Source organism: Epinephelus lanceolatus, chromosome 5 (assembly GCF_041903045.1).
Source record: "Epinephelus lanceolatus isolate andai-2023 chromosome 5, ASM4190304v1, whole genome shotgun sequence".
NCBI lineage: Eukaryota > Metazoa > Chordata > Actinopteri > Perciformes > Serranidae > Epinephelus > Epinephelus lanceolatus.
The window spans coordinates 34,996,154-35,066,365 of record NC_135738.1 but is presented as its reverse complement, the minus strand read 5'-3'; the positions used below and the strand labels follow the sequence as shown (position 1 = coordinate 35,066,365).

At 41.2% G+C, this 70,212-nt stretch overlaps 11 protein-coding genes and 3 pseudogenes across 11 annotated transcripts; 7 read left to right on the top strand and 7 right to left on the bottom strand.

Moving 5' to 3' along the window:
• Positions 1 to 17: 17 nt before the first annotated feature.
• Positions 18 to 438, bottom strand: LOC117258259 (histone H4). The gene has a single exon (XM_078168125.1). The coding sequence runs from the start codon at positions 420 to 422 to the stop codon at positions 111 to 113; it is 312 nt and encodes a 103-aa protein (XP_078024251.1). The 5' UTR covers positions 423 to 438; the 3' UTR covers positions 18 to 110.
• A 1,470-nt stretch (positions 439 to 1,908) lies between these two features.
• LOC117258038 (histone H2B 1/2-like) lies at positions 1,909 to 2,623 on the bottom strand. Its single transcript, XM_033628540.2, has one exon. The coding sequence runs from the start codon at positions 2,604 to 2,606 to the stop codon at positions 2,232 to 2,234; it is 375 nt and encodes a 124-aa protein (XP_033484431.1). The 5' UTR covers positions 2,607 to 2,623; the 3' UTR covers positions 1,909 to 2,231.
• A 9,083-nt stretch (positions 2,624 to 11,706) lies between these two features.
• Positions 11,707 to 16,471, bottom strand: LOC117254988 (THAP domain-containing protein 6-like; annotated as a pseudogene).
• Positions 16,472 to 24,435: 7,964 nt separating this feature from the next.
• On the top strand, positions 24,436 to 24,901 carry LOC117258152 (histone H2B 1/2-like). Its single transcript, XM_033628751.2, has one exon. It carries the CDS (start codon positions 24,436 to 24,438, stop codon positions 24,808 to 24,810), a length of 375 nt encoding a protein of 124 aa, XP_033484642.2. The 3' UTR covers positions 24,811 to 24,901.
• Positions 24,902 to 26,273: 1,372 nt separating this feature from the next.
• Positions 26,274 to 27,630, top strand: LOC117258382 (histone H4). The gene has a single exon (XM_078168126.1). The coding sequence runs from the start codon at positions 27,092 to 27,094 to the stop codon at positions 27,401 to 27,403; it is 312 nt and encodes a 103-aa protein (XP_078024252.1). The 5' UTR covers positions 26,274 to 27,091; the 3' UTR covers positions 27,404 to 27,630.
• A 185-nt stretch (positions 27,631 to 27,815) lies between these two features.
• On the bottom strand, positions 27,816 to 28,903 carry LOC144463489 (histone H1-like). The gene has a single exon (XM_078168127.1). The coding sequence runs from the start codon at positions 28,687 to 28,689 to the stop codon at positions 28,078 to 28,080; it is 612 nt and encodes a 203-aa protein (XP_078024253.1). The 5' UTR covers positions 28,690 to 28,903; the 3' UTR covers positions 27,816 to 28,077.
• Positions 28,904 to 40,609: 11,706 nt separating this feature from the next.
• Positions 40,610 to 42,152, top strand: LOC144463481 (histone H1 pseudogene; annotated as a pseudogene).
• A 1,941-nt stretch (positions 42,153 to 44,093) lies between these two features.
• LOC117250580 (histone H2B 1/2-like) lies at positions 44,094 to 45,851 on the top strand. The gene has a single exon (XM_033616587.2). The coding sequence runs from the start codon at positions 44,109 to 44,111 to the stop codon at positions 44,481 to 44,483; it is 375 nt and encodes a 124-aa protein (XP_033472478.2). The 5' UTR covers positions 44,094 to 44,108; the 3' UTR covers positions 44,484 to 45,851.
• Positions 45,852 to 46,484: 633 nt separating this feature from the next.
• Positions 46,485 to 46,993, top strand: LOC144463488 (histone H4). Its single transcript, XM_078168124.1, has one exon. It carries the CDS (start codon positions 46,630 to 46,632, stop codon positions 46,939 to 46,941), a length of 312 nt encoding a protein of 103 aa, XP_078024250.1. The 5' UTR covers positions 46,485 to 46,629; the 3' UTR covers positions 46,942 to 46,993.
• A 459-nt stretch (positions 46,994 to 47,452) lies between these two features.
• LOC144463480 (histone H1 pseudogene) lies at positions 47,453 to 48,139 on the bottom strand (annotated as a pseudogene).
• Positions 48,140 to 51,299: 3,160 nt separating this feature from the next.
• LOC144463486 (histone H2A-like) lies at positions 51,300 to 51,853 on the bottom strand. Its single transcript, XM_078168122.1, has one exon. It carries the CDS (start codon positions 51,782 to 51,784, stop codon positions 51,398 to 51,400), a length of 387 nt encoding a protein of 128 aa, XP_078024248.1. The 5' UTR covers positions 51,785 to 51,853; the 3' UTR covers positions 51,300 to 51,397.
• Positions 51,854 to 52,144: 291 nt separating this feature from the next.
• LOC144463484 (histone H3) lies at positions 52,145 to 52,587 on the top strand. The gene has a single exon (XM_078168120.1). The coding sequence runs from the start codon at positions 52,156 to 52,158 to the stop codon at positions 52,564 to 52,566; it is 411 nt and encodes a 136-aa protein (XP_078024246.1). The 5' UTR covers positions 52,145 to 52,155; the 3' UTR covers positions 52,567 to 52,587.
• Positions 52,588 to 59,957: 7,370 nt separating this feature from the next.
• Positions 59,958 to 60,597, top strand: LOC144463487 (histone H2B 1/2-like). Its single transcript, XM_078168123.1, has one exon. The coding sequence runs from the start codon at positions 59,974 to 59,976 to the stop codon at positions 60,346 to 60,348; it is 375 nt and encodes a 124-aa protein (XP_078024249.1). The 5' UTR covers positions 59,958 to 59,973; the 3' UTR covers positions 60,349 to 60,597.
• Positions 60,598 to 63,130: 2,533 nt separating this feature from the next.
• LOC117259238 (histone H2B 1/2-like) lies at positions 63,131 to 63,661 on the bottom strand. The gene has a single exon (XM_033630488.2). It carries the CDS (start codon positions 63,579 to 63,581, stop codon positions 63,207 to 63,209), a length of 375 nt encoding a protein of 124 aa, XP_033486379.2. The 5' UTR covers positions 63,582 to 63,661; the 3' UTR covers positions 63,131 to 63,206.
• Between the last annotated feature and the right edge of the window lie 6,551 nt (positions 63,662 to 70,212).

Sequence of the window (70,212 nt, the reverse complement as noted above, 5' to 3'; positions counted from 1 at the left end):
CACGTCAAATTGGAACATACAACGGTATTAAATCAACAGAAACGAGCTCTTGAGGTGATGTGGGTGGCTCTTAAAAGAGCCGTTGTGTTGCAGTGAGATGAGACGGTGATTTATCCTCCGAAGCCGTACAGAGTGCGGCCCTGCCTCTTCAGAGCATACACCACATCCATGGCGGTCACAGTCTTCCTCTTGGCGTGCTCGGTGTAGGTGACGGCATCACGGATGACATTCTCCAGGAACACCTTCAACACACCGCGGGTCTCCTCGTAGATCAGACCGGAGATACGCTTCACTCCACCACGGCGAGCCAGACGGCGGATGGCGGGTTTGGTGATTCCCTGGATGTTATCACGGAGAACTTTGCGGTGACGCTTAGCGCCTCCTTTACCGAGTCCTTTTCCTCCCTTGCCGCGACCACTCATTCTGTCCGAATCTAGTTTGAACCGAAGCAAAACTAAAAGGTTGGTCGTTGTGAACGTGGGTAAATAAATCCTTGCTGCGGACGTAGTTGAGCTCTGCTGGGCGGAGACATTTGTTCTAACAATAGAAACTAGGACACTGATGAACCCTTCACCTTCACAGTACTTTTGTTTTGTCTTGTCTCTTTTTTATGAGAATAATTAGAATTAGAATTGTTGGTTCCTAAAAACTCCCTTGCAGCTTCTTGTTGTCTCTTTTGTTTGAAATACTGTTATTCGTATGTTTTATTTATATTTATTTTAGGAACTAAAAAGAATAACTGAGTGACTTGAGAAGAGTCTTGAATTTTATGACAGAAGCTAAAAAGTCACTAAAATTCATTGATTTAAATAACGTGTTCTTGTAAGTAAAAAGTTGCATTAGAAGAACAATTTCAATGAGATTCAAGAGCACTTTTCTCTGGATTATCATAATAAATAATGTCGCTGAGGTCAAAGGAGAAATACTTTCTATATTATTTTTACAAAAGGAGCAGGAGGCATTATGGTCTGTAAATTTAGCAATATGGTAACTGGCAGGGTAGGTTTTGTGCGAAATTCTGAGGTGTACGTCTTTAGCCTCATTTAAGATGCATTACTCATAAGGTAACAGCCGAGGTCCTCTCCAGTTTATGTTCTTTATTTCAGACCTTCAGAAAAATTTGTCTTTTGGTGCAGTTTCATCCTTTCATGTCAGTAAAGGGCGTGTTATATTAATCTCATCATTTTAGATTGTTTTTTCATAAGTTGAGTGAACACATTTAGAAAAGCATGAGTCAAAAAAATGAATTATCTGAAAGGAACTGGAAAAACTGTGAATAGACATAAACTGTTCATTGTTCATGCCAAATTCATCAAAGAAATAATTTATCTCTTTGGAACCATGTACGAAAGGATAAATATTTGTTTCTGATAAGTTTATCACAGTTGTTCCACAGAGAAGTTTTATGAGACGCCCAACTTTTGTCTTATCCATCTGTCTGATGTAAGAATTGTGTCACAATAAAACACTGATGATGCTCCTTAGTTGCTAAACAGCATTTTTGTTTTGTATCAAACCTCCATTACAGTCATGGCAGGATATGTAACTGTACATTTAATCTGAGGCTTTATATCCTTAAAGTCAACTGTATTACTTTGTACATGACCTTTTTGGCTGCTGTATCAGTTTCATTCACTCATTAATCATTCTATCACCTCAGTTATAGTAGACTAAATATATACTAAATTTAAAAGTCACCTTCATCTCTCATACCTGACAACCACCAATCCAGAAATTGTGAGATTTTGGAAAATAAGGACTGAATTTACCATTAAATGATTCAACTAAATCTAAATATAATATATTCTAATGTTCACATGATCAAACACTACAATGGTTAAGTTGTGTTTAAATTTGTGGGATTTGTCTCAAGATAAGATGTATTATTAAGCTTTATTTTTGTTGTACAGGCAGGGACAACAAAACACAGTTCTATCTTTGGTTTTGTTGATGGGCAAAATAATCTGTCAATAAGTTATAGAAAATAGTATTGGGTCTGTAAACCAAATGCATTGAGATGGATATATAGAATATGTGCTGCTTACTGTAGTAGCCTACTTGTGATTCTCCAGTAAAAAAAATGTGTGTAACTCAAGTCGACATTTAAAATCATATTTGGCATGTTTATACACAAAATTGGCCTGGTGGAAGAATATCACAGGATTGAGCTTCAGACAAAGTGGGTGGCTCTTAAAAGAGCCGTTGGATTGTTTATAAAGGCAGTAGACTGTTTACTTGGAGCTGGTGTACTTGGTGACGGCCTTGGTGCCCTCAGACACGGCATGCTTGGCCAGTTCACCGGGCAACAGCAGGCGGACGGCGGTCTGGATCTCCCTGGAAGTGATGGTGGAGCGCTTGTTGTAGTGAGCCAGACGGGAGGCCTCACCGGCGATGCGCTCAAAGATGTCGCTCACAAACGAGTTCATGATGCCCATAGCCTTGGACGAGATGCCGGTGTCGGGGTGGACCTGCTTCAGCACCTTGTACACGTAGATGGCGTAGCTCTCCCTCCTGGTCCTCCTCTTTTTCTTGCCGGTCTTACTGACGCTCTTAGACACGGCTTTCTTTGAGCCCTTCTTGGGCGCTTTCACGGTGGTTTCAGGCATCTTGCTCAACTGGGATGTTTCAGAATGTGGATGACTCATTTAATGACAGAACGGTCTATTTGTATCCCCCTGATGCAAATATTACTGTGCTGTTGCTCGCACAGGATTGGTTTTCTTCTGAGTGGGACTGAGCATGCGCCAAACGAAAAAGCGACTCTCATCAGATGTATTTACCATAGAGATGTATACGTAGATGCCGCATTCAGCGGCGCTCCTCATTGGAGCGATACGTCAACGCGGCCGCCATCTTGCCCAGGTGGAGCCGCGCTGCCTAGTGCATGTATGTCTATTGAGGCAGGAGACTATTTATGATTTAAAATCATCATTACTCGCTGAATTCTCAACCGATTTTCATGCGGTTTGGTTTGTTACAATCGGCAGACATGTAGTTATGATACAGGATACTTGGTTAAATAAAAATGCAGCTTTTCATACCAAAATATTTGATCTTATGTAGATAAAGTAATAGTAATTGTTCTACAACACATTTAAACTAAACTTTTTTCTTACTAGATGTACAATGCCCACCATGATGTCATTTAATTATTAGTTTTGATTATAAATGTTTATTTACATTTTAAGTCACACAATGTGAAAAAAATAGTGTATCAGCAGGGTTGTGCCGAGCTGCAGTGTAGTTACACATTCTGATTAACAAAATTTGGTTTGTACAAGTGAAAATAAATGATTTAGAGCTGCATGTTTACACAAAATTTGCTTTAATCTCATATGTATAATAGGGATGTAACGATTACCGATATTACGGTAAATCTCGGTTAATTTTTACACGGTAAGAATGACCGTTTATGTTTAAATTAATTGTCATAACAGCCTCATTCAAGTCTCGCGATGCAGGCGCTGCGTGAATGCGTACCATGTGTAAACACAAAGAATGAAAACATGGCGGAAGGTGGTGATAGCGGCACTTCGGACATCCCCCCCCCCAACTAAACGCACAGAGTCTGAGGTCTTGGCGTACTTTTAGTTTCTGGCCAAAACGGTTACTGCACTCAAATTCAAAATACTGTCGCGAGTCTTGTCCGGCCCCCCTCCCCTACAGATTCGAGGTTGCTGGACAGCGGCATGCTGGAGACTGATTTGTTTGCCCATGGGCGACTGCCATGGCAGGGCCGTGTCGCCGCGTCCGTGATCTTTGGTTTTCCAGCGGACCCTTCGAGCAAGTCCGGCTTCTCTGCTGCTAACGCTGCTGCCGGGATACAGCTGAGGAGACTGCTAATGCTATGTACTGGGACACTGCTAATGCTGCTTGCCATGCTGCTGTAGCTCAGTCGTAACTGTAACTGATGCTGAGACTCTACTGACTGCGTGACTGGTAGACGGCGGTGGGTGGCGCAACAGGCCAAAACACAAATTCAAAACATAAACATGATTTGCGGACCGTAAATTTTTTTTTTAAATGCGAATATTCTGGCTGTACTATTGTTGTCAGTGAGATCAGTATGTTATATGAACATTATTCCTTAGTCTCTGTGACATATTAGGATGATTTTATGACTATTTGCTTTAGATTTCTTACATATAGCTCCTTTAAGACACTTAGGAGCTAATACTAGCTGAGTAGCTAATAGCTGTATTAGCATCTATGTTGCTAAGTGTCTCAAAACGAAACAGAGCTGTAAACACTGAGTGGAGCCGACAGAATATAAACCGACGTAACGGAACGCTAATTGAGATCAACTATGATTGAATCACTGTGATTATAGTTATTGTATGGCGAGCTAGAATTGATATACAGTACAGGCCAAAAGTTTGGACACACCTTCTCATTCAATGCGTTTTATATATAATATTATATATTATATATAATATTTAAGACACTGAACATTGTGCAATATAATGTCAGTCAGCTTCAGTACAAAAGAGTTTGGTTTGGTGGAAACCTATTGTTCATGTATTGCACAACTTTTATGTATGTTTATTTTTTTATTTACAAGGTAATAACTTAACCTTGTTCCTCAGTAGTTCCCACTTTAGTTTGTATGGTGTGGTGTGTCAGTTCAAATGGTCAGGATTACTATGTGGAAATACATGTAAATTTAAAAAATTTCTAGATCTTTACAAATTGTTTTGATTATGAATTAAAATACTTTATTCTAGTCTAAATGTTGTGTGCCTTTGTAGACACTGTGGTCTGTAAGTTGTAATGCACATGCATAATAAATGATAAATTGAGGCATAATATTGTTGAAATTGCACTTAATTGAAATTTCAGGTTCATAATGTTTTGTGAAAAGATGTTCATTAAATGTGAACATTTTCAGAATGTACCTTTACTTTTTTGAACTAAAACAAAGGGAAAATTTTGGAGTTGACATTATACATAGGCTATTATGTTATGATTTTACTGGTCCGGCCCACTTGAGATCAAATTTGGTTGTATGTGGCCCCTGAACTGAAATGAGTTTGACACCGCTGCTCTAGGACCTCTAAAACTTGCTCTAGGACCTCGAAAAGCTCCTCTAGGACCTCGAAAAGCTGCTGTATGACCACTAAAACTTCCTCCAGGACCTCGAAAACTTCCTCTAGGGCCCCTAAAACTTCCTCCAGGACCCATAAAACTTCCTCTAGGGCCTCTACAACTTTCTCCAGGACCTCGAAAACTTCCTCTAGGACCTCTAACACCTTCTCCAGGACCTCTAACACCTTCTCCAGGACCTCTAAACCGTCCTCTAGGACCCCTAAACATCTTTTAGGAACCCTAAAACTCTCTCACGTCCTCTAAAACCTCCTTCATGACCTCTAAAGCTTCCTCCGGGTCCCCTAAAACCTTCTCCAGGACTCCTAAAAATAATACTACTGTACACTGTATATATTTTTTGTAAATATGACCTAATAATGTAAACAGTTCTGTGTCCAGGCCCCCATGAGCACTGTGGTGTTATACATTAGGGATGTAACGATATGGAAAATTTGATATCTCGATTATAGTGACCAAATTATCACGGTAAACGATAATATCGCAATATTTTTTCAAGCGCTGTAAAATGTCCAAAAAATAGATATATTGAAATAACGTCACTAAATCTTGTAACTTCCTTATCATACCAAAATGTTAACAGCCAAAATCTTATATTAAAATGAAACTTTCACATTAAAGGGGCAAGGGATTGGCACAGCAACAGAAAATCTTATTTTAAATGACAAAATATGTAAACACATCACAGGAACAAAGCTTATTTGTCTGGTGCATCTTAACAGTCAGCAAAATATGTAAACAATTTATATAGCACGAAAGGAAAAAATATATATTAAACAAAACAATGCAAGAGTAGAACAAAAAACATACAATATATAGAATAGATATCACAAATGTGCAGGAAAAGCCAAAAAAACCCTAAGGGCAATGGTCATCATTACACAGAATAATTCACACATTAGAAGTGTGCATGTGAGTGGGAGGAGTCAGTGCCTGTATGAGAAAAGGACTGCATGTTCTCGTGTGTGTGTGTGTGTGTGTGTGTGTGTGTTAGGTCAAGACTATGAGCAGTGAATTTAATTAACCTTATAAAACCGAGAGCCCCCATTAAGGCTCTCGGTCAAAGGTTAACATGGCAGCGTTTTATGTTGTTTCCTTGAGCTTATGTCAAGAAAGCATAACTGGCCATCTACAGTACAGGCCAAAAGTTTGGACACACCTTCTCATTCAATGCGTTTTCTTTATTTTCATGACTATTTACATTGTAGATTCTCACTGAAGGCATCAAAACTATGAATGAACACATGTGGAGTTATGTACTTAACAAAAAAAGGTGAAATAACTGAAAACATGTTTTATATTCTAGTTTCTTCAAAATAGCCACCCTTTGCTCTGATTACTGCTTTGCACACTCTTGGCATTCTCTCCATGAGCTTCAAGAGGTAGTCACCTGAAATGGTTTTCCAACAGTCTTGAAAGAGTTCCCAGAGGTGTTTAGCACTTGTTGGCCCCTTTGCCTTCACTCTGCGGTCCAGCTCACCCCAAACCATCTGGATTGGGTTCAGGTCCGGTGACTGTGGAGGCCAGGTCATCTGCCGCAGCACTCCATCACTCTCCTTCTTGGTCAAATAGCCCTTACACAGCCTGGAGGTGTGTTTGGGGTCATTGTCCTGTTGAAAAATAAATGATCGTCCAACTAAACGCAAACCGGATGGGATGGCATGTCGCTGCAGGATGCTGTGGTAGCCATGCTGGTTCAGTGTGCCTTCAATTTTGAATAAATCCCCAACAGTGTCACCAGCAAAACACCCCCACACCATCACACCTCCTCCTCCATGCTTCACAGTGGGAACCAGGCATGTGGAATCCATCCGTTCACCTTTTCTGCGTCTCACAAAGACACGGCGGTTGGAACCAAAGATCTCAAATTTGGACTCATCAGACCAAAGCACAGATTTCCACTGGTCTAATGTCCATTCCTTGTGTTTCTTGGCCCAAACAAATCTCTTCTGCTTGTTACCTCTCCTTAGCAGTGGTTTCCTAGCAGCTATTTGACCATGAAGGCCTGATTGGCGCAGTCTCCTCTTAACAGTTGTTCTAGAGATGGGTCTGCTGCTAGAACTCTGTGTGGCATTCATCTGGTCTCTGATCTGAGCTGCTGTTAACTTGCGATTTCTGAGGCTGGTGACTCGGATGAACTTATCCTCAGAAGCAGAGGTGACTCTTGGTCTTCCTTTCCTGGGTCGGTCCTCATGTGTGCCAGTTTCGTTGTAGCGCTTGATGGTTTTTGCGACTCCACTTGGGGACACATTTAAAGTTTTTGCAATTTTCTGGACTGACTGACCTTCATTTCTTAAAGTAATGATGGCCACTCATTTTTCTTTAGTTAGCTGATTGGTTCTTGCCATAATATGAATTTTAACAGTTGTCCAATAGGGCTGTCGGCTGTGTATTAACCTGACTTCTGCACAACACAACTGATGGTCCCAACCCCATTAATAAAGCAAGAAATTCCACTAATTAACCCTGATAAGGCACACCTGTGAAGTGGAAACCATTTCAGGTGACTACCTCTTGAAGCTCATGGAGAGAATGCCAAGAGTGTGCAAAGCAGTAATCAGAGCAAAGGGTGGCTATTTTGAAGAAACTAGAATATAAAACATGTTTTCAGTTATTTCACCTTTTTTTGTTAAGTACATAACTCCACATGTGTTCATTCATAGTTTTGATGCCTTCAGTGAGAATCTACAATGTAAATAGTCATGAAAATAAAGAAAACGCATTGAATGAGAAGGTGTGTCCAAACTTTTGGCCTGTACTGTAGATGGCCAGTTATGCTTTCTTGACATAAGCTCAAGGAAACAACATAAAACGCTGCCATGTTAACCTTTGACCGAGAGCCTTAATGGGGGCTCTCGGTTTTATAAGGTTAATTAAATTCACTGCTCATAGTCTTGACCTAACACACACACACACACACACACACACACACGAGAACATGCAGTCCTTTTCTCATACAGGCACTGACTCCTCCCACTCACATGCACACTTCTAATGTGTGAATTATTCTGTGTAATGATGACCATTGCCCTTAGGGTTTTTTTGGCTTTTCCTGCACATTTGTGATATCTATTCTATATATTGTATGTTTTTTGTTCTACTCTTGCATTGTTTTGTTTAATATATATTTTTTCCTTTCGTGCTATATAAATTGTTTACATATTTTGCTGACTGTTAAGATGCACCAGACAAATAAGCTTTGTTCCTGTGATGTGTTTACATATTTTGTCATTTAAAATAAGATTTTCTGTTGCTGTGCCAATCCCTTGCCCCTTTAATGTGAAAGTTTCATTTTAATATAAGATTTTGGCTGTTAACATTTTGGTATGATAAGGAAGTTACAAGATTTAGTGACGTTATTTCAATATATCTATTTTTTGGACATTTTACAGCGCTTGAAAAAATATTGCGATATTATCGTTTACCGTGATAATTTGGTCACTATAATCGAGATATCAAATTTTCCATATCGTTACATCCCTAATGTATAACACCACAGTGCTCATGGGGGCCTGGACACAGAACTGTTTACATTATTAGGTCATATTTACAAAAAATATATACAGTGTACAGTAGTATTATTTTTAGGAGTCCTGGAGAAGGTTTTAGGGGACCCGGAGGAAGCTTTAGAGGTCATGAAGGAGGTTTTAGAGGACGTGAGAGAGTTTTAGGGTTCCTAAAAGATGTTTAGGGGTCCTAGAGGACGGTTTAGAGGTCCTGGAGAAGGTGTTAGAGGTCCTGGAGAAGGTGTTAGAGGTCCTAGAGGAAGTTTTCGAGGTCCTGGAGAAAGTTGTAGAGGCCCTAGAGGAAGTTTTATGGGTCCTGGAGGAAGTTTTAGGGGCCCTAGAGGAAGTTTTCGAGGTCCTGGAGGAAGTTTTAGTGGTCATACAGCAGCTTTTCGAGGTCCTAGAGGAGCTTTTCGAGGTCCTAGAGCAAGTTTTAGAGGTCCTAGAGCAGCGGTGTCAAACTCATTTCAGTTCAGGGGCCACATACAACCAAATTTGATCTCAAGTGGGCCGGACCAGTAAAATCATAACATAATAGCCTATGTATAATGTCAACTCCAAAATTTTCCCTTTGTTTTAGTTCAAAAAAGTAAAGGTACATTCTGAAAATGTTCACATTTAATGAACATCTTTTCACAAAACATTATGAACCTGAAATTTCAATTAAGTGCAATTTCAACAATATTATGCCTCAATTTATCATTTATTATGCATGTGCATTACAACTTACAGACCACAGTGTCTACAAAGGCACACAACATTTAGACTAGAATAAAGTATTTTAATTCATAATCAAAACAATTTGTAAAGATCTAGAAATTTTTTAAATTTACATGTATTTCCACATAGTAATCCTGACCATTTGAACTGACACACCACACCATACAAACTAAAGTGGGAACTACTGAGGAACAAGGTTAAGTTATTACCTTGTAAATAAAAAAATAAACATACATAAAAGTTGTGCAATACATGAACAATAGGTTTCCACCAAACCAAACTCTTTTGTACTGAAGCTGACTGACATTATATTGCACAATGTTCAGTGTCTTAAATATTTCCACTGTAAGCATTCATTTTCACAGAACTATATTCTTAATTTTTACACTTTGCAAAGTCATCCCGCGGGCCGGACTGGACCGTCTGGCTGGCCGGATTTGGCCTGCGGGCTGCATGTTTTCTCTAATATCCCTGTAACAACACTACTTTACACAGCTTCTTTCTCAGGTTGCCACTCTGCAATTGTAATGTGGATTTTTGCCACATGGTGTTGCCTCAACTTATGAAAGCTGCTCACGACTAAAGATATGAGGCTATAGTGATGGTTGTCGATACCATCCTGGGTTTCAACAATGTGGTCACCAAGATCAAACACATCTTCAAAACCTATGTCTGCTCTGACAACACGGTTGACCAGGGACACAGTGCACTGATGTGCTGCAAACAATATGTTTGAGGCACGTCGGATGCAGTGCTCTGCTGCGCGGATCACCTTGACTGCACCTTTGCTTCGAATCATCAGGCCTCCTTTGTTTTTCAAAGTTAGCAGGTGGTAGCCCTCACAAAATGATGCTGGTACAGCTTCACAAACCAGACTGTTACGACATACATCACATGAAAGCTGCTTCATGACCTGTCTGACAACAAAACCTGCAATATAAACCAGACCATTCTCGGTTAGGCACCCAAAGCCAGTTAGCAGGTAGGTGTGGTCCAACAACACACTAACACCACACTCAAATGGAGAGGATGCAGTGTCAGCCTCTGCAGCTGGCACTAGAGATGACATGTCCACAGCTGACACAGACACTGTGTCATCCTGTGTTCTGACGTTGCCTGTGTTTCCTGGAGAAATGCCGCAGTGCACCATGAGACGTATGAAGGCACTCTGGAAGTGGACCACACTTGGATTGTTGTTCCATCCACCTGGAATTTATACAAGAGATAACATAGTCACGTGTTTTTTTTAACCAAACAAAACAAGACCCTCTGTCCTTATAGGACTGTGCTGTTAAACTTCAACTCTCAAACATCAGCTCTTACCTGAGGCCCTGATGGAGTTAAAGAGGAGCTCCAAATGATCCTGGCTGAAGCGGTATGTACACACATACCGTTGGGACTGAAGCAGCTCTGGTATCATCAGGGTCAGTGTCTCAATGTTGATCAAGAAACCAGTCACAGACAGGTACCTTTTGAAATATATAAGAACATCAGTATGCAAATACTTGCTGTATAAAACCATCAACTCTGTCCTACCATATCAAATAATTTCAAAGTAATTATAATTTAACTTGAACACACGCAAAACAGAATAAGAACATTGAAGACTGCTGAGAACTTTTTTTGTAGTAAGTAGCAAAAAACAGTGCACGCAAATACTCAAAGATATAATGTAGTATAGTAATGATGTTGATCTATACATTTAACATATTACCAAAACAACATTTTTCAAGTAATGAACTGGACAAAGGTACCAAAAAGAACACCAAACTGGAACAGCAAGCAGACGTTTTTTGAACACAACGTCAAAGAAAATGAAATGAACATAGACAGAAGTTTTAAAGAGTAAATCTTTTTGAAACAATTAATTATGTTTTTCTTTAGGTTTATATTCCTCTGGTTATTATTTGTTCATGTTTGAAGGCCCTGCAAAAGAACAATTTACTCTTTAACCTTAATGAAAGTAAACACCTCTAACAAGCCATTCTAGGTGTAGGTATGCTTACTTGTTCTTGTTTGTCATGTTTGTTTGTTTGTTTGTAATACTGATTTAAATTATAATTTATTTTACTTTAGCTGTTTACTTAGTCCAGTGAGATGATTGATGTTAGGAAACATGAAACATTCACCAACATGTAAAATCAACACTGCAAATATTTTCCCTGGCACCAACTGATGCTACTGTTTAGGAAAATCTTTACAATATATATAAAAATTTCTGGCCTGATAGTGGCATCTACCTTACTTATGGCTATAAGAAGAAAAAAATAATCATAATACTAAAAAACCTCTTTGAGCGATGAAGTGGAGTGCCATCATTCATCATTAACTATGTCAAGTAAAGCCAGGCTTTAGTCATGAACTCTAATGTCTCTTTCTAGTTGAGGAGACCTAGTGGAGCTTTAAAGCCTTTGGCACGTGGGTTCCTGCTGTTCATCACATCAAACAATCTATCAATCACCTGAAACACAAATATTAGGTTATTATAGATCCTGGAGAAGGTTTTAGGGGTCCTGGAGGAAGTTTTAGAGGTCCTGGAGTAGAGGTCCTGGGGTGTCCTAATTTTAGGAGAGATGGAGCTCTTGTGTCCATGATTACTGTAAGATAGCACAATTAATTACATTACAGACAAAAATTTCCATAACTTTTCCAAAATATTTGATGATTTTACTTAATTCCATTACTTTTCCAGACCTGGAAAATTACTTTTAAAATTAATTTTAAAAATTGACCTTGGGAATCCTGATAATCTTATGTAAATTGACTAATTGTTGCAGCCCTATTTTCCTATACATAACATTTACACAATGCTGAATAGTACGAGTACTGAGGAACTTTTCAAGGATTACCTCAATGAATTCGACTGTTGGAGAACAGTCCTTGAACTGTGGATACCCAGCTTCTTTCACCATTTGCAGAGCTTTCCCCACTGACCGGCTCAATGTCTGCGCTGCCAGAGACACCTTCATTTTCTGACTGCTGAAGTTGATGTGTTTTCTTGTTATTTTGTTGGCAGCATGAAGACCCTCTTTTTCCTGTACATCATTTAACTCAGATATGTGGCTCCATCTCACAATACCAGCAGGACTGATGATGGAACTGTATGCTTGTAACATGTTCTTCGCCAGTTTCAACATATGACATGGGTCCATCATGATGAAAACATTTTCCCCTGTAGATGGGTGGGGAAAATATGTTTTGAGAGACTCCAGAGGGTTCAAGTAAACACAAGAAGTTTGTGCTCTAGAGAAAGGATCAACACTCAGTAAAAAACCTAAGCCCTATGATAAGCTAATATGGCAAGGCTTAACTATACAAACCAATGAGCAATGATAACTAGCATGTCTTTGGGGTCATCGAGTGGGAACCTCCTTTCACCAGTGTTTCGTCTAGTTGGTCCCACGACACCTCCAGGAGGCTAGACAGTGATCTCTAGCGTCCCAGAGACACTCCCCTAATGCCAGGTCTCACTGCTCCCCTCCCTGTACCAACCCAATAACCTCCTTTACCTTACTTACGCATGGCTTTCTCAGCCCAAACAGCACTGCCACCTTCAACCAAACCCAGGCTCCGTACATGCGAGCTCTAGGTAGAAGCAGGGCTTATGCTACCTTTCCTAGCACATTCACCATACTCTATTTCACACACTACATAGCATAACTACAATATAAGCTAAAGTTAAAGGAGCTAAATGAACTTACAGGATCAGCAAACACACTCACCTTGCCACATGGCCTCAAACAAAATGGATTCAAAGAGGCCACTCCCCAGCTTGAGCTGGCATCCAAGCATGGTGCACATGTTGATGTTGGCCAAATGTCTATCCATAGTTACACACACCACTTTAATCCCTCTTTCATGTAGTGCCTCCAAGGCATGCGGCAGCAAAACCTTTTGGGTGTCTGGTGTCAATGTTCTGATAAAGAAGTACACAATGGGCATTTTCCAGTGGCCTTGCAGTCCAACAACCATAAAAACAAGGGCTTTACTTGCCACACTGGTCTCATCCATTCCGTCTCCAAGACTGACAAAGCCTGTCATTTTCTGGGTGAGAGTCATACTTAACCTGCCTCCTGATGGCCATGCCATCCACCATAAGGCACACTTCACCGAATCTTGCCGGATCTTCATGTTTTTGTTGTTGCACCATATCTAAAAGTGAAGTGTTCAAGCCAGGCTTGGCGTCCACAGTCTGCAACTACCTGTTTCAGGTAAAACAATAGATAATGTGTAAACACCACAACACATGCTGACATATAACCTGTTATATTTACTTTTGACAAGGATGAAGGCAAGTTTATTTGTATAGCACATTTCAGACACAATGCAACACAAAGTGCTTTACATTAAAAACAAGATAAAATGAAAATAAAAAGACAAAATGTATAAGCAACACAAGGCAATGTAAACAAACTTTAAAGCTCAAATTAAAAGCAACACAAACAAACACAATAGATAAAACAGTAGAATAAAAGTTACAGTGCAGTGTAAGATATTGATCAAGGCCTTAAAACTGATTTATTAAAGGTCAGTAGCAAATAGGAAAGTCTTCAGGCTTTATTTAAAAGAGCTGAGAGAGAGTTGGAGCAGATCTGCAGTTTTATGGGAGTTTGTTCCAGAAATGTGGAGCATAAAAACTAAAAGCTGCTTCTCCATGTTTAGTTTTAACTCTGGGGACAGAAAGCAGACCTGTTCCAGACCACCTGAGAGGTCTGGATGGTTCATAACGTAGCAGCAGATCAGAAATGTATTTTGGTGCTAAACCATTCAGTGCTTTATAAACCAACAGCAGTACTTTGAAATCAATTCTTTGACAGACAGGAAGCCAGCGTAAAGACCTCAGAACTGGAATGATATGATCCACTTCTCTGGTCTTAGTGAGGACTCTATTATCTACTTTTCTGGTCTTAGTGAGGACTGGAGCAGCAGCATTCTGAGTCAGCTGCAGCTGTCTAATGTATTTTTTAGGGAGACCTGTAAAGACACTGTTACAGTAGTCCAGTCTACTGAAGATAAATACATGGACACATTTTTCCAAATCCTGCTGAGACATAAGTCCTTTAATCCTTGATATATTCTTCAGGTTATAGTAGGCTGACTTTGTAATTGTCTTAATGTGGCTGTTGAAGTTCAGGTCTGAGTCCATGATTACACCCAGATTCCTGGCTTGATTTGTGTTTTTTAACATTACTGATTGTAGTACAGCACTGACTTTTAATCCTTTCTTTGGCTCCAAAAACAATTACTTCAGTTTTATCTTTGTTTAATTGTAGAAAACTCTGACACATCCAATCATTGATTTGTTCAATGCACTTACTCAGCACTTGTATGGGATGAAAATGTGGAAATGGAAACATTTACCTTTGTAGAGTGTGAGGATGTGGAAGTGGTATCTTCATTGTTTCTCTCAGGTATTTGTAGGCTTTGGGTCCATGCAAATTCAGCGTGAGAGAAAATTCCGTTTGAGCCTGGGTGAAGACACCGTCCTTCTTGAAGAGTTCAACTGGAAGATCTGAAATGGGAAAACAAGCTATACATTAATGATGAAACCAGCACAAAACATCATACATTAAAACTGTGGGCTAACCAAGAATGTGTGTATTCTTTACAAATCACAGTATTTAATTTTTTTTAACAAATAGAATGTTGGATACTTTAATTACAAAATATTAAATATTTGGAAGCTGAGTTAGGTTGTTTTCTAAATAGTGTTTTTTTTTAGTCCAATAATCTAATTTGATCAACTGTAGTATTTCAGTAAATATTTGAGAACATTGGTGAGACTGCAATCAAAAGGTGTGTATTGAGACATAAATTTAAACTAATACAAAATTATTAATGTTACACATGCATCTGTTAAATGAAGGAGCTGGGCAATTCAACCAACCTGAGTACGAATCCAGCTTGTGCTGCAGTTCCTCTGTAAGCAGATTTTTCTCTTTTAAATCCTGGAGCAGGGATTTCACTGTTTTAGTGTGTCTTCTTTCTCGATCCCTGGCATTTCGCAATTTTCTCTGCAGTTCATCCACCCTCTCCTGTGCCTCAGTTAACTTCTGTTTAACATCAGTCAGGTCAAGGGCATACTGATGATCCTGAAAAATATGAATGTAATTATATAATCATATATTTAAATAATTAATTTAAATGTATTGTCCTCATTTCATAAATGTCACTGTAACAGAAGCCCAGCTTCCCGCAAAGGTGTTTAACTACAAATTGTTTCACTCACTGAGGTCTACTCCTCCTGATTGTCTGGTGGCTGAACCGGAACATCGGGACTTTGTATAGCAGCATGGGATGTCCTTGTTGACCTGGATGTACTGGGCACCTGGAGATAAAGTTAATTATTTACCAGTAAGTCAAGAGGAACAATATCAAACAGTGTGTTTCTATTGTTAAGTTTAGTGTGCATTACACGTGTTAGATTGTCATTATTTATACATAAACTATTTCAATACTAACTTTGCAAAGATGCTCGGGAAAACAGAATACAGAGGGAGTCACTCCGTCCCTTAAACGCACAGTCTGCCCAGTCCTGTCGAAGTCCTCAGGTCTGAAGTGACAGCTACAGATGGCTGAGGAGTCACTCGGGACAAAGTCCTTTCTCCTCACTGCTGCTACCCATGCCCGTCTTCTATCTGTGTTTTTTTGGGAAACTACACACAAAATAAGTGTGTCAGAAAAACACAGTTCCACATAATTTGTAGTTACAATTCAGGCCACAAGTTAACTACTAACGTTATACTGCATTATGTCACGTTGGTGCCATGAAACAGATAGTGGACAATTTGGAATAACACATACACCGACATAGCTGTTTGACAAAGCATTATAATTTTATAAGTAATATTATATAAATGTTAACCTTTTTTCTTTAAGTTGTGTGACATAGCGTTAGCTTAATTTGGCGTTAGGACCAGATCAGGACAGTTACTTTACTTGATTAACTTAAAAGAAGGATCACTTTTTGAGATATATATCTCATTAAACTTGTTCGTAACAGTAAAATATTGTAAAACAACTTCTTACATGTGGAATGTTATTCCCTTCTGCTTGGTTTTAATACTTCTCTTGTTCGTACACCCAAATGCAGAGCAAAAATGTGGCATTTTTGCCGAGTCTGACATGGGTCTGAACCGGTCAGAGCACCTAGGCAAGATGGCGGCGGTATTGACGCATCCCACAAGCCAGGGTGTGGCATCTATGTGTATTTACAGTAGGAACAGAAGTGTGAGGTGATATATTGACTGACAACAACAGGAAGTAAAGATAAAGAACAAAACTAACAAGTTGATAGTTTAGATATATGCTGCTATATGAAAGCTGATGGTACTGACCAGTTCAGGAAGAAGTACTCAGATATTTAATTCAAAGTAGCGACACCAAAATAAAGAAATACCCATTTAGATGTCCTGCATAAAGTTTTACTTAATCAAAACTCAGTTGAATGTTTTTAAATGTTTGGCATTGGGGTCTCTGTTTCTGGTCTTCTGACTCTTTTGCCTCATGTATTTACAGTCACTGTGAATAAATGTACTTGTTCAAACCCTTCAGTGGGAGAGAGGATTATTATTTGTTAGATGCTGGTTTTACTCAATGGTGTTAATTTGTCATTGTCAGACTTTTCATTACTACAGTGGTTCTATGCTAATTGGTGCCGTTTGATAATCCACCAGTAGTTATTAGCTTATATTTATATCAACATATCCACTGGTGTAACATACCATTAAGAATTAAGAATTTAATGGCGTTGGCCAGCACCAACACGCTGCACGCATCGCATAGCCCCAAAAGCCCAAAAGGTACAGTTTGGGGACAATGACAGTGTAGGAGCCATTTTGTTTGTTGTTTTTTTTTGGAATAAGAACTACAACGCATCACATTTTTGAGTTCAGTCGATGATGTGATCGCCACACGTCTGTCATTAATAGAAACAGACAGGTGTGTGAGATCTGTGGACGCTGAACAAATGCATCTGTGTGGTAAAATTGAAATGTATGTTCCAAGTGATTATTCTTCTTATTCCTCTTTGTTGACCATTTGACATATCCTGACTTGTACATGCACATGATCATGTTTTTTTTTTTTGAATGGTAGCCTACTTTGCTTCAACCCTGTTAAAACAAAGTTTTGATATGTGGCAGAATTCAATATTAGCTTCAACTCTCTAACATGTACTCATACTGCCATCTTGTGGCGGAGTTAAGAAGAGTTACCGCAAGGAAGTCAGCTTTACATATTTTGAATGAAGATATAATTAAGGATTATTAATCAACTTGTTGCATGAATACGTGCTCATTCATTTTGTTTTTCATTATATATTGTCATTGAGTTAATCTAGAGTGTGTGTATTTGACGTAGGCTAGCTGATATCACGGCATAATAAGTGTATTTTTATTTAATGTTGATCTGTATGTTTAATTGGATGTTAAGAATCAGTGTTGACCATAGTGGGAAGAGTATGCGTCCCTCGCACGTAACATATCAAAGTAGGCCTATATGACCTCGTATCAGGAAAGCATTAGTTTCCTCTGAATATATCTCATGGGGACATATTTTTCATCACAAGGAGAGTCTCCCTGACCCGGGCCGCCCACTTTTTGGCCAGTCAAATACCCATGCGCTTGCCGCAACTCTGGTTTATGTTTTTTTTTCTCTTGTCTCTTGTGCTCTTGTTTTTTTTTTCTCTTGCGCTCTTGTCTTGTTCTCTTGTTCTTTTGCTCTATGTCTTTTGTTAGTTATTCCCTATTATTCGTACTGTGCGTTCTGCCGTACTTATTCACATTTTACCTTTTTGTCGTGCGTAATTTCCTTTATTACGCTTTTAACTCTTTTGTGCTCACGAGCAAAGTTAATTTGAACTTTGAAATTTTTTCGATCCAGTTTTCTTTTATCTCTAGTGTTTTCAACATTTTTACGCAAAATAGTAACTTTGACAGCAATGTCAAACAGGCAGCGATATTGTTGCCACATTATTATAAGCGAGTAACCAGAGCGAAGTAGACCAGCACCTGCCAACCAACCTCTTAGCTCCAGATGCATCGGAACCGGCTGCCCGCCACTTGCCACAATGGTCCTCCTGCCCAGCCCACAGGCCTTCTGCAGCGTGAACCGGCCCATTGGGCACCCACAGGACATTGCAAACTCAGCCGCTCTCCCTGCTGTGAAACAGCCGTGCCCTTCTGCTGGAAAATCCAGGAGCAGCGGAATGACAGTCCAGGGGCCCTTAGCTTCGCCTTTGATCCCCGCTGCTAAAAGTAGGCCAAAACTTCCATAACTTGAGTGAGCCGCTGTGCGGTGAAGAGGGAGGTCGAACAGGAGGCTTAGTTAATCATCCCGATTTTAATTTAGGTTTCATTAGGTCTAAGTGAATGGTTTTGCGCATTCCCCAGTTATAATATGGCCTAGGCTATTTTAGTATACTCTCCCACTGTCGCCAAACTAAGTCAATCACACGAGTGTTACTTCTCATTTCATTCCACTGTTACTACTGTTAATTTTGTGTTGTGTCATATAATCATCATTTGCTATTCATTTATTCAGTTGTTACTTATTTAGTTTAAATAAATCTTCATTTATCGCCAAGTCATTGTCTGTGTATATATCTTTTAGACAGGAGCTGAGATCACTGTATAGAGGATTCATAACCCAGATATTGAGATTGATTCATTATTGATAAGCGTGCTGACAAATTAATAAGTGATTTATGGAGTTATTAATTTGAGTAGTCGCTTCCCTCGTTAGGAGGATGGTGCCCCAAAATTTATTATTACAAGTGCAAATATTCTCAAAGAGGTATTTCCCCTACACACTGTAACCGTCCAGCGATGAACAGAATATGTATATCATGGAGGAATGAGGGCATAGAAATAACCCTGTGAGGAAGCGGAGACGAAGGTTACGCATTGTAACAGTCCAGTGAGGCGCAGAATAGGGAAATAGCTCTCCACAAGCCAACGAGCAGGAGAGAAGCGTGCAGTCGAATCCCCCCAGTATTCATCACTCTGACAGAATACTCAGAACAGAGTGAGTCATAGAAAAACGGGAAACATCCCGAAGATAAAAGCGAATGAAAGAGCAGGGGGAGGACCAAGAAGCCGCCGTGCAAATGTCCTCCACTGTCATTCCTCCGTGCAAAGCCGTGGAGGATGAAATTCCTCTGGTGGAGTGCGCTCTAATGCCCTCCAGGGGGTCCACTCCAGATGTGAGCTATGCCTGTGAAACAGCCTCACACAGCCAGTGTGACAGGTGCTGTGCAGACAGAGGAAGCCCCTGAGATTGCTCTCTGTAATGCACGAACAGACGCTGTGAGCGGCGCGAGGCGCTCAATGTAGGGGACGCACATACTAGGCAGAGAAGAGTAAGGGGGCTGCCCTTGGTGAGGCGCCCTGAGCATAAGATATTCCGTCGAGCCGGAGCTAGTGATACTTTTAGGCGTGAAAGCCGGGTTTGGACGCAGGATGGCTGAGCTGCCATCTCCCTGTATCCTGAGACTTAAACTGAACCCGATTTAAAGGTTCGAATGGAGCTTTAACCAGTGCGCATAAAACCAGCGCCAAATCCCACTTAGGGGCCAGAGAGCGTGACACCAGCTGGAGTCTCCTCATCCCCCTCAGGAAGCGTTTTAGCAGGGGATGGCTAAACACCGATCTGTCACCAAAACCCTCGTGACAAGATGAAATAGCAGCGGCATAAGTTTTTACTAGTAGCTGTAGGTATGAGAGTACGTGAGGCAGGGAGCACACAGTGGGATCTAGACTCCTCTTCATGCACCAGCGCTGGAAAGCTGTCCATTTCGCTGTGTAGGACCCCCCGGTAGACACTGCTCTCGCGTCCTGGATTGCGCGTACCACATCCTGAGAGAGCCCCTGCCTCTCTAAGCATTCCCGTTCAGCGGCCAGGCCCACAGACGCTGGCCTATCACCGGGTAATTCCTGATTGCTCCCTCTGCCTGGGAGTGTGCGTCCTCGCATCACGGAAGTTCCCACAGCCGGCCTGATACCAGCTGCTGCAGGTATGGAAACCATGACGCGCCAGTGCGCTCCGGGGCTATCAGAATCGTTGACAGCTGCTCTTCCTGCACTGGGTCCAGGAACTGAGGGATGAGCGGGATTGGAGGGAAGGCATAAAGGAGCATTCTGGGCCACGGCCGATGCGCGAACACGTTCACTCCCAGCGGAGGATTGTCCCGCGCGCTCAGGGTGAACCAGAGAGCGCACCGTGCGTTTCCGCGCGCGGTTAACAGGTCCACTTCCACTCTGCCGAGCTTGGACCAAGTCTGGGAGACCAGTTCGGGATGAAATCTCCAGTCCCCCTGATGAGGGCTCCCCCTCAACATAATGCCCGCCCCTCTGTTCAACTCGCCGGGTATATACACTGCTCTGATAAAGCGTAAGTGTGTGCGCGCCCAGCACAGCAGCTCTCTGGCTATGTTCAGAAGCTGCGCTGAGCACACTCCTCCCTGGCGATTTATGTAAGCTGCTGTCTCTTTGTTGTTTGTGCGAATGAGCACATGTTGATTCTGCAGCAGCGAGGCGAAATGTTGTATTACTTTCAACACAGTGAGAAGCTCTAGCGCGTTTATGTGGAGAGATATGTGAGCTGGCCACTGTCCTCCCACCACCTGCGACAGACACGTCCCTCCCCATCCCGAAAGAAATGCGTCTGTGAACACTGAGATGTGTGACGCAGCTCTGCCCAGAGGAACCCCCGCTGACAGGATGCAGGGATTTTTCCAGTGAGCCAGATCAGGATCCACGGACGGAGGGACGGACACCATGTGCCTCCGCTGGCGCACGGGATCAATGCGCAGGTGGATGAACCACCTGCGCACCTACCAAGACAGCCGTCAGCGCCTCCGCTCTCTGCTGCGAGAGCCGAGCTCTCATGCTGACTGAATTTAATTCCACTCCCAGATACATGACAAGCTGGGAGGGGAGAGGGGAACTCTTTTTCCAGTTTATTGTGAAGCCCAAACTCGCCAGATGGGACACCAGTCTTGCTGTTTGTAGAGCGGCTTCTTCCCTAGAGTGAGCCAGCAAAAGCAGGTCATCCAGGTAGAATAGCACTCGCATCCCCATCCTGCGTAGAGGCTCTAGGGCCGTCTCCACACATCTGGAGAAAGTGCGTGGGGCCAGGGAGTACCCGAACGGCAGTCGGTTGTACTGGTATTATATTCCCTGGCATGAGAAGCGCAGGAATTTCCTGTGTTTCGGGATGACGGAGACGTGGAAATACCCGTCCTTCAGACCTATGGAAGTGAACCAGTCGCCCTGATGAACACATTCCAGCACTCTTGTGATTGTCAGCATGTGAAATGGTCTGTCCATTATCGATTTGTTAAACAGAGATAAATCGAGAATGGGTCTCATTCCCCCTGTCTTTTTTTGGAACCAGAAAATAACGGGAGTAAAATCCCTGATTTTCCTCTCCTCTGGGAACCCTGGAAATAGCAGCTTTCGTCAGGAGTTCCTGCAGCTCCGATTGGAAAGCGAGGCAGTCTGTCCGGGATGACAGGATGGTTTGCAGTATCCCATTGTACAGCGGGGTTGGGGAGGCAAACTGCGGTGTGTAGCCTCTGTTTATCAGTCTGCTCATCCAGCTGTCCATTGAACATACACGCTGCCACTCTGAGTACCTGCATCTGTTGTGCTGCGGTTGCCATGGAAACGAGCCAGGTCAGAGCCCTCTCCGCCATTGCGTGGTCCGGAGGGAGGTTGGAATACACACGGACCCACAGCCTGCTGCCGGGGAGGAGGTGCGTAATGAACGCAGGCAGCAGCATCCTGAAGTCGCTGTTTAGAGGGAGAGGGCCCGTAAACATGACATACAGATTTCTTAGTGCTCTCACTCACCGGGGGATGGGGGGAGATGCTGAGAACAGACAATGGTGTCTGCATGCTGTCCACACGAGGCGTAGAGGAGGCGCGTATGTGTATATGTGTGCTGGTTTGATGACATGAGTCCGCAATGTCTGTTAACTGAGAGGATAAAAGGCAGTCAGCTCACACAGTGTGGGGGGTGTGTGTTTCACAGTAACAGCTGAGTCACAGGACTCAGGGTTAGACTGTTTTTTTCATAGGATCTGTGCTCCTTAAGGGACAATATTTGTTATTTCTTTCAAAACAGTGAGCAGCGTCAACACTATGAACATTTCCAGAGCACACAACCCCCCAAACAGTCATTGTCTCCTGCTCTGCTTCCACGGAGGCTCGCGGGGAAGATTGGACCAGGAGCCAGGCCCGCAGCTGCTCTTGTTCCTCTGGGGAGCCTGCCGTGCAGCTGGGAGGGCAGGCTGCGAGGATGGAGGAAAAGCAGGGCGGTGAGACGCAGACCTGGCGGCTGCGAAGGGACTTTTCTGGCGCATGCGCTAGTCACGTTGTCTATGGTGGTCCCGCCATTGACCGGAGGCGCGCGCAGCAGGCTGGTTCCATGCAACATGCCGTCAGATATTTTCAGCCTCCTCCGACGCTGACGTCATGGTGTCCACCATGGTGTGGAAACGCAGCCCAAACAGACCATCCGGGCTGATAGGCGCCTCAAGGAGGTCCTTCCTGGATGCTTGGATTGTTGAAGCCACAGGTTCCTGTGGATCATGGTCTGCCATGCTGCGATCCGAGCCTGAGAGACAGCGACGCAGGCGCACAAGGTGAGGGTGGCGCTGGCCACATCGGGGGCAGCTCCATAGTCTGAGCAGCCAGCTTCGTCATGGAGAAGGCCAGCAGCGATATGTTGTTGGCCACCGCTGACGTTGGGAAGGTGCACTGATGAGCGCAGTCGGCCAAACGAGCGGTCAATTGGTCCTCGGAGGACGGCGGTACCGGCGAAGTAAGCCGTGAGGTTAGACTCCAAAGGCGGAACCGGAGGGAAGCCACGGTCGGTAAGACCCTCCGCCTTGGTGATGGGCATGTAGGTGGGGACAGGTGCTTTCACATTTTGCGGCCCTGCCGCCGCCCCTTCCTGGTACTTCTTGATGGCCGGGAATCGCGGCCACACTGGGTCTCGTCTGGCCGTCTGGACCAGGAGAAAATACCCGCACATCTCGTCCGGAGGAGCGGCGTCCTGTGCCGGCGGCACGATGAGATCTTTGTAAGCAGCTGCTCTTTTAATTATGTCCGGGAGCTCCCGGAGGAGACCGCCTATCGCCGGCAGGGAGGTAGAAACAGAGAAGGAGACCCCAGGGTGTATATCCATTGAGCCACCGCCGATCTCCAGCTTCCCCGAAAGGGGAAGGAAAGCAAGGGGTGAGCTGCATAATCCATGGATGGACATCCCTGGCCACAGCGGCGAAAGCGTCTGCTCATCGCTGCTTCTCAGCCTGGGGAAGGAGAGCACAGTACGGGCATGACGACCGCGGAGTGAGAGCCAGGCTGGCGTGTTCTGGTCCCAGGCAGTTCTCACAGCGGCTGCGTAGGTCGAAGTTTCTGATGATAGCGGACAGGCAGGTCCAGTCGCTGTCTGATGTCCTCCTGGAGGTCATAGCAGAAGAACTGAATTCTCATGTGCTTGCAGGATCACTGAAGAAAAATGGGAGGTGTTTGTATGCTGAGACTACCTATACCATACATACCTACATGTATACAGTCCTACGGTAATTAGGAAGCTGTAATATCTATTCACCACTGTGCCTCATACTGAACCACATAAAAGTGGAGTGGAATCCAAACACCTGTAGATGAGGAGTTGGCACACAGCTTTAAAGGAGTATTCAGCCTTTAGATTTAACAACTGATACGACATATCAAACTAATAATTGATGATGTTTGCTTTGATACATTAAAAAATCTGTTTGTGACCTTACAATCAGCAAATAAGTTTAGTACATACTTTTTCTAAGGTCATGATTGTTTTGGGGGGAGGTATAAACACAGTTGATAAAAAAGTAGCTAATAATTTAGACACTGAGTTTTAACTGTGTTCACGCAGTGGTTGTAACAGATATCTTTGTTCGCTCATTTTTAAACTTCTTTCATTTCACTATCTTTAAACCCAATTTTCCCCCCATCCGTCAAGAAGTGGATGCTAATATTTACATGAACTAGCTATAAATAGATCCCTCTGTGCTTGAACATGTCACTCGACTTGAGAGGAACATCTGGCTGAAGCCATGCCTGAAACCACCGTGAAAGCGTCCAAGAAGGGATCAAAGAAAGCCATGTCTAAGAGCGTCAGCAAGAATGGCAAGAAAAAGAGAAAGACCAGGAAGGAGAGCTACGCCATCTACGTGTACAAGGTGCTGAAGCAAGTCCACCCCAACACCGGCATCTCCTCTAAGGCTATGGGCATCATGAACTCGTTTGTGAGCGACATCTTTGAGCGCATCGCCGGTGAGGCCTCCCGTCTGGCTCACTACAACAAGCGCTCCACCATCACTTCCAGAGAGATCCAGACCGCCGTCCGCCTGCTGCTGCCCGGTGAGCTGGCCAAGCACGCCGTGTCTGAGGGCACCAAGGCCGTCACCAAGTACACCAGCTCCAAGTAAACATTGATGCTGTTTCTAATACTAAACCAACGGCCCTTTTAAGAGCCACCCACTTTATCTGAAGACTTTCCTAAAACGAGTACTGTGTATTACTGACCAGACAGTTGCGACTAAAACAATATTCAAACATCAAAGAAAAATTAGGTACTACAATAAGCAGCATGTTCCATGTGTATATCCATTTAAATCTATTCTGTGTATTGTTACAGACCCAATACTTTTTATTTTCTGTATTACTGATTGTTTTGTATATATTTTATATAATCCTGCACCTCTGGTTAGAAGTGTTTTGTTGTATTTGTGCCTGTAATCTATGCAACATCAGTAAAGTTAAAACTAATATAATGCTCCATCTTGTATGTTTCATAGGGAGAGAAATCTAATAAACTAATAAACACATCAAAAGTGAACACCCATTCTAGTTTTTCATCATCTCAACATCAGAATATTTCAGGATTTTATTGAATCATCTAATGGAGAGTTCAGCCCTCATTATCCACCTCTCCCAAATCACACAACACAATCTGTTTTCCTCCTGCTTATACTTTGATTAACCAGCCGTTAACATCTCACTGTTTCTGGAGAATTGAGTTGGTGAATAACTCTGTAGTTTACATTTGTACATCAGAAACTGTTGGTGGTTGTCAGGTTTGTGAGATACAGACGACTGTTAAGTTTAGCATATATTTAGTCTACTATAACTTAGTTGATAGAAGATTTAATAAGTGATGGAAACTGATACAGCAGCCAAAAACATCATCTACAAAGTCATACAGTTGACGTCACGATATAAAGACTCAGATTAACTGTACAGTTGCATATTATAATAAGTATTAATAAAGTCTAATCTTTTTTGTTTGGTTGTTTGTTTTCTCTTCAATGTGAAATATCCAAAAGATTTTGGAGCGATCTGGAATCTCACCTCTTTGAAAACTAATTCAGTTTACTCCTTTGACCTCCGGGATAGTATTTGTTATTATGATGATCCAGATAAAAGTATTCTTCAATATCTAATTAATGTTGTTATTCGAAATGCTAAACTTTTTATTCATAAGCAGAGATGATCAAAGTCACCTCCTGAATTTTTACCTTTTCTTATAGAATTCACAGACATACATTTGTAAATCAAAAACTGTTTGTTGTCAGGTTTGTGAGAGACAGACGACTTTGTTAAATTTAGTATATATTTAGTATACTATAACTTAGTCAATAGATGATTTAATAAATAATGGAAGGTGATACAGCAGCCAAAAACATCATCTACAAGGTCATACAGTTGACTTCAGGATATAAAGACTCAAATTAAGTGCTACAGTTACATATCCTGTCGTGACTAATGGAGATTTGATACGAAACAAAAATGCTGTTTACCAACTAAGGACAGCGTATTCACTGTGACACAATTCTTACATCAGGCAGAAGGATAAGACAAAAATTGACCTTTCATAAAACGTCTCTCTGGAACAACTGTGATAAACTTATCAGAAACAAATATATATCCTTTAATAAATGGTTCCAAGGAGATACAAATTATATTTTTAATTCCTTGTTGATACATCTGGCAATATGCTTTCCTGTGAACAGTTCATGCTTGTACATTAATTTCAGTTCCTTTCAGAGAATCAATTTCTTTGACTCGGATATATAGTGTTATCATATTGCTAAATTTACAGACCATAATGCCTCCTGCTCTCTTTGTAAAAAATAATACAAAAAGTATTTCTCCTTTGACCTCAGATATCAAATAAATGCACTTTTGAAGCTCATCAATTTTGTTTTTCTAAATGCTCAACTTTGCTTTACTTACAAGCACACATTATGTAAGTCAATGAATTTTAGTGAATTTTTACTCAGTTATTCTTTTTAGTTCCTAAAAAACATCCTTGTATCTTATTTTTGTCTCTTTTCTTGTGTTTTCTGTTTGTTTTGTTTATTTTGTGCAATTATCTTGAAATACTGTTATTCATATATTTTAAATATACTTATGTAAAACTTTTTTTTTGTTTCATATGGTTTTCATGAACTACCTGATGTTTTGTTCTTATTCTCATAAAAAAGAAAGACAAAAAAGGCGGTTTAAAGATGAGTCATTCACAGCAGAATAGTAATTTCCCGCCTCTACTGTGAAGGTGAAGGGTTCATCAGTGTCCTAGTTTCTATTGTTAGAACAAATGTCTCCGCCCAGCAGAGCTCAACTACGTCCGCAGCAAGGATTTATTTACCCACGTTCACAACAACCAACTTTCAGTTTTTGCTTCGGTTCAAACTAGATTCGGACAGAATGAGTGGTCGCGGCAAGGGAGGAAAAGGACTCGGTAAAGGAGGCGCCAAGCGTCACCGCAAAGTTCTCCGTGATAACATCCAGGGAATCACCAAACCCGCCATCCGCCGTCTGGCTCGCCGTGGTGGCGTGAAGCGTATCTCCGGTCTGATCTACGAGGAGACCCGCGGTGTGCTGAAGGTGTTCCTGGAGAATGTCATCCGTGATGCCGTCACCTACACCGAGCACGCCAAGAGGAAGACTGTGACCGCCATGGATGTGGTGTATGCTCTGAAGAGGCAGGGCCGCACTCTGTACGGCTTCGGAGGATAAATCACCGTCTCATCTCACTGCAACACAACGGCTCTTTTAAGAGCCACCCACAACATCTCAAGAGCTCGTTTCTGTTGATTTAATACCGTTGTATGTTCCCATTTGAGGTGCTTTCCTATGAGTCACTCATACCAGTTCTTAAAATTATTTAAAATATTCTATTAGCCTGTAATTATTGATGCATTAGTGTTAATAATTTTGTCTGCTGTAGGTAATAATTGAGAAATTCCAGTGTTACAGTGGCCAAGGAGAAAGGGTCAGATAAAAAATATCAAAACTTAAAAACAAGGCATGCAAAAAAAGTACAAAAATACGAATAAGAAACAGCAATTATATATAATATATATATATTAATATTTATATTATAATAATGAGCAATGGAGTCTGACAGCAGCAGGCAGGAGAAGGACCTGCGAGTTGCAAGTTGTGTCTCTATTTTGTTTTGCCCACTATAGCACGAACAAAGTACAAGTGATACAATCAATTATGCTTTTTTTTGTTTTCATCTATTGATGTAAATAAAACTTCCCCATGATAATTTATTGTAAGGGCTAAGTTTAAAAACAGCACAAAACAACCCTTTTAATTAATGACAGAGTGCTCTTTATGGATGGTGTGGGTGGCTCTTAAAAGAGCCTTTTAGTGAGTAGTTTGTTGATGAGACTGATGACAGCTCACTTCTTCTTGGCTGCTGCTTTCTTGACTTTGGGCTTGGCTGCCTTCTTTGCGGGGGCTTTCTTGGCTGCAGGGGCCTTTTTGGCCACCTTCTTGGGGCTCTTGGTGGCCTTTTTCGGGCTCTTTGCAGCCTTCTTGGGGCTCTTGGCTGCTTTCTTGGCCGCTGCGGGTTTCTTGGCCTTCTTGGGAGACTTCTTAGCGGCTGCTGGCTTCTTAGCTGCCACTGTCTTGGGCTTTTTGGGCGCTGCGGGCTTCTTGGCTTTAGGAGCGGCTTTCTTGGCCGGCTTCTTGACCTTCTTCGGTTCGGCAGCCTTCTTGCTCATCTTGAAGGAGCCGGAGGCCCCGGTCCCTTTGGTCTGGACCAGAGAGCCCTTAGCCACCAGGGCCTTGATGGCGGTCTTGACGCGGGACTTGTTCTTGTCCACATCGTAGCCTCCGGCAGCCAGAGCCTTCTTGAGGGCGGCCGCAGACACGCCGCTCCGCTCCTTGGATGCGGCCACAGTTTTCAGGATGAGCTCGCCGACGCTGGGACCGGTCTTCTTCGGTCTAGGTGCCTTCTTCTTGGCGGCTTTGGCCGGCGCGGCGGCCGGAGCTGGAGCTTCTTCTGCCATATTGTTCTTGCCGAGTAACACACGAGAGTGTCTGACTGGACTGTTGAAAGCTCCGAGCAGGAGGCTGTCCTTAAACACACCGTGAGAACCGTGGAGACTCAACTCAGCCCGTGGCTCCTCTGTGCAGTGTGAAAGCTGGAGCACTTGTGTTTTCTCTTGACTGAGAAAAGGTGAAAAACTAAATGTGGGACAAGTGCTGAAGGCTGACAGTGAAGGGAGCCGATAGCGGACTTGTGTCTCTTCATATTCAAGTCATGTAGAGCTCTGATGCTCTCTGCATTTTGTCTGTGGTGCCTCCAAACCTCACCTATTCACCGCCGTGGCCAGCACTGCTCAGCGGCATTTCCCACTCATTTCTCTCCTAAAATGACTTCAAATGCATCACAGCTCCATCAAAGCCCTTTTCCAGCAGTCCACATGTTTGTTCAGGGACTCAGTGTAAAAACAACCGTCTGCTGTTGATGACTTTGGAATAAACTGAAGTTATTCTGGTGTCAGCAAACACACTGATGATGGCCGAGGCTCATGGTGCATTTTGTGGTTGTGACATAACAGCTCCATGAAACAATAGCACTACAGGGAGCCTGGAAACTGAAATGAGTCAGCGGACGTCCCTGATGCTCTCTGAGTATCTCTTGTCATTTATTATTTTGATTACTTTCATATAATCTCTCTCCAAGATATTTTTATATTTAATTACACCACCATATTTAAAATCATTTATTTTATTAAAAATGAGTTTATTTGTATCCCTTACCCAGTTTATTTGTACACATCTATGTTCATGTAAAAAGTCTGAATATAGTACTTTATAATAAGGGTGTTGTCTTGCACTGCCCCGTTTTTTTTCCCAATTTTTAACAAGACCGACCCAGGGTGCTTTTCTAGAGATGGCCGCTGACACATTTTTAACAAAGGCAATCATCAATCTAACGCTCAAATCAACGGCGCCAAGGCCTCCATACTCTCTGCTTTTAAACAATAGGTCACGTTTAGTGACTTCTCTGGTGGTTCCCCAGACCAGGTTCACACATTGTTTATTTAGTTGTTTTAATATGCTGGGAGTTGGCGGAAATATATTGGCAAGAAAGAGGAGTTTGGATAGAATGTATGTTTTCATTATATTTATTCTAGATTTATAATTAGTATCTTTATTTCTCCATTTATTGATTTCTTCTTTAACAATATTCAGTTTTTCATTCCAATTTCGTTGACCACAATCATTATTACAGAGGGTCAAACCAAGAATTTTAATTTCTTCTTTTATTTGAATATTTAAGTGAAGTTTTTTACTCTCTGTTCCTATCCAAACTCCTTCAGTCTTTTCATGATTTAATTTAGCACCAGACGCCAGTTCATAAAGACACAAATGATTAATTAAAATATCCATTTCTAACTGATTCTTTATGATGACGGTAACATCATCGGCATATGCCATTGCTTTAACATTGCATCTGTTATTAATAAGTTTACCAGATGTCAAAGGGTCAGCATTTATTATTTTGATTAAAGGGCAGAGACATAATCAAAGGCTTTCTTTTGATCCAGCCCGATTATGAAAAAGTCTCGTTTTTGTAGAGTCTCTCTCAATGTGTACAAGTTGTCCCACATCAGACGTCCTTTAATTGCACATGTCTGTTCTTTTTCTATAATATTATCTAGAGTATCATTTAATCTATTCATTATTATTTTAGCTAATATTTTATAATCTGTATTCATTATAGTCAGGTGTCTGTAATTATTTATATCTGTCTTGTCTCCTTTTTTATATAATAAATGCAACACGCCTTCATAAAAAGAGTCACCAAAAGTACCAGAGTGCAGACCTTCATTAAACATATGTGTGAGGACATTTAACATATCATCTATATATAATTGATGAAACTCAGTAGGAAGACCATCGGGACCAGGACTTTTATCTACATTTAACTGTTGGATAGCTTGAATCACTTCTTCTTTTTTAACTTCTCCTAACAGAACACTATTGTTAAGTACAGTATTTCTGGGAACAGAATCGAGTAGTAAACTAACACATCCAGAATCAATATCAATCTTTTTATACGATTCTTCACATAAATTTCTGATCACCTCCCTTTTCTGTTTTTCTTCGAGAAAAACATCACCAGACTGATTTTTTATAGATTTAATAAATTTATCGTGAATTTGCTTTTGTCCTGATTTCAGTGCATATAATACATTACCTCTATTGTTTATTTCTGTTTGTTGATAAATATTAAACAACAGTTCATTATTCATACTATCGATTTCTGATTTTAAATTGGACATGATTTCTTCTTCAAATGATGATCTTTGTTTCATTTGCTTTAAGTTTATATATTGTTTAACTAGTGAATCATATCTCATATTTTTAAGTTTATTTAATTCTTTACTTTTGAATTTGAAGAAATCTTTCACCCTGGATTTTAATATTTCCCACAGTTTAATGTTTGCTTTGGTTATAATGCTTAATTGGGATATTTTATTAATTTCAGATTTTAAATCAATTACTATATCGTTATATTTTAAACACTGTGTATTCATTTTCCAGAAGCCTCTTTGAACAGAGGTTTCGGAAGACACTGATGCTTTGACTAGAAGATGATCAGAAAAATTGTTCAGAACAGTTGAATAATTATTTACTTTAAAATTAGATGATACATAGATTCTATCAATACGTGTTTTGGTTTTTGCATCAATTCTAGTGAAGTCGAACCCAGAAGGATTCAAAGATCTATACACATCAATTAATTTAAACTCCTCACATATTTCTTTTAATACTTTACCTTCAGATGTCAAGGTAAAAGGTACAGCACTATGCCTGTCATTTTCTGATGTAACTGTATTAAAATCCCCACATAAAATGGTATTATATCCTATTGAGAGGAGTTCTCTAAGTCTTTTAAAAAGTTGTTTTTTTTTAGTTCTTTCGGGTGAAGTGTATACATTAATAATTCGATATTTATCTTTTCTATAAAAACAATCTATCATGAGAAGCCTACCTGGAATTATGTCCCTTCTTCTAATGATATTAACCTCTTGAGAATTAAAGAAAATTCCTACCCCATCTGCACTACTTTCACCAATTGAAATAACACTTTTACCTTTAGACCACATATCACACACATTCTTAACATCTTAATCTGTTGTCACACGCAATTCCTGAGTACATAATATGTCAAAGTTGTTATTCAACAAATAATCAATTTTTTGCTGTCTGAAAACATTGGATTTTATGCCACGTAGACAAAAGTCTAAGGTGTGGGTTTGTTGTCATGTCGTTTACTATTTTTTTTTTTTCACAAAACGTGTTTTTTTTGTTTTTTTTTTAACAAGTTGAAAAGGTTCTTCAGTTTCACTCAAGGGAGCAGAAAACTCAGGTGTGGTGGAAAAAGAGTCCAGCTTACTGATGGGGGGGATGAGCTCAGCGAGAGGAGAAAGAAGGGGAGTACTACTGACTCTCTGACCAGCTGTTAGTGGGTCAGAGAGATCAGACATCGGAGACTCACTGGCACTCTCATAGCTGTGCTCATCTTCATCATCATCATCATCATCACCACTACATTCAACGTCAGTCTTTATTACGAGTTCAGGACTGGTCTCACCTGAGAAGGGAGGGGAGAATTTGGGGAAAAGTTGTTGCGGGGACTCAGTTGAACTGGGGCCAGGCCGAGGCTGTCGAGCTGCGGGCTTGGGACCTGCTCGCTGGCTGCAGGGCTGCTGGTCTGCTGGATCACGTTGCTGATGTGGCCTCTGGGTGGAAGAGTGAGGCACATTCTTAGAGCTGGGCTGCAGCTTTGGAGACGAAGACTGGCTGTGGGACCGTCGCAGAGTCGCAGAATCGGAGCCGGGCTTCAGCTGCTGAGGTGGCGGTTGGCTGTGAGTGCGCCGATGGTCCGCTGCCTTGGGGCCCTGTTGCTCCTGTTGACCAGATGGGCGGTGACCACCAGGGAGCTGCTGGTTCTGTTGTCGCTGCAGAGTTGGATGATGGAGCTGCTGCTGCTGCTGCTGCTGACCACCAGGGGGCTGCTGGGTCTGCTGCCGCTGCTGAGCAGGAGAAGGATGGAGCTGCTGCTGCAGATCATCAGAGGGCTGGACTGTGGTTCCAGGCCGCTGGAGTTGCAGCTGGTCAACAGAGGGCAGGATGATTGATCCAGGCTGCTTCTGTTGCTGCTGAAGAAGCTGCTGCTGCCGCTGCTGTTCGTCAGGGGGCTGCTCAGAGGAACCAGGCTGCTGCTTCTGAGATCTGACTTGGTTGGAATATGATTTTGGACAGGAAAAAAAAATATGGCCATTTTGACCACACAGGTTACAGAAGCCTTCCAGGGTGCATGATTTTGCTTTGTGGCCAAACTTGCCACATCTCCAGCATTTAACCGTCAAACACTGCTTCACCTGGTGGTCATCCGAGCCACAGATGAAGCAGGTGGTGGTTTGTCCCTAATAATAATGCGCCCGTTGTATGGGCCAAGAGAAATACTGTTAGGAAGTTGTTTATATTGCCCGTTAGAAGTTTTGTGCAGTTTAATCTTGTATTTTCGGACACCATACCAGATGCCATACTTGTCCAGTGGCTTAATGACCTGTATGATGTCACAGTACCGCTTCAGGAAAAAGTCGATATCGCTATCTGGCACCCTGCCAGTCCAGAACTTGACAACCACATTTATGACATCCAGCTGAGCGGAGGACTCCACCGTCCACTCTTTCCATTTAGGCTCACCTTGTTTGGAGGTGTATACCTCCAGGAAACGTTTTAAAGGAGCCTCTTGGAAAAATGTTAACTCGAAATCTCTTTTGTTTGGCAGAGATATGAACGAGTATACATCCGTGACATTTATCCAGCAGGAATCAAACAGTAGTTTGTCACTGACATAATCACGTGTTGGAGGCTCACCATTGCCGACAAATCTCAGCCAAGCCCAGTATTGTCCATGTTTGGAGGCAAATGGAGGCGTCTTGCCAAGAGGAGTCATGCTGACTCACTGCCCAGTCAGGCTTGAGGCACGCGGGGTAGAGAAAGACCACTATCCACCGTTTTTTCCGCAGCCAATCATTTTTCAGATGCTCTCTAAAGTCGGGACAAAGAGAAGTGTTCCCTCAGCAGCTGAAACCCTCCTCTATATATCCACGGAGTGTGGGACGGTTGTATCAATGAGGGAATTACAGACTCCAAACGCCTTGCAGGAATTTTGGCAAACAACTTATAATCATTATTTAATAAACTTATAGGACGAAAACTGCTCATTTGTGAATGGTCCTTTCCTGGTTTAGGCAGTAACGAAATTAAAGCTTGGGACATACTATGTGGCATAGAGTTGTTAACTATCATATCATCAAATAACAATTTAAGAATGGGGCTAAATCTTGTTGAGCACTTGTAAAATTCACTAGTGTAGCCATCGTTGCCTGGTGACTTCCCTGTTGGGAGTGATTTTAAGGCAGAAATTATCTCATATTCACTAACTGGTGACTCCAGACTATCTCTCTCTTCCTCTTTTAGACTTGGTAGGGAAATGTCCTTGAAAAAGATGTCCATGTCCTTCTTTTCAATAGAGCCCTCTGACTGGTAAAGTTTAATATAGTATTCTCTAAAGGCTTTATTGATTTGAGTTTGCTCAAAAATAGCTGATCCTGAATCATCACAAATAAAAGGTATTGATTGTTGGTTTTCCAGTTGTTTTAATCTTAGTGCCAGCATTTTTCCTGCTTTATCACCTGATTCAAAATGTTTTCTACAGTGTCTGAATAATGCAAAAGATGTCTCCTCATGAATAAGTGATTGCAGTTCCGTTTTGGCAATCAGCATTGCATTTTTAAGTCTTACATTATTGGGGTCCAGCATATGCTGGGATTCCAATGTTTTGTGCTCCAAAATTAGTCTATTTTTCTTTAATACCCTTTCCTTCTTTCTCATCGTGGCATAACTAACTATCCAACCCCTGCAAGTTACTTTAAATGCCTCCCACACTGTCTGTATTGATGACACAGAGTTCAAATTGAAGTTTATGAACTCACTTATTTTTCCCCTTAATGTGGATACAAACATCTCTTCATTCAGCAAGGAATTATTAAATCTCCATAGTTTACATTTATGATCATTAACAGACAACACAAACAAGACTGACAGTGGGGCATGATCGGATATAATGATATTGTGTATTTTACTGTCGATAACATTTTCTGCCATAGCTTGTGATAACAGCAAATAATCAATCCTAGAATAGGAGTTATGAGCGTTGGAATAAAACGTGTATTCGCGGGCAGATGGGTTTACTATACGCCAGATGTCAGACACTGCCAGAGAGGTTTGAAACTCTTTCAGTCCTGCTGATAGTGAGGCATCTGAAGGCAGAGGGCCACCAAGGGGTCATTAACAAGATTAAGATCTGCTCCCATTAATATTGGATCTGATGAAAATTGAGACAAAACCAAGTTCAGCTTGGATAAAAATTCAGCTTGACCTATATTTGGGGCGTAAGCATTGACTAATGTGCATTTTACATTTTGTAAATAACCTGAGATGATAACAAATCTACCTTCCTTATCGGTGACTATTTGGGAGAGTTTGAATGACACCCGCTTTGATATTAGAATGCAAACACCCCTAGAGGCTCCAGAACCTGGTGCCGAGTAGATCTGGCCATCCCATCTCTGTCTCAGTTTAACACACTCAGCATCCTTCAAATGAGTCTCCTGCAACATTGCTACATCACATTCTAGGGATTCCAGATGTGTAATGATCTTATATCTCTTTGTTTTATTAGAAATCCCCTTAACATTCCAACTTATCAACCTTAAAGTAGACATAACTTCTTGCTAACAAAGTTTACACACATTAGGGGTTTGTATGTCCATATGTGTGTGTGTGTGTGTGTGTGTGTGTGTGTGTGTGTGTGTGAGCGAGTACATGAGCGCATGTGTATGTGTGTGTGTGTGTGTGAGCGGATATATACATGCGCGTAATGCGCTGAATGTATGAAAAAAAGGCACTGCAACCATGATAGCGGGTAGGAAGGGGAAAAAAATAAATTACAAAAAAAAAAAAAAAAAAAAAGACCATCACAATGGGTGGTTATCCCACAAATAACACAGGGACAAAATGTCTGTCCCTCGTCCATGAACCAAAGATGTGCGTATCAGTCTAGTGTTCCAGACCTTTCTTACACTTGACACAATGTCATGTTTAACCCATAATAATAACAACCCACGGTAGCCTGGATAAATAAAGATGCAACAGAGTTCGCTTATTTAAACAACGTCCCGTAAACAAAAAGAGTGTCATTATGTTGCTTGATGGTTAGTTCACTAACCTGTCTTGGTCCCGTTTCTTAGCCAAAGGCCGATGGGACCCGTTTACGCAGATCTTGACGCGCTTCCTCGGGGGTTCTGTAGATTAATTTCTCCCCTTGCAGCGTGACCAGCAGTCTGGAAGGATAAAGCATCCCGAAGCGAATATTTGCACCCCTGAGGGCTTTTTTCACATCTGTGTAAGCGGCGCGTTGCTGTTGTATCTCCAAGGTCTTGAAATACGTGGAAAGGTTTCCCGTGCCACTTCAAAGCTTTTTTCTCCTTCGCTGCTGTCAGGATGCGCTGTCTATCAATCCACTTGAGCATGCGGACAATGTACGGCCTCGCTGGATCATCAGGTCCCGGTCTCTGGCGTAGTGCTCTGTGTTGCCGTTCCACCTCTGGCACCTTTCCGGATTCCGGGTTCAGATAACTGAGGATTTTAAATTAATAGATGTATGTCAATCACTTAATCCATCAGGATTTGAATTTACCAGATTCGACTCCAAAACAAAAACGCGTATCGACAGAATTTATGTCTCATCGAATTTTAAAGTTAATCATTACTCAACTATCCTTAATAACTTCTCCGACCACCTCCTTGTTAGAACATCTGTTTTCTGAACCCTCAGTAAACAGAGGTTTCTGGAAACTAAACACACCGTTTTTAAAACATAATCATATTGTAGAAGAATTGAAGTGAAATACATAAAACAACTCAATTAAATATCATAACCAAATCTAATATTAAACTATGGGAAATATTAAAACATAGATTAAAAGACTTCTTCAAATTTAAATGTAGGGAATTAAATAAACTTAAAAATGTAAAATATGATTCATTAGTTAAACAATACGCTACATACACTTAAAATAGAAAAAACAAAGAAACTCAATAGAAGATGACACTATATCTGTCTTAAAAACTGATATTGATAAGTTAAATAATGAATTGTTGTATAATATATGTAAAGATACTGAAATAGAAAATAGAAGGAATTTAATATATGCACTCAATTCAGGACAAAAACAAACTCAAAGTAAATTTATTAAAGCTATAAAAAAAACCAAGATGGAGATGTATTTCATGATGGAAAAAAGAAAAGAGAGGTGGTTAGAGAATTATGTGCAAAGTCCTATAAAAACATCCACATCGATTCAGGATGTGTTAAATTACTATTGGAGTCCGTACCCAGGTTCTCCTCAGTTAACCCTGATGTTTTAATAGGAGAAGTAAAAAGGAATGAGGTAGTTCAGGCTATCCAGCAACTCAATGTTGGAAAGAGCCCCAGACTTGATGGTCTCCCTACTGAATTTTATCAATTATACTTAGATGACGTGTTAGATCTCTTCACATCTATGTTCAATGAAGGTTTACACAGTGGTGTATTTGGTGACTCTTTTTATGAAGGTGTGCTATGTTTATTATATAAGAAAGGGGACGAGACTGATATAAATAATTACCGACACTTAACTATTATGAGTACAGACTATAAAATATTAGCTAAGATAATAATGAATAGACTAAATGGATGTTATTATTGAAAAAGAACAAACATGTGCAATCAAAGGACGCTTTATGTGGGATAACCTGTGCACTTTGAGGGAGCTCTTACACGAGTGACTTTTATATCATAGGTTTAGATCAAAAGAAAGCCTTTGACTATGTATGTAGAGAGTATTTGTGGTCTGTGATGAAAGCTTATGGTTTCCCAAATGCATTTATTCATGTGATCATGTGTTTGTATTTAAAATCAAATGTGTGTATAAACTTAAATGGTATTTTAACTGAACCCTTTAAAGTGGAAAGAGGGGTAAAACAATGCTGTCCACTGAGTGCCGCTTTATATGTTTTGGCAATAAGCCCGTTAATTAAATCTATTAACTCTGATCCGCTAATAGCGGGCAAATATGTAAATAACAACCTTAATGTTAAAGCCATGGCATATGCGGATGACGTCACGGTCATAATTAAAAATCAGTTAGAAATGGATGTATTATGAAACCATTTGAGTTTGTACGAATTGGGCTCTGGTGCCAAGTTAAATCACATGAAGACTGAGGGAGTTTGGATCGGATCTGAAATCAAAAAACCTGATCTAAATATTCAAATAAAACAAGAAATTAAAATACTTGGTATAACTTTTTGTAACAATAACTGTAGTGAACATAACTGGAATGATAAACTGACTATAGTAAAAGAAGAAGTCAAAAAGTGGCAAAATAAAAACACTAATTATAAATCAAGAATCAACATTATTAAAATGCATATCCTGTCCAAACTCCTATTTCTAGCAAACATCTTTCCTCCTCCCCCCACCATTGTTAGAAAACTAAATAAACACTGTGTAAACTTGGTCTGGGGCACTACTAGAGAGGTCACAAAACATGAGCTCTTATTTAAAGGCAGAGAGCATGGTGGTCTGGGTGCTGTCGACCTAAGTATTCAGTTAATTGTTGCCTTTATTAAAAATGTGTCAGCTGGTATCTCTAGACGAGCTCTCTGGGTTGGAAACACCAAAAATTGGGACAAAAAACATGGCAGGGCAAGACAAGGCCCTTATTATAAATTAATTTATGCTGATTTCGTAACTGAATATATTAACCTACAAATGAACTGGACTAGTGACTCAAGTAAAACAATATTTAATAAAATAAATAATTATAAATATGGTGGAATTATTAAATATAAAAATGTCCCAGAAAATGAATCAATAAATATAATTAAATTATTAAGTTTATTTATTTTTAAAAACAACTTAATATCCCAATCTGAGATCCTGCCTGTCCAAAATCTAAAGTTAGTTTTAGAGGAGAAGATTTGTGTAACAGAGAGGAGCCTCCTGACAGAAACACGGTTTGGCAGTGAGATGAAGGAGGAAATATCATGCACACTGATTCAGGTAGACTGAAATAACAACAGGTCGACCTGACAGACACTGTGTTCTGTCAAAGGTTCCTCCCCGAAGGTTTGTCTTTACTGCTGCACTGTGAAAATTAGTCAGTTTGCAGTACATCACACATGATGCACTTGAACACATGGTTAAAATCTGAGCTCATCTTATTTAACTCTAAAATATTTATAGAATATCCCACTCAACATGTGTACTTTAAAATCCACTACAGTTAGTATAAAGCTGGTAAACATTTGGATGTTGCCTCATTAATAAACAATTTCTGTCTTTGTAAATTAAGTTTAAAAACAAAACAAACAATAAAAGACGGCCAGAAATCCATTCATGACACATTCAGAACAGACAGCAATGTGGAGGTATTTAAACTGTATTTTCACCATCTTGGGGCTGTTGTATCACTTGCAGAGAAAAGTAACATAATCCAACTGACAGAAAACTTAAGTTTGTTATTATTATAATCATTTTTGACTAATCGTGTCATTGATGAGACTGGGTTTGCAGCTTACCTGTAACACACTGGAGAGAGGTGTTTTCTTTTGTTTATTGCACTGATTTTGGTCACTAAGGATATTTCAGTGCATCACTGGGTCATGGGTGCATGTGTAACATTAGTATATCAAAAATACAGATACTCCTTCACCTCAGTATGGTAAATAAAATGCACACATGTTTTTTTTTCCGGTTACAGTGTATCAACCAGCTCAGACTGCAACAATTCAAACCCAAAATGTGTCCGACTGCAAACACTGCACCACAAGTGGACAAAGAGGAATGGGGATGAGAGCATGTATCTGACATATAATCACACACAGTACATGGCCCTCTGTATGAGGAACCTGTCCAGGGTGCTTGTGCACACAGACAGGAGGCATTTCTGCTACCAAAAAGGTATTAATTTATTTCTATTATTAAACACATTTCTGTTCTGTTACACAGCCTGTGAGTCCTTTCAAATCTAATGATGATGATATTAATAATAATAATAATAATAATAATAATAATAATAATAATAATTGACACTTTATTAGGTTTTCTAGCATTCTGGAATTATATAAGTAAAACAGTGTAACTTTAACATTTAAAGCCTCCTATGTTTCCTATGTCCTATGTAAATGTATTTGATCATAAAAAGGAAAACTAATGATTCATTTTAATAAACAGTAGTCCTCAGCAGAGGACATGTTCACGGTCACAGCAGCTCTGATACAAGTCTGATTGAACTGCAGCCATCATCAGTGTGTTTGCTGCGACCAGAATAACTTGAGTTTATTCCAAAGTCATCAACAGCAGATGGTTGTTTTTACACTGAGTCCTTGAACAAACATGTGGGCTGCTGGAAAACGGCTTTGGTGGAGCTGTGATGCATTTGAAGTCATTTTAGGAGAGAAATGAGTGGGAAAAGCCGCTGAGCAGTGCTGGCCACGGCGGTGAATAGGTGAGGTTTGGAGGCTCCACAGACAAAATGCAGAGAGCATCAGAGCTCTACATGACTTGAATATGAAGAGACACAAGTCCACTATCGGCTCCCTTCACTGTCAGCCTTCAGCACTTGTCCCACATTTAGTTTTTCACCTTTTCTCAGTCAAGAGAAAACACAAGTGCTCCAGCTTTCACACTGCACAGAGGAGCCACGGGCTGGGTTGAGTCTCCACGGTTCTCACGGTGTGTTTAAGGACAGCCTCCTGCTCGGATTTTTCATCAAGCTGGTCGGACTATCGTGGGTTACTGAGCAAGAATAACACTACTGTATAATATGGCAGAAGAAGCTCCAGCTCCAGCCGCCGCGCCGGCCAAAGCAGCCAAGAAGAAGGTTACCAAACCGAGGAAGGCCGGTCCCAGCGTCGGCGAGCTCATCCTGAAAACTGTGGCCGCATCCAAGGAGCGGAGCGGCGTGTCTGCGGCCGCCCTCAAGAAGGCTCTGGCTGCCGGAGGCTACGATGTGGACAAGAACAAGTCCCGCGTCAACACCGCCATCAAGGCCCTGGTGGCTAAGGGCTCTCTGGTCCAGACCAAAGGGACCGGGGCCTCCGGCTCCTTCAAGATGAGCAAGAAGGCTGCCGAACCTAAGAAGGTCAAGAAGCCGGCCAAGAAAGCCGCTCCTAAAGCCAAGAAGCCCGCAGCACCCAAAAAGCCCAAGACAGCGGCAGCTAAGAAGCCAGCAGCCGCTAAGAAGTCTCCCAAGAAGGCTAAGAAACCCGCAGCGATCAAGAAAGCAGCTAAGAGCCCCAAGAAGGCTGCAAAGAGCCCGAAAAAGGCCACCAAGAGCCCCAAGAAGGTGGCCAAAAAGGCCCCTGCAGCCAAGAAAGCCCCCGCAAAGAAGGCAGCCAAGCCCAAAGTCAAGAAAGCAGCAGCCAAGAAGAAGTGAGCTGTCATCAGTCTCATCAACAAACTACTCACTAAAAGGCTCTTTTAAGAGCCACCCACATCATCCTTGGAGAGCATTCTGTTATTTATTGTAAAATTGTTATTTTTTTGAAAGTAAGACCTTACAATCAACGTCACAGGAAAGGTTTTCCTTACATCAAAAGACGAGACGAAACAAACAAAAGAAAAAAGTGTATTTTCGACTCTATGACTCGTGTATTTTTCTTACCAAGTGGGTAATACAAATACCATTTATATCAGGGTATATGGGAGACTCTTCAATTCAGGGCACTCTTGGAATTTTGAAAAAATAATATTCTTTAAACTTTTTAAAGTGTTTCAACAGGTTTATTAATTAGTCTGGAACAACGATCTTAACATAGCTTTGATCATACTTCATGATACTTTTGATATTATGATGCTTTTTTTCAAAATTGTCACAGCAAAATGTCATACCATCACAAAACACTGATTTTAATACAAAATGATATGACAAGCAAAGTTTTCACAATCATTCCAGTAAATACAACACATGCTCTTTAAGAAATATGTTCTAAATATTTGTAAGTACATTTAAAATACATTTTAACAACATGTTCTCTCTAACATTTTAATATATTGCCTTGTACTTTTTTGTGCAGTTAATGTGTCACTTGCGCACTTTATCTCCCTTTAGATTGATTGCACTTATGGGACATGTGCAATTTACTGTCACTCGCGCACTTCATTGCACACTGTGTGCCCAGAATTTAGTTTAGCTATTTTAGTCCTGCTTTAGTCCTGTTGCTTACTGCTTGGTGATTGTGTCTGTGTCAGTAGTCTGTGCGCATGCTACCTGTCTGTTTCTCTTGTATGTCTTGTGTATTTGTACCTCCTGCTGCTGCAACCTAAATTGCCCTTTGGGACATTAATAAAATGTGAACCTTGAACCTTGTCTCAACAATGAAATGTTGTGTACTAATCAAAATATTTGATTTGCAATGTACATCTTTTCAGAAAATGCAAATTTAGACTTTTTAACATTACCACAATGGTTGAGATAAGACCCAAGATAACAAAAAACAACCTTTTCTACTGATCAAAAAATGTATTGTGATGGTAATGACATGTTTTGGTAATGCCATAAAAATTAACACTGTTGTTTTTCTTTTTTTTATGACAAACAAAAGATAAAGAAAATACTACCTTTTAAAAACAACACCTTTCAACACTTAACCCTCCTTTCAAATAAATCACTTGGTAAACTAACACAGTATTTCTTACGTAACTATCTTCTTATGGCCAGCTGGCTTGTTTGAGACATAAAAAAGGTTCAAACAATAAAAAAGCATAGCGATAAAAAAAGAATTGGCATGCTCAACTCAAATGTCCTATAGTATGATGAGCAAAAATAGAAAATAAAGTCGTTAGCACTCACAAATAGGCTAAATGTGTAGCACTTTTATCAATGCACAGCAACAGATGAAATCAGCAGCCCTAGGCTTTTCTCAGCATTTCTGAGACATAGGCTATGTAGTGTTTTTTGTATCTCTCCTTTTCTCCTTCAAGATACTGCTGATATTTCTCAGGATCTTCCTTGATTTTGTCTCTGTATTTTTTTGATCGTTGAGCTGGTTTAGCTGGGGCGATGTTAATAATGTCAAACAAAAAATTATGTAAATTACAGTTGGTCACTGTTTAATAAGGTATCATTAAGCTATTTCAATAATAATGATATATGGGTGATTCGTCAATTAGGGGACTTCTTCTCTCCCCAGGGTAGATTTTCAAGAAAAAATTGTTAGTGTGTTCAATGGTAAATTATGCTAATGTATTCTAGTTATAAGATAATAAACAGATAAGTTGTCATTACCATCACAGCCACTTGTGTGATGGTAATGACATGTGATTGTAATGACATTTATCACTTTTTGGAGCCAAAAGTTGGCTAGGTTTTAGACCTAGCTAAGCTAACTGGTTAGCTAGCATACACTGCACACTGAATATATGTAAATAAAGTGAAATTCCCCATTACTGAATTAAAATACTCAAATAGTAACTTGTTTGGTAATGACGCCTAATAAACATACTCTCAGACCAGGATGTATAAAACTTCAAATTACTTACATTTGGGGGCATGAAAAAGTCAGGCTTCTGCCTCATGACTGGGAATGTTCTTCTGGTACATGTAGTTTGCATGCAACAATGTAAGTAACTGCTTGTAGAAACTCTATTGCTCTCTAAAATGCTGGGTGTGATGGTAATGACAGATGTATGAGGGACAGCAATATTTTACTATTAAAAAATTGAAAATTGAACATGAACTAAATGAATTTGAAAAATGTCTTTTTAAGTTGTTATGATGAAATGTAAAGTAAAGTTTTAATGAATTTAACACTTTTTATTACTTTATTTTAGAGGGGATGTCAAAAAGTCTGGGTTGGGGACAAGCCCATAACAGTGAACTCTGGCACATTTGAATTTTCAACACACTGAAAAAGTATTAAAATGTCATCATTGAGACACAAATATTTTTTTCATTGACAACAACTTAATCCTAACAATTTTTTTCTTGAAAATCTATACCCTGGGGAGAGAAAAAGTACCGTAATTAAAGAATCACCCATATATCATTTATTATTGAAATAACTTAATAATTTCATGTTTAACCCAACACCGACTATTTCTTTTAACTTTTTAAATAACAGGATTTTCTTTCTTCTTTCTCCCCCTCAACGACCAACTCTATTGTTTCAGAATCTGACCAATCCTGTGTGAGCAATAGCACAGTGATATTTGCATCAGGCGGATATAAAATGACCCCCCTGGGGACGGTGACGCCATGCGTTACAGGAGGAATTTGCTACTCTGATCATGCCTGAGACCACCGTGAAAGCGCCCAAGAAGGGCTCAAAGAAAGCCGTGTCAAAGAGTGTCAGCAAAAGCGGCAAGAAGAAGAGAAGGACCAGGAAGGAGAGCTACGCCATCTACGTGTACAAGGTGCTGAAGCAGGTCCACCCCGACACCGGCATCTCGTCCAAGGCCATGGGCATCATGAACTCGTTTGTGAGCGACATCTTTGAGCGCATCGCCGGTGAGGCCTCCCGTCTGGCTCACTACAACAAGCGCTCCACCATCACTTCCAGGGAGATCCAGACCGCCGTCCGTCTGCTGTTGCCCGGTGAGCTGGCCAAGCACGCCGTGTCTGAGGGCACCAAGGCCGTCACCAAGTACACCAGCTCCAAGTAAACAGTCTTGTTGACTCTGAGACTAAACCAACGGCTCTTTTAAGAGCCACCCACTTTATCTGAAGCTCAATTCTGTTGTCGTGGTGTTACATTTATGAAAAACTTAGACCAGGCCAATTCTATACATGCCAAATACGACTTTTATGGTGTACAGACTCAATACTCAATTTCTGTATTGACACATCAACAAAACCTAAGACAGAACTGTTTTGTTGTCCTGAATAATCCATCTGATCTTTAAACAAATCCAACAAACTTAAACAAAACTTAACCATTAATAGTGTAAATATTACAATATATTATGTTTAGGTTTAGTTGAATCATTTAATGGTAAATTCAGTCCTTTTCCAAATTGTTACAATCTCACAATTTCTGGATAGGTAGTTGTCAGGTATGAGAGATGAAGGAGACTAGGATATAAAGCCTCAGATTAAATATAGAGTTGCATATCCTTCTAATGGAGATTTGATACCAAACAAGAATGCTGTTTACCAACTAAGGAGCATCCTCAGTATTGGTTTTCGTTTGTGTTTTATTTTGACACAATTCCTACATCAGGCAGATGGATAATAAATAAAACTTCTCTCTGGAACAACTGTGATGAACTTATCAGAAACAAATATTTATCCTTTCATACATGGTTCCAAAGAGATAAATTATTTCTTTGATGAATTTGGCATGAACAATGAATAGTTTGTCTATACACAGTTTTTCCAGTTCCTTTCAGATAATTCATTTCTTTGACTCTTGCTTTTCTAAATGTGTTAACTCAACTTACGAAAAACCATCTAAGATATGATGAGAATAACATAACACAGCCTTTACTGACGTTGGATAGAATTAAGATAACATAAAAAGTGTAACAATAGGAAAACTCACTGATCAAAGAAAGTGATGAAACTGCACCAAGAGACAAATTTTTCTGAAGGTCTAAAATTAAGAACATAAACTAAATTATATGAGTAATGCATCTTAAATAAGGCTTAAGACGTACACCTCAGAATTTTACACAAAAACTACCCTGCCAATTATCTTATTGCCACATTTACAGACCATAATGCCTCCTGCTCCTTTTGTAAAAAATAATATAGAAAATATTTCTCTTTGAACCTCAGGGACATTTTTTGTTATTGTGATAATCCAGAGAAAAGTGCTCTTGAATCTCATTGATATTGTTTTTTCTAAATGCTAAACTTTTTCCTTACAAGAACACGTTATTTAAGTCAATGAATTTTAGTGAAGCTAAAGCTAGCTTTTGTCATAAAATTCAAGACTCTTCTCAAGTCACTCAGTTATTCTGTGGTTCCTAAAAACCTCCTTGCATCTTCTTGTCTCTTTTGTTTGTGTTATTTTTACGCAATCATCTTGAAACACTGTTATTCTTTACTATTCTTTACTATTTTATTATTTATTTTATTTTAATGTCTACTTTAATATTTTATTTTATTTATTTCATTGTCTATTTTAGTATTTTATTTATATCTTCATCTTTATCTCTTGTTTCCATTCATGCTGTATTTCTATTTCTACTTTGCACGGAGCATTGGAACAAAAAAAATTCCCCCCTGGGGATTAATAAAGTATTCTGAATATGAATCTGAATTCATATGTTTTATAAATAATTATGGAACACTTTTTGGTTTTATATTTTTACATGTGCTGTTATTAACTACCTGATGTTTTGTATATGTTCAAAAAAAGGTGGTTTATAGATGAGTGATTCACAGTAGAATAGTAATTTCCCGCCTCTACTGTGAAGGTGAAGGGTTCATCAGTGTCCTAGTTTCTATTGTTAGAACAAATGTCTCCGCCCAGCAGAGCTCAACTACGTCCGCAGCAAGGATTTAAATGTCCACGTTAACGGTCTCTTTTCCTCTAAAAGGAAAAAAAAAAAAGAAAAAAAAAGATGATAATTATTTTTATATTGCATGGTGAGCAGAGTGAACAGATTGTGATGGTGTCATGGTGATTAATTAACCCTTTACCCCCCCCCCCCCCCCCCCCCCCCCCCCCCCACTCCCATGGAGCAACCGGGACTGAAGAGGACGGCTGTCCTGAACGGTCCCTACAAGTGCCAAGATCTTCCGTCTGTCTGTCTGTCTGTCTAACCTCCAGTTTTACATCGGAAAAACCTAGACTCTGAAAAAATGAGTGGTCGCGGCAAGGGAGGAAAAGGACTCGGTAAAGGAGGCGCTAAGCGTCACCGCAAAGTTCTCCGTGATAACATCCAGGGAATCACCAAACCCGCCATCCGCCGTCTGGCTCGCCGTGGTGGAGTGAAGCGTATCTCCGGTCTGATCTACGAGGAGACCCGCGGTGTGTTGAAGGTGTTTCTGGAGAATGTCATCCGTGATGCCGTCACCTACACCGAGCACGCCAAGAGGAAGACTGTGACCGCCATGGATGTGGTGTATGCTCTGAAGAGGCAGGGCCGCACTCTGTACGGCTTCGGAGGATAAATCACCGTCTCATCTCACTGCAACACAACGGCTCTTTTAAGAGCCACCCACAACATTTCAAGAGCTCGTTTCTGTTAATATTTTTATATATTTCTATTTGACGTGTTTTCCCCTGAGTCCTTTATATTGATTAAGGGAAAGGTGTCCATAGTGCCATCTATATGACATTCCTAATGCCAATAACAATATTGATAGCCTACATATTATTTGAGAGCAGGCCCGGACTGATCGTAGGGTATAGAAATATTCACTGTCACAAACGGACTTTAAACACACCTCATTGCGTGGACTGTGTGTCTGAAAAGTGCGATGACTTAAGTATATGGGTATTCTTCATTTACTGTCGACATGTTGTACAAGTCATTTAAATTTTCAAGTAACTAGCTGTCAGATGTCTCTATTTTGTATTGCTCACTATAGCAAAAACAAAGCACGAGTGATACAGTCAAATAACAAAGAAAAATACTATTAATTACATAATGAATGAATGAATGAATGACAGGCTGCTCTTTAAGGATGGTGTGGGTGGCTCTTAAAAGAGCCTTTTAGTGAGTAGTTTGTTGATGAGACTGATGACAGCTCACTTCTTCTTGGCTGCTGCTTTCTTGACTTTGGGCTTGGCTGCCTTCTTTGCAGGGGCTTTCTTGGCTGCAGGGGCCTTTTTGGCCACCTTCTTGGGGCTCTTGGTGGCCTTTTTCGGGCTCTTTGCAGCCTTCTTGGGGCTCTTAGCTGCTTTCTTGGCCGCTGCGGGTTTCTTGGCCTTCTTGGGAGACTTCTTAGCGGCTGCTGGCTTCTTAGCTGCCGCTGTCTTGGGCTTCTTGGCCGGGGCGGGCTTCTTGGCTTTAGGAGCGGCTTTCTTGGCCGGCTTCTTGACCTTCTTCGGTTCGGCAGCCTTCTTGCTCATCTTGAAGGAGCCGGAGGCCCCGGTCCCTTTGGTCTGGACCAGAGAGCCCTTAGCCACCAGGGCCTTGATGGCGGTGTTGACGCGGGACTTGTTCTTGTCCACATCGTAGCCTCCGGCAGCCAGAGCCTTCTTGAGGGCGGCCGCAGACACGCCGCTCCGCTCCTTGGATGCGGCCACAGTTTTCAGGATGAGCTCGCCGACGCTGGGACCGGTCTTCTTCGGTTTGGTAACCTTCTTCTTGGCGGCTTTGGCCGGCGCGGCGGCTGGAGCTGGAGCTGGAGCTGTCTCTGCCATATTGTTCTTGCCGAGTAACACGAGAGTGTCTGACTGGACTGTTAAAAGCTCCGAGCAGGAGGCTGTCCTTAAACACACCGTGAGAACCGTGGAGACTCAACCCAGCCCGTGGCTCCTCTGTGCAGTGTGAAAGCTGGAGCACTTGTGTTTTCTCTTGACTGAGAAAAGGTGAAAAACTAAATGTGGGACAAGTGCTGAAGGCTGACAGTGAAGGGAGCCGATAGCGGACTTGTGTCTCTTCATATTCAAGTCATGTAGAGCTCTGATGCTCTCTGCATTTTGTCTGTGGAGCCTCCAAACCTCACCTATTCACCGCCGTGGCCAGCACTGCTCAGCGGCTTTTCCCACTCATTTCTCTCCTAAAATGACTTCAAATGCATCACAGCTCCATCAAAGCCGTTTTCCAGCAGCCCACATGTTTGTTCAAGGACTCAGTGTAAAAACAACCATCTGCTGTTGATGACTTCGGAATAAACTGAAGTTATTCTGGTCGCAGCAAACACACTGATGATGGCCGAGGCTCATGGTGCAGTTCAGCCAGACTGACCATCAGAGCTGCTGCTGTGACTCCTTTAGATTTAAATAGTTAGTAGTTGTACTATTAATGATCAAACACACGGACAAATACATGTCAGCTGTCTGTGGAAGCAGTAAGTGATTTTAAATGTTACACTGACACTGTTTCACTGATACATAGATCGTTCATGAATATTAAAAGACTTCATTAAGTGTAACACAACAGTTATTCAGTGTTTTTCAGTGTTTTCTGCTGCGGTTCAAAGTAGCCTAAGGACTGACTGAAATTTAGATTTGGACTTCCTTCAAAACTCACAGAGTAACAGCAGCTCAGATAAACTGTCTGTCATTGTTCTGAATAGAAACCAGTTTGAAGGACACACATGTTGAGTGGATTTATAAGAGGCTCTGATGTGGAAAGGTGTGTGTGTGTGTGTGTGTGTGTGTGTGTGTGTGTGTGTGTGTGTGTGTGTGTGTATATATATATATATATATATATATATATATGAGGAGTCAGTCAGTGTGCACAAGCACCCTGCACAGCCCTGTTCTCCAACAAACCTTTATACAATCTGTCCTCTCATTTCTGACTCCCTGTCCTTCAGTCTGTTTCTACCCTGAATTTGTCATCTGAAACATGATGAGAAACAAACACTCAGTGATGATGTCATGAAACAGGACCTTGGACAGCGACTGAGCTGCTCTTTGGTGCTTTAAAAACAGATCTGTGCTTCACATTCTAAAGTTCTGTGTGGGATGTCCCACAAATACAGCCCATTTTTTAATAGCAGCATAATTCGTGCATTATAGCTTCATCACAGAACTCTACTGTATTTGTACCAATGACCCGATGAGGCATTGAGGTATCTTTATTGTCAAAATATGTTTCCCTGATCTCTTCCTGAATTATAATACTGTGCTGGTATTCCTCTGAGGTGACTCAGAAAAGCAGGTCTTATTGTAAACAGCCCATCTTGAATTAACCAAACAGACTGAACCAGAATCTGTGTCATAAAACTGTTTGGAGCTACTGCCAGCGAACAACATCAAGTCTGGTTGATTTCATGACTTTGAAATAGACCCGGGTCATCAATCAATGATCACATGGATTTACAGGGAAGACAATGGATTGAGACAAAGTCACCATGTTCACACCCACAGACAAAACACATATTAATCAAGTGGGGAGTTATTTAAAGAAAGACACTGGTAAATAGATAGGAAGATTTTGGGAAAAGATTTAAGAACCTTGGAAGTGCAACCATCTTAATAGCATTGATGCAACCAATCATTGAAAGGGGAAGCAACCTCCAGTTCCTCATATTAGCTCTTAGCTTGTCCATCATATCCAAAAAAATCAATTTGAATAAAAATTTGGCTTTTCTAGGAATCTTAAGTCCAAATAGTTAATGTGGGTAGTGAGTAATTTAAATGGCAAAGATTTCAAGACTACAGGACACAAATTATTCTTCAAAGGCATAAACTCACATGTATCCCAGTTAATTGTAATCCTGACAGTCTGCTTAATGATTTAATGTAGGTCAGGAGGTCGGGAACAGAGACTACTGGGTCCGATAAACAGATCAGTAAATCATCTGTGTATATATTCAAGATCACCAAACTTCACACCGTGAAGTATTTCAACAGTTATATATGTTAAATATGATTACCCAATCTTTTAGCTAGAAATTAACTTATTACTTTCTGATCACAGTTTAAAAGAGCAATAGGCCTATAACTTGCAGGGTCAGACTCTACCTTTCCCTTTTTTAGAAGCAAACAAATATTTGCTGCATACAATGAGCTGAGGAGCCTCTTATTTCTCATGGAGTCATTCACCATCCTAAGCATGAAAGGGACAACTTTTTCATGGAATGCTTTGTAAAATTCACAGCCAAAGCCTTCTGGGCCAGCTGCTTTTCCAGAGGGGAAGGCCTGAATAGCATTCAAGACATCACTTTTAGAAATTGGAGCATCCATCATCTCGTGATGCACTTTCTAACTGAGGAACCTTTAGACTGGCAAAACGTTTGAAAAATCAGTTTCAGTGGCATTTACTCTACTGGAATACAATTCCATGTAGAAGTCCCTGAAGCAAGCGTTTATCTCCTTTGGGTTAGTAACCAAATTACTTTCTCAGCCTGCTCACCTCGGTTTCTTCTGAGTGAGACTGAGCATGTGCAAAACATGTAACCTGTGATCAGATGTATGTACTGTAGAAACAGAGGTGTGAGGTGATTTATTGACTGACAAGAACAGGACAACAATGATTAACAACTAAACTTCATAAGTTTATAGTTTAGTTGCTTTATGAAAGTTGTCCTAATTGACCAGTTCTGTAAGTACTCTGATCTTTAAAAGGAGCAGTTTAATGTCTTTACCTTTGGTATTACTAATCAGTATGAATCATTTAAAATTGTTCAGATCCTCTGGGGATTATTTCAGAAAGATTAACTATTTTTGAAGCATTTTATGCCCCCCTATTAACCTCTTTAGTCGTTAGTTAATTCTTACTTTGATACTCTTATCAAAGGACTGCTTTTTAACACATCTATGATCATTGTGTTTTTCCATTGTCAAAGATCATACAAATAATACGAATACGAATATTAGATAGAAATATGACTTAAATGGTTATTTACATCTGCGACATGAGAAGCAGAGCTCTTTATGAGGGGAGTGTGTGGCTCTTAAAAGAGCCTTTTTGGGGGCCAGTTTCCAGCAGCCAAAGAGTGTCCAGGTTTACTTGGACTTGGCGGCCTTCTCGGTCTTCTTGGGCAGCAGAACAGCCTGGATGTTGGGCAGCACGCCGCCCTGAGCGATGGTCACTCCGCCCAACAGCTTGTTGAGCTCCTCGTCGTTGCGGACAGCCAGCTGCAGGTGACGGGGGATGATACGGGTCTTCTTGTTGTCGCGGGCAGCGTTTCCAGCCAACTCCAGGATCTCAGCGGTCAGGTACTCCAGCACAGCCGCCAGGTAGACGGGGGCGCCGGCACCGACACGCTCCGCATAGTTTCCTTTGCGCAGCAGCCTGTGAACACGGCCGACTGGGAACTGGAGCCCAGCACGGGAGGAGCGGGTCTTTGCCTTGGCTCTGGCTTTGCCACCGGTTTTTCCGCGGCCACTCATTTTTCAGATGCTCTCTAAAGTCGGGACAAAGAGAAGTGTTCCCTCAGCAGCTGAAACCCTCCTCTATATATCCACAGAGCGCGGGACGGTTCCTGCCAGACCAACCAGAAAAGAGGCTTCATCAGAGCAGCAGAGGGCGGCCCAGCCTGAATTTTGGCGGACCCTTTGAAAGGATTTCCAGCCAATAAGCAGCGGAGTCTCGGGCGGTGGGTCGCTCCTTCAGGCGGTGCTGAGCTCCGAAGGAGTCCCTCACCAATCAGGAGCCGGAGGTCTGAAGCAACGTCACCATCTCACAGCCGGTCCCACAGTTTAAGAGCAGCCGGTCACTTCACAGTACCCTATCGTTCTCCTGACCAAAGACAGAAGACGCCATGGCAAGAACCAAGCAAACCGCTCGTAAATCCACCGGAGGCAAAGCCCCGAGGAAGCAGCTGGCCACCAAGGCTGCCCGTAAGAGCGCCCCGGCCACCGGCGGCGTGAAGAAGCCTCACCGTTACAGGCCCGGTACCGTGGCTCTCAGAGAGATCCGTCGCTACCAGAAATCCACGGAGCTGCTGATCCGCAAGCTGCCCTTCCAGCGCCTGGTCCGAGAAATCGCTCAGGACTTCAAGACCGACCTGCGCTTCCAGAGCTCCGCTGTCATGGCTCTGCAGGAGGCCAGTGAGGCTTACCTGGTGGGCCTGTTTGAGGACACCAACCTGTGCGCCATCCACGCCAAGAGAGTCACCATCATGCCCAAAGACATCCAGCTGGCCCGTCGCATCCGCGGAGAGAGAGCTTAAACTCTCTGCTGCTGCTCCACAAACCACAACGGCTCTTTTAAGAGCCACCTTACTCCCCACTCAAGAGCTCACTCCTCTACTCACAAATCACGGTTCACTATTAAATCTAACAGACTTTTTTTTTTTGTTCATGTCAAATTAAAGTGGTTTCCCACAGCCTCAACTATATGTACACTCCAATGCCCCTATAAGTTAAAACAAAGGGAAAAAAATATACATTTTTATAACACTGATATTTATTATCATCTTCTCTTCTCTCCCAGTTATTATGTCAGATGCCTCAGATTGATCTTGTGAACCTTTGGAGGCCTCTAACTTAAGGTTGGAAATCGAAGCTTGATGAAGCAGTGAACCACTTTGACACAACAGCTGCGAAGCATTTCATACAGTCAGAAGAGCGACATCTGCTGGCTGTTTCAGAACTGCATCTAGGTGGAAGACCTGAACCCTCAGACTGCCTGTCACATACTGCTTTGTACTTGTATTTAACAAATGTTTTAAAAACAGTGTATATCTATATAGCGTGAGGGAGCAGGGGAAAGTAATGTGTTCGTGCTACTTTGTATAATACACAAGTGATATGTGATTTAGAAGTTAATGCTAGTGCTTCTGCCATTGTGGTAATATTAATGGGGTGCACTGGTAAACCAGGGATAAATTTATTAAATCTATTAAAAATAATTTAGGATATAGATGCATAGATACTGTCCATGGTGAAAAGCAGAAAAGAGAAGTGATCAGAGACCTTTGTGCTGATGCATATAAAAAAAATAGAAATAGACGCTGACTGTGTAAATATTTTTTTAAAGCATGTCCATTTATACAGCTCTCTGACCTTCACTGAACTCACAGGTAATATCCGAAAAGATGAAGTGGTGAATGCTATTCAACAATTAAACTCTAGTAAAAGTCCTGGTCCAGATGGACTGCCCACTGAGTTTTATCAGTTATATATCGATGATGTAATTGACCTCCTCACTGCGATGTTTAACGAAGGTTTAAACAGCGGCTGTATGGGGGACTCATTTTATCAAGGAGTTTTATGTTTGTTGTATAAAAAAGGTGATGACACTGACATAGATAACTACAGACATATAACCATTATGAATACAGATTATAATATACTTGCTAAAATAATTATGAATAGATTACATGATATATTACATAAAATTATAGATAAAGAACAAACCTGTGCAATTAAAGGTAGATTAATGTGGGATAACCTGAGCATCCTTAGAGAAACTGTGTACAAACCAGACAAAGGATTCTTTATCATTGGGCTGGATCAAAAGAAAGCCTTTGATTACATTTCCAGAGATTATCTCTGGGCTGTTATGAAGGCTTATGGTTTCCCTGGTGACTTTATTCATGTAGTTAAGTGTCTGTATGTGAAGTCAAGTGTATGTGTTAATGTAAATGGTGTTTTATGTGAGCCCTTTGAGGTTGAGAGAGGGGTCAAACAGGGCTGCCCTCTTAGTGCTGCTTTTGTACATTTTGGCCATAAGCCCTTTAATCAAAATAATCAACTCTGAAAGTTTGATCTCTGGTATATGTGTGGGTCACATGCCCAAGTTTACAGCAATTGCTTACGCTGATGACGTCACTGTTATTATAAAAAACCAATTGGAAATGGACGTTCTAACTAATCATTTAAACTGTATGAACTAGCATCTGGTGCTAAGTTGAACCATAATACAACAGAGGGAGCTTGGATCGGAGACGAGAGGGACAAACCTAACATTAATGTTCAACTTAATCATGAAATAAAAATTTTGGGTGTAACATTCTGTAGTAATGATTGTAGTGAAAGAAACTGGGAGCAAAAATTGACTGACACCAAAGAAGAAGTTAAAAAATGGGAAAACTAAGGTACCAGTTATAAAACCAGAATCAACATCATTAAAACTTTCATCCTGTCCAAACTCCTCTTTCTGGCTAACATCTTTCCTCCATCAGAGAAAATGATTATGAAATTAAATGAACAGTGTGTTAATCTAGTGTGGGGTACAACCAGAGAGGTCACTAAAAGAGAAATAATGTTTAAAGGTAAGGAATATGGGGGTTTGGGGGCTGTAGACCTGGGCATTAAATTAAAGGTCGCTTTTGTTAGAAATGTGTCTGCTGCATTCCTCAGAAATGCTCTCTGGATAGGGAACAGATCACTGTGGAGAAAAAGGAGAGGGAGAGACCGAACTGGCCCATATTATAAATTATTATATGCTGATTATCTAATGGAACACCAACATTTAAATATTGATTGGTGTAGCTCATCCAGCAAACATATTTTTAATACAATTAATTATAAATATGGAGGCCTTATAAAATATAAACACATATCTGATAATTATAGCAATGAAGTGATAAATATATTAAAAAATAAATCCATGTCAGAGAGCATTAGAGACAACAGATGGCTGACATCAGTGGGCAGACTCCCAGTGAGAGCAGTTGTTTCATGGAGTTGTTACGTTACCACCAAAATATGTCCAATGAACAACTGCTCCGAGCCTGAAACTCAAGAACATCTGCTAATGAACTGTTACAGAGTACAAGAGGTGTGGGGCATTTTAAAAGGTCTGGGTGTGAATTTTAAAGTGTGCTACAAATCTGTTATGTATGGACTCTTGGATGAGAAGATGCCCCCGAAACACAAAGAGCTGTTTCAAATGTTCATCAGTGTAGTTTGTGTTAAAATATGGAAAACAAGATGTGCCATGACTCTACATCAGACTGTCATAGACAGCAACATGGTCGTGAGGCAGGTACTCACAGACCTCCGGAGGAGGAAAACAATGGACAAATCTAAGTGGCTCCCCTGGCACATCTTGGATCTATAATTCTGACTAAAGGACACTTCCCATCCTTTTGGTTGTGTTGTTGTCATGTATTGTATTGTCTTATCTAATTTGTATGCTGATAAATTCTGTCTTGCAAAAAAAAAGTAAACCAGGGAGAAAAAAAAAACACAAAACAAACAAAAAAAGCATTTCTACAGTGTGTGGTTTCAGTCTGATGCTTTTGTGGCTGACAACCTCTCCAGCTTTGGAGAAGACCCGCTCACATGGCACAGATGTTGCTGGCATGGGAAGATACTTTTTGGCCATCTTGAAGAGGTTCGGGTATATTCTTCTTTCGCGTGATGCCCAGTAAGTAAGTGGGTCTTCTCCTCTGGAGAGGTAAGGCTCAGACACATACAGTCAGGTCCATAATTATTTGGACAATGATACAGTTGTCATCATTTTGGCTCTGTACACCACCACAATGGGTTTTTAATGAAACAATGAATACCTGCTTAAAGTGCAGACTCTCAGCTTTCATTTAAGGCTTTTTTCAAAAATGTAGTATGAACTGTGTAGGAATTACAACCATTTCTTCACACAGTCCCCCGACTTTAAGGGCTCATAAGTATTTGGACAAATTAACATAATCATCAATTAAACAGTCAGTTTTAATACTTGGTTGCAAATCCTTTACAGTCAATGACTGCCTGAAGTGTTGGACACATAGGCATCATCAGATGCTGGGTTTCTTCCCTGGTGATGCTCTGCCAGCCCTTTACTGCAGCCGTCTGCACTTCCTGCTTGTGTTTTGGGTGTTTTGCCCTCAGTTTTGGCTTCAGCAAGAGAAACGCATGCTCAGTTGGATTCAGGTCAGATGATATGACTTGGCCGTTGCAGAACATTCCTTTTCTTTGTCTTAAAAATGTCTTTGGTTGCTTTTGCAGTATGCTTCAGGTCAATGTCCATCTGCACTGTGAAGCATCGTCTAATGAGCTTTGAAGCATTTGGTTGAATCTGAACAGATAATGGTGCCCCAAACACTTCAGCTTTCATCCTGATGCTCTTGTAAGCAAGACAAGACTTCACTAGAATAAATACAGAGGGTTTATCACAAGATGCAAACCATTGGTTAGCCTTAAAAATGGAAGGCCAGATTAGAGTTTGTCAGAAACCATCTAAAAAGCCTGTACAGTTGTGGAACAGCATACTATGGACAGATAAAACAAAGATCAACTACCAGAATGATGGGAAGAGAAGAGAAGGAAGAAGGGAAGGAACTGCTCATGATCCAAAGCACACCACCTCAGCAGTGAAGCACGGTGGAGGTACTGTTATGTCATGGCCATGTATGGCTGCCAGTGGAACTGGTTCTCTTGTATTTATTGATGATGTGACTGCTGACAAGAGCAGCAGGATGAAAGCTGAAGTGTTTGGGGCACCATTATCTGCTCAGATTCAACCAAATGCTTCAAAACTCATTGGACGATGCTTCACAGTGCAGATGGACATTGACCTGAAGCATACTGCAAAAGCAACCAAAGACATTTTTAAGGCAAAGAAAAGGAATGTTCTGTGATGGTCAAGTCATATCATCTGACCTGAATCCAATTGAGCATGCGTTTCTCTTGCTGAAGCCAAAACTGAGGGCAAAACACCCAAAACACAAGCAGGAAGTGCAGACGGCTACAGTAAAGGGCTGGCAGAGCATCACCAGGGAAGAAACCCAGCATCTGATGATGCCTATGTGTCCAACACTTCAGGCAGTCATTGACTGTAAAGGATTTGCAACCAAGTATTAAAACCGACTGTTTAACTGATGATTATGTTAATTTGTCCAAATACTTATGAGCCCTTAAAGTCGGGGGACTGTGTGAAGAAATGGTTGTAATTCTTTCACGGTTCATACTACATTTTTGAAAAAAGCCTTAAATGAAAGCTGAGAGTCTGCACTTTAAGCAGGTATTCATTGTTTCATTTAAAACCCATTGTGGTGGTGTACAGAGCCAAAATGATGACAACTGTATCATTGTCCAAATAATTATGGACCTGACTGTATGTTTGAACCTCCACTGTAGCATCTGCTGTTGCACTTTGAGATTGTTGTGTTTTACCTAAACAAAAAGAAAAGGGAAATTAGCCATCTTTCATAAAAAGAAAAATTATGCAAACAGTAATAACAGGCCATAATACAAACCAACTCTGCTGTCCTAAAGATCCCACAAGTTGTCCTTTGCTGAAGGCCCATGTTCTTCCTTGGCAGCTGACCGATGGAGTTGATAACATTTTATACATGTTACTAGAAAGGTATGGAAAACACCATAATAATAATAATAATAATAATAATAATAATAATAATAATAATAAATGGTACACTACCTGTGATGTTGACAGCATTTCTCTCTCAGCCCTCACGGCCCCAGCGCATTCTGCAGTCAATTTTGACATGGCCTCTTGTGCATGTGTTTCACTGCCAAAAGCTAATGTTTTAAATCGTGGGTCCAAGATGGTGGCTAAGGCCAGAATGCTAACATTTTCAATTTTGCATCATGTGACCAGCACATACTGCAGTTGTTTTAAAAGATGTTTGGTGTTTAATGGCTGATGCCTTTACAGCCAGTTTGTGCTGTACCATTCTTATAAGTGGAATAACTTTTGAGGCAGAAAAATGCTTTTCGACTGACATCTCTGTGGAGGCCAGATGGAAGGGTGCAAGAACATCTAAACGATCTTACAGTGATCGCCAGTGATTGAATCTGTGCAGGCCTGGCTCATCCAAAACGAGCCTATTTTCACCTGCCCTGCTTTATATGACAACAAAGCATGAGCTGCAGCCTGGCCCTCCAACATCACAGTTCCAGTTACTCTTCACATGTGTCATACTCCACAGCTGCCATGGGGTTAAACAGTATGTCCCAGCCTTCTTTGAATAGCCTTGGGTTCTGTTCAGCTCGGCAAGATGGCATAGTGATGTAGTCTTTGAGGTTGACTGGTGGACGCCTTTGTTGCTGCACTCTACTGCTTCAGGATGGTGTTAGTTTTAGCCTGCGAACTATGTTGCTATGGTGACAATGGATACATGGAAGGCTTGAGCTTCTCGTTACACTGCCACCTACAGGTTTGGCATGCTCTTGTGTATATATACACGGGTAAGTGTAAACAAAGATCTTTTTGAAAACAGAGACGGTGAAATGTCCGTTCATGAAAATAGCTGGCAACGTGTAAACGGCGTCCGAATTTAAAGCAGTTATTTCCTTCAGACAGGGTAGTTGGATGTTGAGGGGTTTTGACTTTCAGCACACAATGAATGAACTCAGTCAGCATACTCGATGCACCTGTGTCAGATGCTCAGTTAGCACACCTGTGGCTGCTTCCAGGGAGTGTGCTCCTCTCTGCTCCTCAATCCAGCTGTCATGTGACCTCCTCTTCAACAACTCTGGTTGTGAAGGAGTGAGACAGGTTTGCAGTCTTGTAGATTTAGGCAAGAAAAAGCTGATTTTAAACTCCACACTGATTTTCACATCCTGTGTTTTCAGCCACATTGTGTCACAGAGGTTTTCAGACAAGATTTTGTCTTTGACCTTTTGTGTTATCTGGACACACTCTACATTAGATACACGTTTACATGCTTCCAAGCTCCTTTTGAATATTCAGCAATTGTTTAGTAAAATCTTCTGTGACTAAGCCATTTCAATTTCCATAAAGATGTTTAAATGTTGATAGAAAATCACAAAGTTTATATTATTATTATTTTTTTAATGTAAGGAACCAAATCTAAGGTTCTGATCCTCTTTGATAATGAACATATGTGTTTATATATGGGCCAGGGGTTATGTTGGGTCTCAGTGAAATAAAACCATAAATAAAATCACTATTTAAGGCCTGCAGGTGTTAAGTGAGCATTTGGCAAATAAAACTTTTTGCACAAAAACAGCTCAGATGCAGGTGACCTAGTGTAAAGGGATTCTTTAATATTCCCTCCACTTAAGTTTTAAGATGCTCAAAATCACCCTCCAACAGCTCAGCAAAAGACATCACTGAATTCTTGAATGGGCCTAGAGACCAGAGTTTGTGTATGACAATGTTTGCTAACATGGCATCAGTATTTGATTGAGGAAGGGTCATAATTTCCTGGGTGTGTGTTTCCTCAGCTCTCTTTAGCCTTAGGAAGGGCATCGTCACACCTTGATGGTTGGTGTTGAAAAGCACGAAGCTGCTCTAATTTTTAATCAGGAGTCAGTACTCACACCCTGCACAATAGGTGACCTGAATTACCCTCCAATCAACTCTGGGGAGCTGTGATATTCGGCCAGAATGAACAGAGAAATGGTTTGGTATGGTTAACACTGTGTCAGTGAATATAGTGGAAAATATCAGTGAATGTACTGAAATCGTAACATAGTATTATATTATATCAAACCCAACAGTAACTGTTTTTTTCTCTTTTTAAATAACTGTATTTTCTTTCGTCTTCCTCCCCCCAACCACCCGGTGTATTGCTCCCCAGCCTCAGAAGCTGACCAATCCTGTGCGAGCAACAGCACAGTGGTATTTGCATCAGATGCATACAAATACGCGGTTCTGCAGTAAGAAGCTTTATACGTTTGACAAGAAGCGTACCGTTCTGATCATGCCTGAAACCACCGTCAAAGCGCCCAAGAAGGGCTCAAAGAAAGCCGTGTCTAAGAGCGTCAGTAAGAGCGGCAAGAAGAAGAGAAGGACCAGGAGGGAGAGCTACGCCATCTACGTGTACAAGGTGCTGAAGCAGGTCCACCCCGACACCGGCATCTCGTCCAAGGCCATGGGCATCATGAACTCGTTTGTGAGCGACATCTTTGAGCGCATCGCCGGTGAGGCCTCCCGTCTGGCTCACTACAACAAGCGCTCCACCATCACTTCCAGGGAGATCCAGACCGCTGTCCGCCTGCTGCTGCCCGGTGAGCTGGCCAAGCACGCTGTGTCTGAGGGCACCAAGGCCGTCACCAAGTACACCAGCTCCAAGTAAACAGTCTTGTTGACTCTGAGACTAAACCAACGGCTCTTTTAAGAGCCACCCACTTTATCTGAAGATCAGTTCCCTTTGTATTTAGTGTTGCTATGTTAATGATGTATTTACTATGTATGGCCAACTGTACATACATGCTAAATGTGAACTTTAATTTAACACTATCTCTTTTCTAATCCAGATAAATTTACCTTTTTGAAAGAATCAGAAGTAAACTACAGTAAGCAGCTCATTTTCTGTATATCTAACATTTACATTTGGTGTATTAACAGATTGTAGTGTGTTATCATGTGAACATACTACTTTTGGGTTTTGTTGAATCATTTAGTGATAGGTCCTATTTTCTACACTTAAAATTTCACTATTTCAGAAACAAATGTATCCTTTCATAAATGGTTCCAAAGAGAAACAATGAACAGTTTGTCTATACAGTTTTTCCAGTATCTTTCAGAGACTTAATTTCTTGGACTCATGCTTTTCTCAATGTTTTAACTCAATTTATGAAAAACCATCTAAGATATGAGATTAATATAACATGTTTACTGATGTTTGATGGAATTAAGCTAACAGTGTTACAATAAGAATATTCACTGATTTTATTTTATTTTTTTTTCAAAGAAAGCATGAAACTGCACCAAGAGACAAGTTTTTTTTCTGGAGGTCTAAAATAAAGAAGAAACTGGAGAAGACATTGGCTGTCACCATATTGCAAAGAAAAAAAAAAGCAAGGGAGAAAAATAGTTGTAGTTTTGTCTCCCCCTCTCCCCTGCGCCCGGCTGGGCAGCGAACCGCAATGGTTCCCCTCGGCAGAACGCCAACATATGCCTCCAGGCATGGAAAATTCTTGGTTCGCCTAAAGTATATAGGCACCGGAGAGCTTCCTACCCGCGATTATGTCGGTGATGAACTGATATTTGACTTATGTTGGATAAACACGTCTGATGTCTATTCATTCATAGCATTACCAAACAAACGCGACTTCCAGCTCATCTTCCTTCAAGAGGCTCCTATGAGACGTTTCCTGGATGTCCACTCTACTAAACAAGGTGAGCCAAAGTGGCGAGAATGGATAGTAGAGTCAGCCACCCAGCTCGATATTGTCAATCTGGTGGTGAAATTCTGGACTGGAAGGGTGCCAGATAACGATGTTGAACTTTACCTATCACATTTCTGTGACATCCTCCAAATAAACAAACCACTAGATAAACGCGGCATCTGGTATGGAGTAAGAAAATATAAAGTCGAATTGCACAAAGACACTGGTGGCCAAGTTAAACAGATTCCTAACTGCATCTCCATTGGCCCTTACAACAGGCGTATTATATACCTGGGGCAGACCGCCTGTTGTTTCATATGTGGTTCCCCTGACCATCAAGTAAAGCAGTGCCCAACGGAAAAGTGTTGGAAATGTGGCGGCCTTGGCCACAAAGCTACGACCTGCACTTCGAAGAGTCTGTGCAATTTGTGTGGTCAAAATGGCCACATCTTCTTCAACTGTCCACACTCATACGCCAACCAGGCCAGAGCCCACCATCAGCCCGGCACCACTGCCCAGCAGCAGCGTGGCTCCTCTACCCAGCAGCAGCCTTGCTCCAGCTCCACTTCCCAGCAGCAGCGTGGCTCCAGCTTGACGAACCAACAGCAGCGTGGCTCCTCGGCCCAACAGCAGCCCAGCTCCACTTCCCAGCAGCAGCCTGGCTCCAGCTTGACGAACCAACAGCAGCGTGGCTCCTCGGCCCAACAGCAGCCCAGCTCCACTTCCCAGCAGCAGCCTGGCCCTGCCCAGCTACAATGTGGCTCCGGAGATCAGCAGCAGCCTGAGCCTGGCGACCAGCAGCTTAGACAGACCGGCCCGATTGACCAGCAGCATCAGCAGCAGCCCACCTTCCAGCAGCCCCTAAACTTACCTCCAGCTAAGCGTCATTAGCAGAGAAAGCAGCTTGGCCCTGGTGGACATCCCTCTGCTGAACAGCAGCACAAACAGCAGCAGATCCTGGCCCTCGAGCCCGTGAACCATTGGTGACATCGCAGCCTGCCCCCTGCACAGCAGCAGAAGCCCCATGCCAAGCCTGAGGTTCAGCGGAGACCCCACAGCCAGCCTTCAGCACCGGAGCAGCAGCAGCGCAGCTCTAATCCTGGAGGCCAGCGGCAGCAGGCTTTTACCCAACCTGCCCAGCATCAACAACCCAGACCAAAGCCTGTTAATCAGCAGCAACAGTCGGCTCCTCAGTCAGCCGCCACTCTGCAGCTCCGCCCCCAATGAATCTCCCACCTCATCAGGTGAGAACAGCACCGGCTTAGTAATTGATACCGATATTGATGTTGAAGAAAGCAGTGATGAAAGCAGCTTCGAGAGCGCCAGCGAAAGCCCGAGCTTTGAGTTCTCCGACCTGCTGACTCCCGGTCAGAGAGTCTAACAGAGTTATTTTAACAAACTCGAATTCTCCAGAAACAGTGAGATGTTAACTGTTGGTTAATCAAAGTATAATCAGGAGGAAAACAGATTGTGTCATGTGTGATTTGGGAGAGGTGGATAATGAGGGCTGAACTCCATTAGATGATTCAACAAAACCCTGAAATATTCTGATGTTCACATGATGAGAAACTAGGATGGGTGTTTAATGTTGATTTAATTAAGCTTTGGATTTCTCTCCCTGTAACAATATAGAATTGAGTACTTGAGAGATCTTCCAGTGAAATAGAACAAGTACTTACTCAGTATTGTTTGAATATTGATTTAATCTCAAATATTCAGAGACAGATTGATCGAATAATATAAACATTTTGGAAAAGTCTTCAGATAAAGTGGGTGGCTCTTAAAAGAGCCGTTGGTTTAGTCTCAGAGTCAACAAGACTGTTTACTTGGAGCTGGTGTACTTGGTGACGGCCTTGGTGCCCTCAGACACGGCGTGCTTGGCCAGCTCACCGGGCAGCAGCAGGCGGACGGCGGTCTGGATCTCCCTGGAAGTGATGGTGGAGCACTTGTTGTAGTGAGCCAGACGGGAGGCCTCACCGGCGATGCGCTCAAAGATGTCGCTCACAAACGAGTTCATGATGCCCATAGCCTTGAACGAGATGCCGGTGTCGGGGTGGACCTGCTTCAGCACCTTGTACACGTAGATGGCGTAGCTCTCCTTCCTGGTCCTCCTCTTCTTCTTGCTGCTCTTGCTGACGCTCTTAGACACGGCTTTCTTTGAGCCCTTCTTGGGCGCTTTCACGGTGGTTTCAGGCATGACCTGTACACTGGATGTGTTTTACAAGAAACTGATGACGTCTCTTACTATAGAGCGGTGTCCTTTTATCGACTTGATGTGATGCAAATGCCACTGTGCTGTCACTCGCACAGGATTGATCAGCTTCTGTAGCAGTGGGTGGGGGCAAGAAATCCAGACATTTATAAAGTTCAAATTACACAAGAAGGAAATTATTAGATCAAATCTGTTCAAAAGCTTCTCTTTCTGATCTGTACAGGATTTTAAATCCTCTCATCATCCACCTAAGCTGTTCGGACTCTAAAACAAAAACTAGAATAAACATATCTTCTCACATTTGATAGACTGAATATGTTACAGTAGTGACTGATTATTCTGATCACTTAGTAATGAAAGCCTCTGTCCTGTGTGCTTGTGTGGGGGTGATGATAAAAAGAGGCTTTTAGAAACTTAATCTTAAATATCTAAATAAGGTTTAGGCACAAAAGCCACTTGGTTATGGTCAGGAAAGATCATGTTTTGACCTAAAATGCTCTCATTTGATGGAGCAAAAGCTGCAGGAAAAGGAGGGAAGGGTCAGTGAAATACACCCCGATTCAGGTTAGCCCAGCCCTAGGTTTGGTGGTTCAAATGCAGCTGGGAAACGCTGTGATGTGTCACTAAAACAATTAGGACTGCTGCCACAAACACTGGTGGGTATGATGCTACCTGTCGCCAAAAAGACAACTGGTGTCGGTTTGTTAGTTTGTTGTTTGACAGTGGTCCTTAGCTTGATAGACATCTTGCTGAAGTGTCCTGCCATCCACCATCCTCTACCTCCAGATGATGTCAGCTTATATATTATGTCACTTGCTATAAAAATATCTAAAAATTAATGACATCTCAAAATAATGAGACGCTTTTTTGTAAATATGTTTTGGTATCTTAAGGCGCTGTATGTAAGAATGTGGCCAAAACGGTTACTGCACTCAAATTCAAAATACTGCCGCGAGTCGTGTCCGCCCCCCCTCCCCTACAGATTCGAGGTTGCTGGACAGCGGCACGCTGGAGACTGATTTGTTTGCCCACGGGCGGCTGCTGTGGCAGGGCCGTGTTGCCGCATCCGTGATCTTCGGTTTTCCAGCGGACCCTTCGAGCAAGTCTAGCTTCTCTGCTGCTAACGCTGCTACCGGGATACAGCTGAGGAGGACCCGGCTGCTAATGCTGTGTACCGGGACACTGCTTACGCTGCTTGCCGTGCTGCTGTAGCTCAGTCGTAACTGTAACTGATGCTGAGCCTCTACTGACTGTGTGACTGGTAGACGGCGGTGGGTGGCGCAACAGGCCAAAACACAAATTCAAAACATAAACATGATTTGCGGACTGTAAAAATGTTTTTTAAATGCAAATATTCTGGCCATACTGTTGTTGTTGGTGAGATCAGTATGTTATATGAACATTATTCTTTAGTCTCTGTGACATATTTGGATGAATTTACGACTGTTTGCTTTAGATTTCTTACATATCGTTCCTTTAATATCGTGCTGGTATTTATTTATTTTTTTAAAATCTGAAACTTTTGTAAAATAATCACTTAATGTAATTTCTAAATATTTTGACATACTAGGTCAGGTATTCAACTAAAAGTTAAAGAGGTCCGGTTAGAGAAAATTTCCTAAAGCAAAGGTCCGGAACATCATAATGTCTAACTTGCGATATGATTTCGTGTGATACATACTGAAGTAGCCTCGCAGTTGTATCAACGTCTGCATGTAATCAACATCTGATTGTCAAATCAAATAAAGAAAGTATGATTCAAATACATTTTGACATTATTTATTGTCACTTGACATTGAACTATACAGATATACATTTAAAAAATAAAATGTAGAAAATAAATGAAGTAGTTTAAAAAAAATTGTGCACCTTAAAATACAGTGCATAATTTTAGAAAAAATAAAGTGTAGCAACAGCTTGAATTTTCCTTTTTCTTTGTTAACTGTTTCACATCTTGTCTTAACAGTCTCAACCAATTTTACAATAAATGAATAACAATTGAACAGTTTTACAGTTTCTCTTTCTTTCTCTCTTTCCCCACTCTCCCCACTTTTTGTTGTTCAGTGAGAGAACTGAGCTCAAGTTTGTCCTGCTAGGATTTTAAATCTGGGCTGGAATGGTGTCAGGGCCACTCTCATACACATGTGCAGGTGCTCATTAGTGAGCCTGGAACAATATTTAGTTTTTATAATGTTCATTATGGGGAAAGCTGCATCGCAGCTGTTTTCGGTGCCAAACAAGGTCAAGACATACGGGGCTGCTTTCCTCAGACCTGTGAAAGCTTCTTCTGTTTCTCGCCCAGTCTCTCGCTCACTCGTCTGTCCATCTTCTCTTCCTGTATCACTTTCTTTCTATTTCTATATTTCTGTCTTTCTATTTTTCTATCCTCTTTCCGCTAGTCACTCGCTTCTCACCTCTCTCATCTGTCTGTATGCAGAGTCGCAATGGTAATTGACTGGAATGCAGAGAATTGATTTGCTGGGTGGCATCACATGGGATGGCTTAACTTGCATGCAATGTTCTGTGCATTTCCAAATCAGCTAAACCGGTGCCGTAAAGACTACAAAAGTTGCGCCGGTTAAAATTTAAACCTCACGTCAAAATTGACTGAATTGATCGATTGATTGAAAATTTAAAATCCCTTAATAATTTTCTCATTATAGGTCAGGGTCCATATAGGATGGCGTCTGGGTCCGGACTCGGACCACGGTCAGCCTGTTAGTGACCAAAGAATACTGTTAGGGATTCTGAAGTCATTTAATGTAATGTAGCCTAATTTAATGTAAAAATGATTTACATGTGAAGGGTTATTTTAAAGGTTGTTTCATAAATGCATATTATTGAATTTGTGCTCATTCAATGATAGTTAAATGAAGAATTAAATGACGTTGAAACAGGTTTTTTTTTTTTTTTATGAAACGTCTTTATGTCCCTTGTAAACTGTGATACAAATGTGTACCAGAGGTTACGTTACATGAGAGTTTTTCATTTTCTCTTGGTCGTTTGTATCACAATGAACCTGATGGCCAGGAAACCACACAACGGACCCAAGGGGTCCGTTTCAGACAGGAGGTTCAACAAACTCTGAGCTTAACCCTGAACTCTGAGTTGAGTAACACTGAGATGGGAAACTCTGGGTTACGGGTTTCAGAACAGGTGATTTCAATCGGTTCAATCTACACAGAGTTTGTTCACTCTGAGTTAAGCACGTGCACCACGACTTTAAAAAGCCGTCATCAATGGAGCCCTGATACCACGATTCACCATGGCAACAAGCGACAAGAAAAGGTCTGCATTTTTTACTCCTCTGGAGTTGGATGTCTTAATGCGCTCATACAGTGAATTTGAAGCTGTTTTCAGGGAGAAGAGTAACACGGCTGCAGCAGCGAAGGAAGTCGGCGTGGGAGAAAATTACTGCTCGAGTCAAGGCGTAAGTTTAAATTTATTTTATCCACCTTATTTTTCACGGAAACACGGAGGCAAAACACTTATTATTACAGACACGGCTAACGCTGTTAGCCGTTAGCCGTGTCTGTAATAACTCACTAAATTCACAAAGTGGCCCGTGAAAAAAATATTTTCTCCAGCGGATGTCTTAGTTACAACATGATTGAGCTAATTGGAGTAGTTTCATGTCGTATCCGACAACGGGAGGCTTTTAACGGATGACGATCCTGGTGTTAGCTTTGCTGCTAGTGTTAACGTTAGCTGTCCCTGTCAGCTGCAGCCACTGATGCTTTCTAGATATCGTGATTTCCCAAAACTGAATAAATACCACACATAGCAACACAAAACTGCTTTGCTAGCTCAATCATGTTGTAACGGCTGGATGGTTGATGCATACATGCTGATTCAGGTGCTATCAGAGCCGATCCGCGCATCACTATGGCTTAATGATCAACTCAGTCAATTGAAACAACCCGTCCTGTGTTAGGAGTGTATGTCGCTGACAGAAAGAAAGAAAGAAAAGGGAAAAAAGATAGAAAAGCAGCGTACACCTCACATATTTATTTCTCACAGTTGCGCACAGGTTTGGCTGGCATGCAGAAGCACCATCTGTGTGTCTGTGTGTCGAGAGTGCGAACCGCAGCTTCAGCTGCTCAGGTAGAGAGGCTGTGTAGCCCGGTGTGTTTTTCTCGCTGATTCGGTTCTGCAGGTTCTCTGCTGGTACACTGGAGACGGGGATCAAGCAGTTTGTCTCACTCGGGATAGATTGTGCTTTTTTGGTTCATAGTTTATGATTGTATGATTGACGTGCGATTTATTCGCGTTTCGAGGGAATAAATTTCCGTTATAACGGAAACATGGGCACAGTTATCTAACGTTATACAAAATACACAGACTAACTAACTAACTAACTAACTAACCGACTGACTAACAAACAACTGAAAATCGAAAAAAAAATTAGCTTGCACCGTTAGCTCCAGTAAGGGAAAGCACGAGGGAAAGCGGCTGACCGGAAGTCACGCACAAAAAAACGGAAGTTGATCACTATTTACTTCCGTGTTTGAAAATAAGGTGGATACATTTATGCAATCACAATAATATTAGGCTACAGATGCAAACAGATGGAATGGTTTTAAAGATAAAATTTAGTTCACTTAGATGTAATCCCACCGGCGAAATAGAACGTGAAAGCAGCTCAAGATGAAATATAAAAACACCTTTCAAACAGGTAAGACTTCAGCATAATAATCAGGGTACCGACCCAGGCCACTTGGCCTCCACATTAGTGATAATGTGGGCTGCATCACATATGATCTTGACAGTGCAGAGAATGAAAGATGTTAGTTGCTAGTCTACATTTCTCATATTTAATCAAATCAAATGGCTTTACACTTAAGACACATCACCTAAAAAGTAATTAAACAATTTTCACTTGTTTCAAACACATTTTCACTTGAAAAATAATTAGAAAAATCTGTCAGTGGAGCAAGTTTGTTATTTCTACTTATTTCAATTGAAAATGTGCTTGAAACAAGTGAAAATTGTCTAAAAAGTTACTTTTAGGTGTGATTTGTTTTGACTAGAAATGAGACATATTGACTAGAAATAAGACAAATATTCTTGGTATGATTTGGAGTTTTTGCAGTGTGATGCAGTCTGACTTTTTGAGACAGTCAGTCTACCTGCACATTAATGCTGTGAATGGACTTCCTATTCACATAGTCTCCTTTATTTTGTGAGGGAGGAATGGTGGGAATGTGGGTTCCATCAGTGCACCCTATCACACCAGGCAGTGCTTAATTTGTAAAATTAGAAGTAGGGGAACACTTTGGGCCTCTGAGAGAGCAGTGTTCCCCCACTCCCAAAAGTGGGGGAACACTTTTAAGCGGCACCCGAGCCGCCTCACTGTGCAACTCTGAATAGAATGGTTGTGACATCTAGTGTTGTCACGGTACCAAAATTGGGACCCATGGTACGATACCAGTGAAAGTATCACGATACCACAGCAAGAATGAGGCAGATGTGCCTTTTGTCATTTATAAAAAGATAAATCACTTTTCTATAATACATCAATGATATTTCAACCGACTTATTCATACTTCAAAAACAGCATCAATAAGTGATTAACATAGGGGGGATCAAAATAAAATAAATACAAGTAAAGAACAGTCCCTTCATAAGTAAAGAACACCCAGAGGAAAATTTTACTGCTCAAAGCTTGCTCTTCTACAGCTCGGGAGACAAATTTGAGATTCTCATCTCAGCCTCATTTTAGTTTCTATTTTGTCTGAAATGTTTCTCATATGTTTCTACTAAAATTCACTAGGAGAAATAGGTGAGACAGAATAATGAGAGGGAGTCATACTTGAGACTTAAGAGAGATACCTTGCTAATCTCGATTCAGTGTTTTTAATGGCTCCTTTGTTTCTCCTTTGGAAATGAAAATGAGCAATACTGGAGCTACTGTGGAGCAATATGTAAGTGTCTCACACACACACACACACACACACAATACTTACAAATTCTGGAGCAAATATGTCTTTATTGAGCAGTAGTCTATTTGTACAAGTACAATGACTACCTACACTGCAAAAACCAAAAATCTTAACCAAGCATATTTGTCTATTTTCTTGTCAAAGAATACACTTAATTTAAAAATACTTTATACAAAAAAAAAAAAAAAAAAAAAAGAAGAAGTAAAATTTGCTTGTAACTAACGTGCATTGTCGGCATTGTGTCTGCCACTGTATCTCAATGACTTTGGTGATTGTGTCTCATTAGAAACTTTGACAAGAAATTAGATAAATGTACTTGGTAAGATTTGGAGTTTTGTGTAGGGGTGAACACACCAATTTGTTGGCAATATGTAGCTTTAATAACATGTTAACACTTTAAAGACAGCAAAAGCTACTCCAACATTGTCATCATTATAAAATCTGAACTATAAATGTGCCTGTTCTCAGTAAAGCTATGTTTTTAAAACAGTGTAACAGTGTTTTGAGCAGTATCAGCACAGCTTTACAACAATGCACAACATTCAACAACTTACAGTCTTTAAGGCCCTCATGCAGCATTTGTATACAGGGCTTCTATTTCGTATAGGCTTTGCCCTCTAAGAGCTTTCACTATTGGGTTTATCTCCGCGCGCATGCCCAGTAGTGAAGATTTT

Bases quoted from the DNA above. Each gene is read 5' to 3' on its own strand.
- LOC117258259 (XM_078168125.1), bottom strand. From the start codon at position 422: ATGAGTGGTCGCGGCAAGGGAGGAAAAGGACTCGGTAAAGGAGGCGCT.
- LOC144463484 (XM_078168120.1), top strand. From the start codon at position 52,156: ATGGCAAGAACCAAGCAAACCGCTCGTAAATCCACCGGAGGCAAAGCC.
- LOC117258382 (XM_078168126.1), top strand. From the start codon at position 27,092: ATGAGTGGTCGCGGCAAGGGAGGAAAAGGACTCGGTAAAGGAGGCGCC.
- LOC144463486 (XM_078168122.1), bottom strand. From the start codon at position 51,784: ATGAGTGGCCGCGGAAAAACCGGTGGCAAAGCCAGAGCCAAGGCAAAG.
- LOC144463487 (XM_078168123.1), top strand. From the start codon at position 59,974: ATGCCTGAAACCACCGTCAAAGCGCCCAAGAAGGGCTCAAAGAAAGCC.
- LOC144463488 (XM_078168124.1), top strand. From the start codon at position 46,630: ATGAGTGGTCGCGGCAAGGGAGGAAAAGGACTCGGTAAAGGAGGCGCT.
- LOC117258038 (XM_033628540.2), bottom strand. From the start codon at position 2,606: ATGCCTGAAACCACCGTGAAAGCGCCCAAGAAGGGCTCAAAGAAAGCC.
- LOC144463489 (XM_078168127.1), bottom strand. From the start codon at position 28,689: ATGGCAGAAGAAGCTCCAGCTCCGGCCGCCGCGCCGGCCAAAGCCGCC.
- LOC117258152 (XM_033628751.2), top strand. From the start codon at position 24,436: ATGCCTGAAACCACCGTGAAAGCGTCCAAGAAGGGATCAAAGAAAGCC.
- LOC117259238 (XM_033630488.2), bottom strand. From the start codon at position 63,581: ATGCCTGAAACCACCGTGAAAGCGCCCAAGAAGGGCTCAAAGAAAGCC.
- LOC117250580 (XM_033616587.2), top strand. From the start codon at position 44,109: ATGCCTGAGACCACCGTGAAAGCGCCCAAGAAGGGCTCAAAGAAAGCC.